Genomic DNA, 72,089 nt, shown 5'->3' with positions numbered 1-72,089 from the left:
AATGAGACTATAAAACAAGATCAATGATTGATTCTTAGAATCGAAACAGATGAAAAAAGGAGACGATCATAGTCAGACGAGTAAGGGTAACTTCATAATGCCAAACATCGTTGATGACGCTGTTCAGTTGGGTATCGAGACGATGCTCTGATAACAATATGATGTCGGACATCGTTGGTGACGTTGTCCAAATGGGTATCAAAATGATGCTCAGATACCTAGATGATATCAGACATCATCAATGACATCGCCCAACGATTAATTCCCTAATGGGATGTGACCACATGATGGGATGATTCCTAGCCGGACGTATGCGTGGGCCTCGACTCATGGGATGAGAGGCCGTGATGGTGATGGTAACCTTTCGACCCTCGTCGGAAGGATGACAGCCACTACAGCGTTGAACAGAAGAATTTTGTTGACGCTTGCATGTAACGAACGAGATCATCCCATACATAAGAATTCAGTCGGGATGTAGTTTTCAAGATATAATCTCTCACCTAAACTAACCCCAACGCGGTGGAGTGCATCCAAAAATATACTGAAAGATGTAATATAACTAACGAGCAAGGGGAACAATGTACCTTGTCGACAGTGTCGATCGTCGTCGGCGTCTTCATAAATGAATATGTTAGTGCAAACCAGTACGGTAGGTGAGGTGGAGACATGTCGGGAAGTGAGCACGACGTCACTCAACAGGCAGTGACGATGCAGTGCTGGAACGTGATGTTGGAGGTCGGAGGCAAGGGGAGGGTGAGATGTGGCAACGAGCAACACAAGCAAGAGACCGAGACGTGATGACGTGTTTGTAGCGATGGCTCGGTGCAGCCAGAGCTAGTCGAGTGGCATTCGTCGGCGGGGTTACGCTTGTCAAGCAAAATTGGACCTCAGGCAGCGGTGCCGGCGACGGCGAAGGTACCTGGCGGCACACGGCAAAGCTTGGCCACGGTGCACACGATCACCATGAGCATCGTCGCACAGTGCGGAGGGGGGTGACCCGCAGCCCCAAGAGTTGCGCGACGGTAGTAGTGGCATGCCGCACTTGCACCGATGGTGGCCCTGGTCGACGGCTCAGTTCACGGACTGGCGACAGCCAGGAAATGACGTAATGTCGTTGGTGGCACAGCAGGTGTTTCGCTTAGTGGGGTTGCTCATGCTAAGGGGGGCACGACTCTATAGGATGGAAAGTGCCCTACCAGGCAACGTTGATGATGCAACTGACTTGTGAATGCCCCCCAGATCTACGCACGTGATTGGGTTTGCACGTGTGTACTCCGTCTACCACCACACCACGCATTAAGTCATCGGTGGATCGGCAACGTTGCAGATCACTGACCAATAGGCGTACTAGTGAGATAACGACCGTAGACGACAATGGACGGCTCGTTGCAGACTCCAGGACTCGATGGTAGCTGTGAGTATTCTGCAAACACGCGGGTGCAGCAGCGACCCCTCACGGCTGGTCGGCGGTGATTCCCCGTGCACTTCGGATCATCGGACTAGAGGGCGCAGTCAAGTGACGTGTGTCGTTGGCTTGGTTGTTGACGGCCAGTGTTGATCCATGATAGTGTATCGGGTTGTGGTGGGGCCACCCGGACGTGTGGGTACCTCCATGAGAATTCATGTTGGGTCGGCTGTAGTTCAGTGTCACAACGTATAGTCGATCAAGGGTTGTCTACGATAACCCGCCAGCCTAGGGTAGTCGACAATAACACAATGTTATTGCCTTCTATGCCTTCCCCTTCCCTTTTCCTCCTCCCCTTCTTCCTTACTCTTCTTCTTCCTTTTTCTTGGTGAGACCAGCGAGAATTAAAACTTCTTTCTGAAAAACTGGTCTGCCGACCTAGGGCGCCCACTTCTCCCTTATATAGGAAGTCAAGATGGGCCCCTAGGGAGGGTCCACTAAGGGGGGTCCATAAACATAGGACCCTCTTTAAAAATAAAGATAAAATATAATGAAACAAAGACAAGATGACACACGACATGGACACGACAAAACAAATGACGCATGACATCATGAACACGACTCGACGAACATGGACACGAGGAAAACAAATGTGCAATACAGTAAAATGACGAGTAGAGCGACCACGTGTCGATGAAGATCAAAACATCGAGAATTACCGATGTGCTTTACCCGGGGTATTTGAACCCGGGTGTCTTCACTGACGCCTTGGCGTGCCAGCAAACCGGCGGGGCATCAATGACGATGATGGCGGGTTCTAAGACATCTCTAGTGGAATGGACTGGCGCGCCCCATCACTTCTTCAGCATCCACCAAGTGTGGCATGTTTTAAAACGGGTCGAAACGATGAACGCAACTATAACTAGTGTTCATAGTCTTTTAAATTTTTTTTAATACCACTTCTTAGGAGTAGCAAAGTCCATTATACTCATATCCCATTCAGAAAACTTAGAAACATTACTACAAACTCATAAAAAAAACAGTAAGGAGAGAGGAATTTTTGTATGCTTATATGAAACTGAATCATTACAATATGGGAAACAAACCCAACTTTGCTGAGCTTTCAAATCCAACGGGTACTGAAGAGAAGTCTCCAACTCCACGAAATCCACAAATTCCAGTACTCCAGGAACTGTAAAAATCCACATTCAAGACTCGCCAGGTCAGTGAGAAAAGAAGTTGAAAATGTTAAAAATCTCTGTTTTCAGATTCAAACATTCGGTTTGCTACGATTCTAACAACACATATGAATCAAATCAAATCTGAATATTCGATCTGAGCATTGGGCCAGTTCAAAAAAATCAATCCGAGCCCGATGCGAAGATAGGGTTTAGATCGAGTATAAACTAGGTATGATCGATGTTTGAAATCAATCAATCGAATGCCGATTTGATTGAATATTTAAACTATCAGTTTGAATCTCCCATCCCTAGTCGAAATAAATGAGGATACCCATTTCAGGGCCCCGTGCTAGTCTGATATGGGCTAGTGTTCACTTGTCCCAATACTGGTACCAGATGACAGTATCGGGACGGATGCTGTATCGGATACCAGAAAGGCAATTTCCAGTATCCGTTCTTTTCGATATCCAGATATCGGATATCGGTATTAGATATCGGTTGCTACAATGCCGATATCCGATACCGATATCCATCTCACGGGGGAGGATGACGATATCAGATTTCGGGTGTGGATATCGGTTTTCGATATCCACACTGAATTTTATTCTTAAGGTAATTTCGTGTATTTTGGATTCGAAAATTTGAATCCAAAATACACGAAAGGCAGAAATAGAACTGTAGACGGTGGACGGCGGCATTGCCGGACAGTGGACGGTGCACGGCGGTGTCGGCGGACGGCGGCATCGGTGGAATTGGCAGACGGCGGACTCGCGGGTACGTTCAGTCATGTTCGTCTGGGCCGTCGGTTTAATTTTACCATTTTTCCTCTATCGCTCTTATTCTATGCCGCTTAATTCTTCTAAATTTTCTTTGTTTTTGTTCCTACTTCCTTGGCTGATTCTCAGTTCTATAGTTAAATTGACTAAAGCATTGCATCCCAATGCTATAGTTAATTTAAAAGATGTTCTTTGTTAGAATTCATAAATGATGTTCTTTGTTTTTTGCATATGGAAATTATATATGTTTCTTGCATATGCTATAGTTCTTTGTTTCTTCATTTGCTCATTCTTCTTCATTTTTTACCTCTAATTCTCCCCTCTCATTCTCTCTTAGTCTGTAATTCTCACTCTCTCCTCTACTCACTTCTCTCATTCTCTCTTACTCTCTAATTCTCCGTCTCTCCACTCATTCTCTCTTACTCTCTGATTCTTGTTCACCTTTTTACCTCTAATTCTCCCTCTCTCCTCTCATTCTCTCTTACTCTCTAAGTCTTCCTCGCTCCTCTCCTCTCTCCTCTCATTCTCTCTTACTCTCTAATTCTCCCTCTCTCCTCTCATTCCCTCTCACGCTTTGTAACTTTTAAACTTATATTTCTAACTCTCCCTCTCTTCTCTCACCCTCTATTACTCTCTAATTCTCGCTCTCTCCTCTCCTCTCTTCTCTCATTCTATCTTACTCTCTATTCTCATTCTCTCTTACTCTCTAAGTCTTCCTCGCTCCTCTCCTCTCTCCTCTCATTCTCTCTTACTCTCTAATTCTCCCTCTCTCCTCTCATTCCCTCTCACGCTTTGTAACTTTTTAACTTATATTTCTAACTCTCCCTCTCTTCTCTCACCCTCTATTACTCTCTAATTCTCGCTCTCTCCTCTCCTCTCTTCTCTCATTCTATCTTACTTTCTATTCTCTAACTCTCCATCTTCTCTCTCCTCTCTTCTACCACTCTCTCTTCTTTTTTACCTTTTTTACCTCTAATTCTCCCTCTCTCCTCTCATTCTCTCTTACTCCCTAATTCTGCCTCTCTCCTCTCATTCTCTCCCACTATCTAATTCTCCCTCATTCTCTCTCACCCTCCATTACTCTCTAATTCTCCCTCTCTACTCTCCTCTCTTCTCTCATTCTCTCTTACTTACTAACTCTCCCTCTCTCCTCTCCTCTCTTCTCACTCTCTCTTCTTTTTTACCTTTTTACCACTAATTCTCCCTCTGTCCTCTCATTCTCTCTCACTCTCTAATTCTGCCTCTCTCCTCTCATTCTCTCCCACCCTCTCTTACTCTCTATTTCTCCCTCTCTCCTCTCATTCTCTCTCACGCGTTGGTACTTTTTAACTCTTATTTCTAACTCTCCCTCTCCTCTCTCACCCTCTCTTACTGTCTACTTCTGCCTCTCTTCTTTCTTCTCTTCTATCACTCTCTCTTCTTCTTTACTTTTTTACTTCTAAATTTCTCTCTCTCCTCTCATTCTCTCCCACTCTCTAATTCTACCTCTCTTCTCTCACCCTCTTTTGCTCTCTAATTCTGCCTCTCTCCTCTCCTCTCTTCTCTCACTCTCCCTTCTTTTTAATTTTTTACCTCTAACTCTCCCTCTCTCCTCTCATTCTCCCCCACTCTCTAATTCTGCCTCTCTCTTCTCCTCTCTTCTCTCACTCTCCCTTCTTTTTTACTTTTTTACCTCTAACTCTCCCTCTCTCCTCTCATTCTCTCCCACTCTCTAATTCTGCCTCTTTCTCCTCCTCTCTTCTATCACTCTCTCTTCTTTCTTATTTTTTTACCTCTAATTCTTCCTCTCTACTCTCACTCTCCCCCACTCTCTAATTCTTCTTGTCTCTTTTCATTCTCTCCCACTCTCTAATTCTGCCTCTCTCTCCTCCTCTCTTCTATTATTCTTTCTTCTTTGTTACTTTTTTACCTTTAATTCTCCCTCTCTCATCTCATTCTCTCCCACTCTCTAATTCTGCCTCCCTCCTCTCATTCTCTCCCACTCTCTAATTCTGCCTATCTCCTCTCATTCTCTCCCACTCTCTAATTCTCCTCTCATTCTCTCCGACTCTCTAATTCTACCTCTCTCCTCTCATTCTCTCGTACTCTCTAATTCTCCTTCATTCTCTCCCACCCTCTCTTACTCTCTATTTCTCCGTCTCTCCTCTCATTCTCTCTCACGCTCTGGTACTTTTTTACTCTTATTTCTAATTCTGCCTCTCCTCTCATTCTCTCCCACACTCTAATTCTGCCTCTCTCTCCTCCTCTTTTCTATCACTTACTCTTCTTCCTTACTTTTTTACCTCTGATTCTCCCTCTCTTCTCTCATTCTCTCCCACCCTCTAATTCTTCCTCTCTCATCTCATTCTCTCCCACTCTCTAATTCTGCCTCTCTCTCCTCCTCTCTTCTATCACTCTCTCTTCTTTTTATTTTTTACCTCTGATTCTCCCTCTCTCCTTTCATTCTCTCCCACCCTCTAATTCTGCCTCTATCCTCTCATTATCTGCAATTCTCTTATTCTCCTCTCTCCTCTCGTTCTCTCCTACTCCCTAGTTCTCCCTCATTCTCTCTCACCCTCTCTTACTCTCTATTTCTACCTCTCTCCCCTCATTCTATCTTACTCCCTAACTCTCCCTCTCTCCTCTCACATTCACCCATCTGTCATTCTCTCTCAGTGAATTCCATGCTTCTGTCGTTCTCTCTCAATGCTCTGTTTGTTTGTTGTGTTATCTTCATGTGATGCCATATTAAACAACCATTGCTCACCAAATTATGCCTTCGGAACCATGAACCCACCTAGAGGTAGTGGCCCAACCCAAGTCAGATCTGGATTAGGAGCTATAGGTCCTGAGCGTATGGACGCGGAAACTTCTCGTGCTGTACAAAGTCACCCTCGTTCGAACTGTTCAGTCATCATTGACTACTTCGAACACATGGATGATAAATACTATGCATGCTTACTATGCCGGGAGATGAACCCGCATAATAAGAGAAAAGTGATAAAGCGACAAGCCGACAAAAGCACCAACGTATTTTGGCGACATTTCAAAGCTTGTCATCCTGCTCGTCACGCCGAGCTTAGGGGCAAGGTGTTGGAAGACCCTGATCAACCGCGTATACTTGACAAAATGCAAAGCAAACAACAGGGAGAGCCAAGCTGACTAGGGCCGATGAGAGGGCATACGCCATAGGAAACAAAGAATGTCCTTGCACGGTTTATATGCATGACTGATTCACCATGGAGCATTGTTCAGAATGTCGCGTTCAAGGAGATGTGGCGTTACGCGACACTTCTCAACTTGGATCCTCCAAGTGCGATGGTCATTAAGCAGTGGACCATCCAAATGCATGGTCGCATGAAACAAGATATGAAAAAGCTATGGGAGAACGTGGACCGAGTATCACTCACCGTAGATGCATGGACTGCTAAGAACGGCACTGGAATACTAGGCATCACCATCCATTGGGTGGACAATATGTAGCGAGAGCAGGTACTTGCCATCCGAGAAATCGTCGGCAAGCACGATGGGGAAAACATGGTGTCCATCACTCTCCAAGCTCTAGAAGAATTCTGTCTGCGGCCAAAAGTCAGCATTCATTGTCAAACTTATCTTATTAATTAACTCGTGACTTTACATGTGGCCGATATTTATGCAGGTCTACGCCGTGACTATTGACAATGCCACGGCAAATAAGAGGATGTTGGCATAGATGGCAAGAAAGATAAAGATCGTTGACCCGATGTTTTGCGCCAGAAGGCACATCCCATGTGTTGCACATATGATCAACATTGTCCTTCATGCGGCAATAAAAAGCTTCGGCATTCCTTCAGCTCAAGCTGTAGAGCCCGAAGAAGGTGACGTGACCACTACAACAGAGACCAAGACAACGAACTTGGACATATGTTCTCAGCATCTGGCGACAATGACAGAGCACGCTGACCATTATGTTTGGGTGATGAAGTTGCAAAGGTGCGAACACTAGTGCACAGTATTTGGAGCTCTACGCAACGGAGAGAACATTATGCAAAGGCATATGAAGACGACCTTGAAGTCAAGGACTCCAACATGGTCGTCTTAGACTGTCCGACCCGATGGAGCAACACTTACGCTATGTTAACGGCCGCCGTGAAGAAGCGTGATGTAATTGATAAAGTGTTGAAGGATTTTGGCTTGAAGGGGATGGCGACAAAGATGTCGAAGGATGAGTGGGAGTTGGTGAAAGAGTTTGTCACATCCTTGGACGTTTTGCCGTATCCACTGACCATGTTTCCAAGATATGTGATGTATTATATCGCATAGATGACCTCAAAGAACACATGGAGGAAGTGGTCCAGCAAATCGAAGATGGAAATTTCTTCACAAGCGTACGACGATTGCATGAATGAGATCGTTCCAACATGGCGCAAGTTTGTAAGATGATGCATTACAAGCTTGCACAGTATGTAGAGATTTTGTCGGCGAATGAGGCAATCACTATCGCGGCATTGATGGATCCATTCCACAAAGGGTCAATGCTCCGTCCTGGCGTCCGAGAAGCAACCATCGCATACGTACAGTCCTTGTTACCATGTGACTGGCTGAGGCGTGGACCGAGAGGGGACGCTGAAGAGGGACACTCAAGAGGTAAAGAGTTGGACACTTGGCTTCAGAGCATTATGCGGAAAGTTCAACTGGCACGTACGTCAACAAGGTCGGCGTGGGACGAGTTCAACCAATACCTAACGGAGGTCGTGCCTAATGAGGCGTGTTCACTCCACTATCCTGGTGCGCCAGCACAGGGGCGAAGCGTTTCCCCTTACTTGCAGCCGTTACGAGGGAGTTGTTGTCCATATGTGCGACAAGCGCTCCTGCCGAGCGCAAGTTCTCGGTGGGCAACACTATTGTCACATACAAGAGATCACGTCTGTTGCCGATAAGCATTGAAACACTCATCACTGTGAAGTGTTGGCTCCGTGCGAACAATAAACGATGGTACACTGACGTTGAGCTGGATTCAGATGGCGATGATGGACAAGATGGTGTGGTCACATGTGCTCGAGGTACACATCAAGTACATGAACTACATTTTAGCCATTTTTTACAAAATCATCGTTATTTATCTCTTAACTTTCGCTACGTAGGTGATGACCAAGTAAGCACAAACCTCTTACAGAGCCGTGGGCAAATTCCTATGGGAAGGGCATGTTTTTGACAGAGCCTCCTTTGTTTAAAACTTTGCACCACTGTCCTATACATTTAGTGAATTTTGTTAAAAATTTAGACTTGACCATGTGTATAAATTTATATTTTTATTTATTGAATTTTGCAACATTTTCATGAAAAATTGTTGAATTTCCCTTAATTAAAAATTCACACTTAACCAACAAGTAAAGTACTTAGTTCAAATGTGCACTTTATTTAGTATTATAAATATTGGTTCCTCAAACCATGTTGAAGAACCAAAAAGCGGGGGAGATTTTATAAAATATTTTTGCAACATTTTCTTAAAAAGTTGTTGAATTTTCAAAAATTAATAATTCACATTTTACCATACAAGTAACTTACTTAATTCAAATCTGCACTTTATTTAATAATATAAGTATTGGCTAAATAAACTTATTGAAGAACCAAAAGGTGGGGAAGAACTTAATGAAAAATTTTGCAACATTCTCCTGAAAATTGTTGAATTTCCCAAAATTAATAATTCTTTATATCCGTCATTACTATATTTCTCTATCCTATCCTATATATAATCTTAAAATCACTCAAAATAAATAATCATTATAGTTAAATATCATGCTAAGCTTAGAATCTTCACTCCTGTATCTTAATTGTAAATCTAAAATAACCCTTCCACTAATATCTTACACTCTTCCCCTATTATTAAACCATCAGATTTATTATTCCTCTTACTAACTATTTCTAGTGTCTATAAAAAATATTAATTATATTATGCACTTTTATTTTCGTAAAATTCCATTATATTAAGTTCGTTAAAACATTAATTGTGGCCCACAAGTATGTTGCAATTTCGACATATTAATTTTGACATTTGACAATAATACGTGCTAGGGATATATCTAAATTATCCAAGACGTAGCATATGTGGGCGCGCGCTATGGGATTTAAATGTATGACGGCTGAAGCAAATTTAAACCTCAAAAGAATTTAGAAATTTCCCTTATGGGATTGTGATGGAATGGGAAAAAATATGTGGATATCGGTTACCGATATCCAGATATCGAAAACCGATATCAGGATATCAAAAACTGATATCCGGCATCTGGTATCCGCCGAGTCCCTCTACCTACAGTATCCGGTACCGATATTCGTCTACCCCTCAGAGACAGATATCGTTTGATATCCGATATCCGGCACCTTCCCATTTTTTTCCGGATAACGGATATCAGTTGTTTGATACCGAATGACGGACGGATACCAGTTGGGCAAACACTAATATTATGGGCTCCCCCTTTTTTCTACACTTCTCAAAACCTGAATCCTCGACTATGTCTAAATGGCAAGAAAATATTCAGATCTTCAAGGAAGATTAAATCATTTTAAGAGGGGATCCGCTGTTTCATCAATAGCATGGATAAAGTGATAGCATAGCCTCTTCTTGGAGTAAAGTGAGAGTAGCTTGAAGAAACTCTTCCAAGGAGCCATGTGAGGGTGGAACCAATTCTGCACAAGGTAATAAAACCATATAAGGTTTATTTGATCAACTATGACATGATTTTCTAATTTTTGGTTCATGAAATATAATTTCAGACAGTCGATCAAAGCCTAATAACCCAATCGTACCAAGTATAAGATGAAATCCACATTTATTATGGAAGCTATGTGGCATATATGTATGCATCTTTACAAGACATGTTTATAAAGCTTCAAGTAGATTTTTGAGTGATTTTCTAAATAAAATCTGCTAGGCATATATTATGATAAAGAACTCAAGCTATTCATTGTATATAAAATGTTCTTTGTAAAGGAGATATTAAGAAATGGATCAATGTCTATTGAGGACATAGGAAGTGGATCAGTGATAACCTTGATATGCAAGTCACTTCAAATAATGATGTAGTTGCATGATATAAGTTTGTATTTCTCATCAGTCTATGTGAAATATTGTTTTTTTTGAGAAATTATCTTAATGGAACTTGAATTACTGTTGTAAGTTTGTGAGCCCATCCAATACTTGGATAAAATATTTTATATCTTAAGAATTTTGTGCATAGGTGGGACTTATCTGTAGAAGGTGTATTACTTCTATCATTGAAATTAATTACACATATTTTGATGAAATGATATTTTTCATTACTGATTTCTGAATTCTGATTATAATATCAACTCCTTTGGTAGATCTAATTGGTCAGGTGGAAGACTATTGGTACTACAAAGTTGACTTGTCAAGTCTAAGGGTAATATAATATACACTCATGTGTTGATTATTGCACATCAAGGTTTATTGACATTAAGGAGATGTTATAACTCATCCCCTATAGAAGGGAAACATCATTAGGGCTTCCAGCACTAAGAGCTACTTAACTGGTAATGCAGGTCCCAAAACCAAATTGAAACCTTCTCATCATACTAAAGCAATTACATTGCCACCACAGATAATTCAAGGAATGATATTACTCTTCCTCGTATTGTGGCCCCTTCATGTACACTACTAATTCATCAATTTTGGCCATTATATATTTTCATAATTATATAATTAGTATTTACATATTTTCATATCAAATTAATAATCATAGGGCAATTAAATTTCAATCAACACAACCATTCGCAAAATATCTCTATGGAAAGAAAGTTATCTTTGGAAATATATTTTACCTATCTTGAATCAGGCTTCGTATCACGATTGTGTAAGTGGTCCTTAGACCTGAGATAACAAAGACTCCTTCTGGATGTAAAGTTGTGTTTTGTCTATGATCTTAAAATATCCAATCATGGTGTTTTAAAACATCCTAGATTGGATGAAGTAGAAAGTCCACAAAGGTGATTATGTAGTTGAGATCGGGTCAATTGCCCTTGGTGATAGAAGAGATTGACTCAAGGAAGATGATGTAGTCAAATCCGCGGCCAAGATAATGGCAATGTCAGAGAAGGCATTCTCTGATGATTTCACCAAGCATCCATACAAACTAGTATAACTAATCAGGGTTTGATGATTCCCCAAACCCAAAGTCACTTGGGAGTCTCGTTATGATGAGGTATTATACATGCAAGGTGATTAATGCCAATAAAGGTTTAATGAGAGAGTTGAAATACTGCTTTGTATTTTCTTGGACACGAGGTGCAGCTTGGCACCTCATGAGCTGGTGACTTAACCAATCGATTGATTTAATCAATCTTTGTTACTTAATCTATATGTGATATAGTTAGTTAACAAAGTCGGCCATTGAAGTTATGAAATAGACTGATACGTGAGCCTACGAGATCATCTGCACAAGGTTTTTGGGTGCTATTGGATATACATTAAGCTAAGGTAATTTCATTAATTCTTCTCGAGGACAGAGACCTTTATGAAAATATAGGGGACCGCCCTCATTAGATATCCTTGTGAGTCAGTGTGAGTCCCCCTTCTTTCTTCTCTTCCCCTCACATGGATGCTGCCTCTAATGGGGACTTGATGGAGAGGAAATCGGAATTTGAACAACAGAGTTCAAGGAAAGAAGAAGAAATCCAGCACTCTAAAGATTGCGCTGATGCATTTAGAGGCCAGACATCTGAATGTTTTGAAAATATGCACTCAACAAATCAAGAAATCACAGATTTGATCTGTGCAAAGGTGATGTCTTTGATTTTTCAATGTACTTAATTTTTGAATCCATGTTTTATTCAACATTCCACTAAACAATCGAGTTGGGATCAAGTGGATAAAAGTCCCAACATTTCTCAATTAAGTCATGGATGATAAGCAGGACAAATGGGGTCAGCATGAAATAAAAGACCTCATCTCTTGGAGTTCAAACATTAGAGGGAAGTACCTAAAGGGTAAAACAATCAGTTCTGAACATTATGAAGAAGCATGGCTTCCTGGTGATGATGTTCATGATGGAATGCATGGAATAAAAATGCAGGCCATGCCGGTGATGCGTTCTTGTTCAGTGAAAATAGGTTTTATATTTATTGAATAATAGATGTGGAATGGGCATAAAAAATGCTGGTTTTTCCAAATTACTTTCAGGTCCAAGTATAAACTTTTACTGTTTAAAAATCATACAGATAATACACCAATTTAATGGGTTAATTTGACCATATTGTGTGTCTATGTGGATTAAATTATTTACATATATATTATCAAGCCATAAAATAATATTTTAAAATTTTAATTTTTAGAGATATTTATGATGTCAGATTCTTAAAGAAAATAATTTTTTGAAATATATATTTTTTGATATTAACTTTATGAAGATTTTATGTTTTAAGTTAAAAATATATTTTTTTCTTACCTATATTTAATTATTTATGAATTAGATAAGATTTTTTTCAGATTTTATGGTCATCATATCCATGTCACCATACAATATAACTGAATAACGAGCAATCACTGTGCTTATTTCTGCAGTTAATCCTTCGCGTCCTGTCATGCTCTATAAGGCTCCTGAAAGACTCATACCCGTTCAAGCTTCCTGGTAACTCTTATATACATAAGACCAGAAGATGTTGAACAAGAATAAAACTACCACACCTCTATGAAGTTGGGCTGTGTTTGTGTAAAAATTAATTTATGTGACAGTAAATATGATATCAAGGAAGAGTTTAGAGATTCACAGAGTGGAGTAGAGTTTTCTCCTAAGTCATCATTACATATGAATAATGCATGTTGAATTATATTTTTTACAATTTATATAACTACGATTATGTAGTTAATAACATGATATTATCATCATCATAATTATTCAAAGCAAACATAATACATTATATTATTGGCACCTTTATCATTTTTCAAAACCTCAAACTTATTTTTTTATAATCCCTTGGAAACGTTTAACTTTTCTTTTGAATCTATCAATACCAATCTAATTTGGTTGCATATATTGAACATATGATATTAATAAAATTCAACCGTTCAGTATGAATATCCAGATGCACTATAAACTTCATGCATATACCTACAAATGTGTGCTACTGGCCAACCACCTCATACTTTTAGAATCTAATGAATATTGATAAAGGTTACACTACCTCACATCTGAATGTGCTTAAAAGACTTTAAGTTTCCATATAAACTGTCTAATAATACATATTTCTCTTCCACTTTTGAAACTGCTATGCACCAGTAGGTTCAAAACATAGACTTCCACAATAGTCTGATACCTTCAGATAGCATATATTTGGTACATGATTGGTAGAAAAGACATGGGTGACTAAATCAACACAAAACTTACCAATTTTTCATTTTTATTTGTATGTATTTTAATTTAATTCTTCCATTTAATTATTTTTGTTAAATTTGATTATTATGTGTTTTTTAATTTGATAAATTAATATTTGTATAACATTTGGGGAATAGATCTGTGAGTAACAATGAAAACAAATTACTCCACATAATTAAGAATGAGAATAAAGAGAGATTCAGGTGTGTGGGTAGAATATTAAGGTCCATAAACATGTTATTTATCATCTCAATCACATCTTATTGAAGGTCCTCAATAAAAAATTCTACACAGCTCAGACCTAATCTTAACTTATAAAATAATATGTGGGATAAAACTGGATAATAAGCACTTATATTCATATAAGAACATACTCTTTGACCATCAATTTACATCCTTATGCATTGTCCCAATGCCTACGATAATAAAACATGGACATCATAAATATAAATAATGCAGGTTGAGGTTGGTCATTTAAGTTTTGATAAGTTTTTGTGTGTCTTCATTAACATTTCTCAGTGTCTCCTCATATTTATACTTATTTGGAACTCGAGAAAATTGGCAGCCTTGAAGTGCATGTCTACTCTAAAAGATAAAAGTTCATAAAAATAAAACAGAAAATAAATATATTCCATCTATGATAACTAATTTGAAAACAAAAAGTTGAATCTTATTTTATCTATACCTCCTAAAAAGGATAAATTTTCATATAGGAAATTTGATGAAAAGCAAAATTTAACAATCAATTCCTCAAAATAATACCATAAATTTGTAATCATAACATAGATATCAGCAAGTTAACATAATGAAAGAATTTAAGCGATAACATCCAAAAGGAACAGTTTTGTGGCTATCAAAAGTCTAAATTTGTAATCATGTCATAGATATCATGTGCATCTAAATAATCAATAAAAGTCAAGTATGGTTATAACATTTTTCAGAGTCAGCCAACATGTGCCATAGTCATACCTCCGGGGGAAGTAACATTTACCCATTTAGCTTGTATATTACAGATTTACAAATTTACATATGTGTTGAAACTTTTCACCTAATTATTTCATCACATTATTGATTACTAATGAAGAAGATGATTCAGATAAACTCATGAAAAGGAAATACCTATATGTCATTGACAAACTCATGGTTTTTTGGGCGACTGAAGATGTACTAAAAGTATAATGGTTTTACTGAAAAATACCAACTTACTATAAATAGTAGAAGGCTGTGAACAAAGTTCACCCATGCCAGAATTCTCTTGGGCCCCTCACCTTCTTCTCCCTTCTCCCTTTGGCTCCTCTCCATTTCTGATACTATTGAGACAACATAACAACGATAGTGGAGCATGAATGAGCCTCAGCAAGAGGAAGAAGGTTCTGCATGCCAGGGATAGTGTGGATACATTTAGACACCAAATATTTGAGAGGCTGAACATGTCAGTCAAGATTCCAAGAAATAATGGATACGATCTGTGCCCGCGTGGTTTTATAGATATAGTATTCAATTCCATTCAAAATTTTCCGCCGCAGGAATCTACTTTGTTTCATCCCTCTGAAAGCCATAGAACTCAACATTTATCCTCCAGCCAATGGGTGCTAACACTAGACAATTGGGAATACAACAAAAAAAGTTGAGGATCTCAAATAGTACCAAGAGGGAACTTTGATTAAGAACAATGAACTGATATACTAAACAAGTTCTTCCTATATGATAATGTGAATCAACTGCATGATTTGTGCATAGGTAAATATGTATCAAAATGTGAGGGTTTTGATTATTTATTCACGTGACATTGTACATCTAGTTTCATAAATCATATGACCATCTGTATAACCTTTAGGATGATGCTAGAAAATTAATTTTTGTTTCAGCAGATTATTCACAATGTTTTTAATGTTGAGGATAAATTAGATATTTAAAATAGGAAAAAGACTATAAATTTACTCCTATCCATTTTGTCAGTAGAAATTTTAGTTTCTTGATCAACATATATTATTATTGACAAAATACCTAGGTGTCATGAAAAAATAATCAGAGTATAAATTTTCATGTATATATTTATTTATATATATATTATATTCTGAAGAAGTTCAAATTTAGGAAAATTCAGCAGAAACTAATTGAATTTACTTGAGGTTTCCCCATATGGAGCTATGACATTGGATATCTGATTCTTAGCCCATCACAACTGAATGAGTTTGCATTTCATATGCCAGCCATCCAGCTTAATGAAATGAATGTTATTGAAAACATCTACTGCACATTATATAATATTAACTCGGGACAAAACATAAATCTTATTACAGATTCCCTCTATTTTTATTCGTTTTTTAGTCTTTTATGTTGTGATTGCTCTCGAATCTTTTTAGTTTTAATTGTGTCCTGATGAGATTTCATTAACAGTAACATAATCTCACACTGAGCCTAGTACAGGGATCTTTCTTTCTAATAAAGCGATTAGCATTCCTTGAATGCTACTTTATCTAACACAGTTAATCAGGACAGAAGGAAAGAAATTATAACCAAATTTACATTGGTGCAACATATACCACAGTTTTTGAAAAGCTATTATGGCTGACCCCTCATTCATTACAAATAATGAAACCATGTCAATGATGTCTAATAAAATTACAGCTCAACATGCATCTACATGGATCGAAAGCTTTACTGCATAACAAGCTGTCACCTTAGCGACATCCTGGATAAAAAATAAACTGAAGACCAGTACTTGAATCAATCAGATAAAACATGCATGCTCTTAAACTTGGATCGGTAGTGATCCTCATCTGTGACAACAGAAGGTATATTCCACGTTCCAAAGGAATATCCTGATTTATTTCCCCCTAAAATAACACAATCCAGGTGAATAGTAAGCAAAAAATAGAAGCATTCAAGCATATAAATTAAATAAACAGGGAACGTAGTGACCTTCTAACGTTGCTTCTTCACATCTTCTCTGATAGTTAAATGATAGGTCTGGACTCAGCTCCTTTAAGAGGTATTGATATTTCTCCTCAATTTGGGTAACGCGCTTTGCCTGAAACAATTGAAATATTTTTTTTAGGAAATAATTTTATGATCTGGAACAATGAGCAATGCTCACCAACTGAGGAGGTGCCGTCTGAGGACCATATAATCTAACGAACATCCTCAAAATATTGAAGTTATTTTCAATCACATCTTCCTGCAAGAGGCATAATTCATGGGAAACTCAGCAGACTAATCAGACGGAGATACTAAAACTTATTGATGAATGGAGAGGAAAATTTTTATCGTCGAGAAATCAAAAATAATTGAATGAAATAGAAAAATTACCTCATAATCATAGCTGGGGCACCCAATAGCTTGTCATTTCTCAATAATTTTGTAACCGTTGAGACATGAAACATAATAACAAATAGTAATTTCTATTATCACATTGGGATGAAAAAAATTTAGCATATCCCCTTAGCATTATATCCTTCCATACACAGGTCAGGATCCCAATCTCACCATACAACTCCCCTTTTCTTTTCATGCTTCACTTCACCTTCTTATTTGTGCTACGTTAGAAAAAGCCCAATTATATGGGCCTCGTGATATGACTCTGGCCCAAACATATCATAAGAGGAACAAGACAAATGACAAATGTGCACACACCCTGGCACATTAAAATTTTAACTAGATTCAAGGTGGGCAAGCTCAAGCTATAAATAAGTCCAAGCAACGCTGGACAGAGAGGGTCATCTTCTGGAGTACGAAGTCGTGTATGTGACTGGGAGGGAGCAGGGAGAGCCACTGGCACTTGTGTACTGGAGGAGTCTCGATTCGAACTCTTCCCAACCGTGACTGTTTCTTAATCTCATTTCTTCCCCTATCGAGTGATTCTGAGTATCTCTGTTGAAGTCATTCCTCTTCTTGGATTTTGAATTACCTCATTTGAAAAGTTTCTTGGATTTTGAGTTGATATTTAACGTAATGATCTTGGATCTTCATCAAGATCATTACACCTATGTCCATAGACCAAACTCTTCCCTTTTCTCTCCCTCCTCTTTCTTCTTGTTTTTGCTACTTAAATTTATTGTTTTTTGTTCCTTGGAAGATTATCAGTTTTGATGCCCTTTTTTCACTTAAGGAAAATTTTCATTGCGCTGAACTTCAACAAATTTGTGTCGAACCAAGCAAGGAAACTAATGGACAGAAACTAAAGATATTGACTGCATATTCCTTTAAAGATTGTATAGTTTTAAAAAGTTACACATTTTGGCACAAAATAGCTCATCAAAATAATTCATTAATTCACTAGAGGTAGCCAAAAAGCGAGGTGAAAAAGTGCGCAAAAAATATATCTGATATAAAGAGCGAATTATTGAATAGAAAAACTCACAGATCGTCTGATATCTCAACCAAAAGCTCTGAGACCGATAGGAATTCCATGTGCAGCTCATTGACCTTTCAGAGGGTGTGAGTGTTACCTCAGTACTTGCAAATTTGACATTGTTGAAACATAAATAATGCTAATTCTTTTAAAGATCGCAGGGGTTAATTTCATTCATGTATTATTAGGTCTAATACTTTATGATGATATTCTGATTGGAAGGAAAAAACCTTCAATTAAGAACAAAAATATTTGATATACAGTCAATACATCGGACTTATCTAATTACGATTTATTTTTTTATTCTCTATAAATACCTGCTATAATTAAGGTAAATGGGAATCCAGTCTTGAAGAAAAGGAGACATGTAATACGCCTTTTTTTCTCTGTCTCTAGCTTAACCAATCTCTATCTGCTCACATAAATCCTCGGTTTCCCCGGTTGTAATTGTAAACAAGAAAAGAACAATTCTTGATAGCAAATGAAAGAGATTACAGGGTTTTATAGGAAGCCCTAATGGGCTGACTAGAGAGGGCCCTTAATGGGCTAACAAGAGAGAGAAAATAAAGACATGTAATACTCAGATCAACACTCCCCCTCAAGCTGGAGCGTGGATGTTATCCACACCCAGCTTGGAACAGAGCTCCTCAAACCTAGGGGCATGAAGCCCTTTGGTGAAGATATCTGCAAGCTGTTCAGCGGACGGAACATAAGGCGTGCAAAAATCTCCCGATTCAAGCTTCTCTTTGATGAAATGGCGATCGATCTCGATGTGCTTTGTACGATCATGCTGAATGGGGTCATGAGCAATGCTAATCGCCGATTTGTTGTCGCAGAACAGCTGGACAGGAGAGGGAACTGGACACCGTAGCTCACGAAGAAGCTGGGTAATCCAAAGTGCTTCACACAGACCATGCGCAAGGGCACGGAACTCCGCTTCAGCACTCGATCGAGAGACCACTTTCTGCTTCTTGCTCCTCCAAGTAATCAGATTGCCGCCCAAGAAGGTGCAATACCCAGATGTGGACCGACGATCAACCACAGAGCCGGCATAATCTGCATCGGTGTAGACTTCAAGACGCAGGCCGGTATGGCGTTAAACAATAATCCACGGCCAATGGTGCCCTTCAGGAAACGGAGGAGACGATGAGCAGCATGAAAATGGCTCATGCGAGGAGTCTGCGTGAACTGACTCAGAACACCCACTGAATATGCAATGTCCGGGCGAGTGTGGGTGAGATAAAGCAGTTTTCCCACAAGTCTTCTATATGGGCCAGGCTCAGTAAGCTCCTCATCCGCATCGGCACCAAGTCGATGGTTCGCATCAATCGGTGTCGAAGTAGGCTTGGCGTCCTCCTTTCCAAGCTCACAGAGAAGGTCCACCGTATACTTTCTCTGACAAATAAAGATCCCGCTGGAAGAATAGGCCACCTCTATGCCAAGAAAGTACCTCAACGGGCCAAGATGGCGAATAGCAAATTCCGACGAGAGATACATAGCCAGCTCAGTAATGGTCGTCGTATCATCACCCGCAATAATGATGTCATCCACGTACACAAGAAGAATAGCGACTCCCCCTGACGTGGAATGGCGGTAGAAAAGGGTGTGATCACCATTACACTGACGGTATCCACGACGCTGCATGGCCGTCGTGAAACGACCAAACCAGGCACGAGGAGATTGCTTCAAGCCATATAATGCTTTCTTTAGGCGACAGACAACAGACTGCGGAGACGATGGCACTAAGGAAGTGTAGCCAGGAGGTAATGCCATGTAGATCTCCTCAGTCAACTCTCCATGCAGAAAAGCATTCTTCACATCATATTGTTACAAAATTCAGCCCCGATCCGCAACAAGGGCCAATAAGATCCGCACAGTATTCAGCTTGGCGACGGGAGCAAAGGTCTCCTGATAATCAATGCCATGTTTCTGAGTGAACCCTTGTGCCACAACCCGGGCTTTGTGGCGCTCAATAGAACCGTCAGAATTATGCTTCACAGCATACACCCAACGGCTACCCACGAGATGCTTCCCGGCCGGTAGAGGAACCAGATCCCACGTTTCATTGTGAGCAAGAGCTTGAAGTTCTTCCGCCATGGCCTGACGCCAATGCGGAAATGAAAGGGCAATGTCCACCGTCTTGGGAAGGGAAGTGGCATCAAGGGAGGTGAGAAGGGCATGATAAGAGGGTGAGAGGCGATGAGAGGAGATAAATTCCGCCAACGGATAGAGGGGAGAGGAACGGGAAGAGGGCAGCACGGCTAATGAGGAGGTGGCAGGAGGGGAGGAGGTTGAGGTAGACGGGGCAGCAGGAGACGAAGAAGGAAGCCGAGGCTTGCGACGAGCAAGGGTAATACCATAGCGTTTTTCAGGCGGGCAGCGACGGATAGGGAGCGGAGGAATCGAAGAAGGTGCAGCAGAAGGGTCGAGCGCAGGAGCAGATACTGGAGGAGGCTCCACAGGAGGGACTGAGACGGCGGCCGGAGGCGGGTCGGGAGGCACAATTTCTGGAGGAGCAACAGGCGGAGACACGTCGGGCGGGGCCGGTGAAGAGGGACGAGGGACGAGGATGAGGAATTCGAGTGGATCGGAGGGAGATGGGGACGATGAGGGTTCAGGAGAGGAGGAATAGTAGGAAGCAATTCATCAAACGTGGCATCTTTGGTGACGACGAACCGATTTAGAGGGTGGATGATAGCATAAATAGCCTTTTTGGGTGGAAGAATAGCCAACAAACACACACTTGATAGCACGGGATCCAGTTTATCACGACCAAGTTGGTGGTTGGGCGCATAGCATACACATCCAAATACACGAGGAGTAAGATGAGTTCGGAGAGAGAGAGTTGGAAAGGAATGCTGAAGACGGTCAATGGGAGTGGAGTAGTCAAGCACTCAAGATGGAAGGCGATTAAGAAGATGGATGGCGGTGGAGACGGCTTCCCCCCAAAAATACTTGGGCACATGCATATGGAAGAGAAGGCTCCGAGTCATTTCAAAGATGTGACGGAATTTTCTTTCGGCAACGCCATTTTGCTGTGGTGTATAGGGACAAGAAGTTTCATGGATAATGCCTTTGTCTTGGAAGAAGTTGCTTAACGTGGTATTAACGTAGTCTTTAGCATTGTCGGAGCGGAAGCGACGAATGGATATAGAGAATTGAGTTTGGATAAGGGAGTAAAATTGAGGAATGACACGAGATATCTCCGATTTGTTCTTCAAGAAATATGCCCACGTGAATCGAGTAGCGTCGTCAATAAAGATGCATAACCACCGAGAACCGGAAGTACTATGAATAGGGGAAGGCCCCCACACATGGGTGTGAATAAGGGATAATGGGGTCGAAGAATGAGAAGACGAGATAGGATACGTGGTACGATGATGTTTGGCAATTCGACAAGCAGTACAAACAAAACGGTCCACAGAATGGCCTTGAAAGAGTTTAGGAAAGAGACGATAAAGAGTAGCAAAAGAAGGATGGCCGAGACGTCGATGAAGAAGCCACAAACGCCGTGGAAGCCGAAGGGAAACTGCCGCAGCAGCAAAAGCAAGAGAACTCGAACAAGGACGAACAAGATAGAGCCCCTCATGCTCCTTAGCAATGGAAATCATCCTCCCCGACACCTTATCACGATAAAAACATGTATTAGGAGAGAAGGTAAGGTCTTGTTTCAAGTCGCGAACAAGGCTAGATAGGGAGAGAAGATGATGAGTAAGGCGAGGAACATGAAGAACTTTAGATAGATGCATAGAAGAGGAAAGGGCCACACGACCAATACCCGCCACGGTGAGAAGATCGCCGGAGGCTGTTTTAACTTTGGAGGAGCCAGAACGGTGCATAAGTTTGAAAGGCTCGAGGATTTGGGGTCATGTGGGCGGTGGCACCGGAATCAAGAAGCCAAGTGGAAGAGGAAAAGAATGGCCAGGAGGGGATGTAGATGTGGGAAGACTGGTGGACATACCTGCGTGGGCCAAGGAGCATAAGCCCATGACTGGAGGATCAAGCAAGCGGTGTAGACGCTCCATCTCTTCCGGAGTGAAGCTAGCGGGCGAGGCACTAGTCGGGAGAAGACCGTACAGCATAGGCACTTGACCCGGGGGGGGGCACGGACGAGGCGGCTGCAGCAAGGTTGCTCGGTTGCGCGCTTCCGTTGAAGCTTGTAGCACGCCTCTTAGAGTGACCTCGCTTCTTGCAGTAATTGCAAAACAGCGAAGGATCACCTTTGGAGAATCCTCCGTCCGAGCCGCCGGACCACGTGGCAAAGAGCCGGGTGGCGGAGTCGACGATGGGCGTGCACGAAGAGGAATGAGCTACAAGTGCCGGGCCGAAGTTCTGGGCCTGCTGAAAGCGGGATTCTTCAACCCGCACACTGTGGAGCGCATCCTTGAAGGTAGGACCAGTCTCCGATGAATAAGCTGAGCCCGCATAACTTCATATTCGGTTCAGTCCCATAAGAAACTGGAAAACCCGAAGTTGAAGAGTATATTGGCGGTCCACCGAATGGGGTTCGGGCGGCATGTAGTAGTCAATTTCATTCCACAACGAAATGAGCTCCGTACTATACTCCATGATAGACCGGTCCCCTTGACGCAGGTTAGCGGCCCGCTGTACCAATTGCACAGAGTCGCAATGTTGTGCTTCTGGGAGTGGCTCTCAAGTGCTGCTGCCCAGACCGCCCGAGCCGACTCTAGAGGCATGAATTCACCTTTAACACTAGGTGAAATACTGTCCAAGAGCCAACGATGAACTACCCCCTCAACGCCCAGCCAGTCATAATACTTGGGATCGGTCCGGAAGGTCCGTCTTCTAGAAGATGGCGATAAGACGCCTCTTTAAAGTTATCTGACGCATCTGGCGCCATTGCAGGAGATTGAATCCAGTAAACATACCATCCGGAGGCATCCGAGGCAAAGAGGATGGTCCAGAGGAGGACGACCACCCCGGCTCGAGAGGCACCCCAGATGCATGTGGCGAGATACCGCGCCGAGTCTGGCGTAACAGTAGAGGTCTGGGCTTCAACCGGGTTCGCCATGATGAAAGCAGAGTAGACCACAGTCAGGCGCCGAACGACGAGCGGGACTGCAGCGCCGAGACGCTGGCGCCGGACGGCGGAGCCAGGACGGTGGGAGCCAGGACGGCGGGTGCCGGACGCCGGGTGCCGGACGCCGGGCGCTGACGCTGGCGCCGGGACGGCGGGCGCTGGACGGCGGGAGCTGGACGGCGGTCGCTGATGGCGGGCGCCGGACGACGCCGCTGGACGGCGAGCGCTGACGCCGGTCGCCGGGCGACGCGAGCCGGGCGGCGCGAGCCGGGCGGCGCGAGCCGGGCGGCGCGAGCCGGGCGGCGCGAGCCGGGCGGCGCGAGCCGGGCGGCGCGCGAGCCGGGCGGCGCGAGCCGGGGCGGCGCGAGCCGGGGCGGCGCGAGCCGGGGCGGCGCGAGCCGGGGCGGCGCGAGCCGGGGCGGCGCGAGCCGAGGGCGCGAGCCGGGCGGTGCGAGCCGGGGCGGCGCGAGCCGGGCGGCGCGAGCCAGGAGGGCGCGAGCCGAGGCGGCGCGGGCCGGGACGGCGGGCGCCGGAGCAGAAGACGCTGGGACAGCGGATGTCAGAACAGCGAGCGCCTGGGAGGCCCGGAGCGAGACGGCGAGAGACCGGAGCGCGAGATCAGGCGGTCGTGAGAACCACCGAAGATCGGAGCGCAAGGTCGAGCCCAGGAAACCCAGATTAGGGTTAGGGTTAGGGCTCTGATACCATGTAAACAAGAAAAGAACAATTCTTGATAGCAAATGAAAGAGATTACAGGGTTTTATAGGAAGCCCTAATGGGCTGACTAGAGAGGGCCCTTAATGGGCTAACAAGAGAGAGAAAATAAAGACATGTAATACTCAGATCAACAGTAATAACCAAGATTATAACAATTGGCATTCAGGTCTCCCCATTTCCTCCCATCTTCCATCTTCATCCTTTTTAAAACAGTCACATGAACTTAAATTTAAGACAAATGGAGTATGCAATTTATCTCTTGAATTTTATTCCTAAAAATGTCATATTTTCTTTGCACTAAAAGATCATTTGGTTAGACCTATTTGTCATATAGCCTGTTCTGGGTCCCACAATCAGTAATTAGTTGAAGAGGGCCACTAAACCTTCGAGAATAGGAATATTTTCCCCATCGATTTTTCTATGCCCTTACTTTCTCTTTTTATCCCCATTTGCTTGTCTACTCCATGGTGTCATGGCAGAAGCCACACCATTCCACAGCTAGAGAAGAACTTAAAGAATAAAGACACCATTGCAACATTGTGTCAGAGCTTTTCACGGCACATGAATCATCTTTCCAAACTTCCTTCATGTTTCTTCAAGGGAAGCAGGAATATTTTGGCCACTCTTTTGAGGGATAAGGATCCTCATCCGAAGCCTGGAGTAGAAGACCTGACCGAACCCTGGAATTAAATATTCACCCTTTAAGTCCATTTTGAGATGGAAAAAGAGAAATGAGCTAGGACATCCTAATTCTTCAAACATGGATATTTTGACATCATTCACACCTACATGATAATACCTAGGGGCAACTGAACACAGACTACTGATAAGTCATGAGAGAGGACATATCAAAGCAAAAGGAGACATCAAGCTTTGATCGCACGTGCGAGTTGAGGCGACACGTGCGGGCTTTTAAATAAAACACGGGATGGCCTATATAAAGGAAAGGGGGGAGCCATTGGCGGGCATCAAGAAATTAGTTACGAGAATCTCAGTGTGGCAGGAGATCCTCCTCGCACAAGCTGTTGAGGCTGATCCGGACGACAGCTTCTTCTTCCTTCCAGGGAGTTTTCCCATTCTATCTGGCTTTGGTGTTTGGTTTCTCACACAACAGTGGTCTCTCATTTCGTTGTTCTTGGAACACTCGGATCTGGTGGAACATTATATCTTTCCTGTTGAAGAAAGAGTCCAGATCGATCTCTCTATTTGATTTCGCATCGCGGATCTATCACATTGTCTTTATTGAGAGTATTTTCATCAGTTTATATTGATTACGTCCCTCAGATCTTTATCTATCACCTATATGGTGAGAAGTTTTACCAGTATCTTAACAGATACATATATATGACGTCTCACCTGGTCAAGGAACCCAAAGATATCTCTCATTGTTCTTACATCCAAGGCTAGATTTAATGAAACACAATCTACTGAAGTGAGTTCATGCATCTGAAGACAATCAACCAAATCTGCAATGCTGACCATAGGCTTCACTCTAAAAGATGAATCAAATATTTCAGACTTCGTATATAGAGGAATGAGACTCCTCCAAGGAGATAAAGGGTACTGCCCAGAAATGAGCCTTATTCATCACACGACACAACTCAATCAGTAGAAATTATAAATTCATAGAAAAGACGTGAGTTTGGGAAGTACAATACCAGAGAAAATAAATAGTTCCATAATGAAACAAGTACTATAGTTTTCATGAGGAAGGCTGCAGTTTCTAAATCAAGGAACTAACCACAAATCAGCCAATACAACACCACACAGAGGCTCCTAGGAATCAATAGGCAAACGCTACACTTCCTAGCTCACAAAGCTCAGGGCAATGCCACACCCTATCTGATTCATACTCTGTTTATGACTTGGTCAAGGAAATATGGGATCTTGTCGATCCACAGATTGAGTTTCATGCTCAGCAACGACACGATGCAGGAGGACGAACCACAGATTGCTGATCTTGTCGATCAGACAGTGACTCTACTTCGAGGGGACCACACTGCCTTGGACTATGCAAATGAGTAGCAGACCTTATGGAAAAAAAATGACTTTTATCCCCACTGACAGATAACTCTGTTGATTGACAGTATGTCCTCTGTGATCGAGTTTATAGGTACCTGAAAGGACTTCGATCAGAATTTGAAAATGCCCCAGCACAACTGTTCAATGGGAGCATAAACTGAATTTTGAAGATATGGTGGCTCAGATTCAGAAAGAAGGTCATCTTGGTGGGACAGCTGACCATACCACTGTTCATAATTCTGCTTGTCATGTCAAAACACCCCAGCACTCTAATGGGCTGACACGACCTGCTCACGCCACTCACCCACCTACCAGCACAGAACTTCCAGCTCAGACGAAGCATCTACGACGGGACAGAGGCGATCACAATAATCAGTTATGGTGTACCCATCGCCATAAACGCCGCCATATTAAAGAGACATGATGGAAGCTCCATGGAAGGCCTGCTTGGGCTGATAAACATATATGCAAAAGTAACAGACTGAGAGCAAGCAACATCCTGAACAACAAACTAGGGTGTTACTAACAATATCCGTATCCGATATCTGTTATCAATTTATTGCGTGACATCTATGGTAAGGGACTGAATTGGGACAGAAAGGCAGATATATATCATGGAGCATTGCCATTCTGGCAAGGGCTGAGACAGGTTTTTCCTAGAGTGCAAGGTTTTTTCCGGCCAAGTTAGGTGACGGGACGACATTCCAATATTGGAAAGAAGCATGGTCACCACGGGGCAACCTTAGTGAGATATTCCCTCAACTGTATGCACTTGACCAAGATCAAAATGCCAACTGCTGGGAGGGCGCGTGGAACCCAATCATACATGGGGCCTTATCCGACCAGCAAGTGTTTGAGTTCATAGATATGCAACAATCCCTTCTTCAGCTACGACCAGAAGATGGAGAACGAGACAGTTGGGCATGGACAAATGGCCCCTTCTCGGTCCAGAAGGCTTATATGATGATCCGCGAGGGGCAAGAGGAAGGCATGGCATTAGCCAGCGCATGCAGGTTCATATGGCGCCAAAAAGTCACATTGAAGGTGAGGTTTTTTGGGTGGTTGCTAGCAAGAAAAAGATTAATGACAGGAGTCCTTCGCAAAAGGTTATACCCAGATACTTCGTCGCAATGCGTGCAGTGTTTGAATGGGGTAGAAGATTGCAACCATCTTTTCTTTGAATGCTCCTTTGCTCGGACGGTTTGGGCCAGCCAGCTACTCTTAAGGATGAAGGTGACATCTGAACAAGCTTTTTGGGATTCGGCGCATAATTATGAGGGAAGAGGAAACAAGGAAGGGGGCCGAACACTAGCTGTGTTGAGGGCCATTTAGTTGCATAGAAACGAGGTGTTGTTCAGAGGAAGAAGGGCTTCTACCGATGGAGCTATACATGAAGCAGAAGGACTTAAGGCAGCATGGTCCCCGCGAGCGACGGGAGGTTTTGAAGATGACTGAAAGGCGGGTAAAGGGCCTGTAAGGTCCTGATGGGAGGTTCACCGATTCGTTGGGTGTTCATCCCTTGTTATAGTTCAAAAAAAAAAAAAGATATTCGTTATCGGATATCACGATATCTATTATCTGGAAAAGTCCAAAACGTGTCTGATAACGAAAACGGATATCGACAACGGATAACGGTTTAGAGTAGAAAAAAGATAACGATAACAGATACCATTAAGCAGATAACAATATCGGATACTGATATCGTTAAGGTAGATAACGATATCGATTGGAAAATGATAAATTTTTCGACAACCGATGACGTTAAGCCTCTCTCTCTCTCTCCCTCTTTCTCTCTCTCTCGCGTTATCTCTCCCTCTCTCTCAGTTTGTCTGTCTCTCTCTCTCTCTCTCACTCTCACTCACTCTCTCTCTCTCTCACTCACTCTCTCTCTCTCACTCTCTCTCTCTCTCTCACTCTCTTTCTCACTCACTCTCTCTCTCTCACACACTCTCACTCATTCTCTATCTTTCTCTCTCTCACTCCCTCTCTCACTCACTCTCTCTCTCTCACTTTCTCTCTCTCTCACACTCTCACTCATTCTCTCTCTCTCTCTCTCACTCCCTCTCTCACTCACTCTCTCTCTCTCTCACTTTCTCTCTCTCTCACACTCTCACTCATTCTCTCCCTCTCTCTCACTCCCTCACTCTCTCTCACTCTCTCTCTCTCTCCCTTTCTCTCCCTCCCTCCCTCCCTCCCGCTCGTCTGTCTGTCTAACTGTCGCTCGTTCTCCCGATCTCTTTCTCTTTCGCGATAGAGAGATATATACTCTGATTCGATATGCTGATACTAGTATTCTATAATAACAAATATTAATATGTTATAAAAGTAATATTATTCGATATTCAATATCTGTTCACGATATTGGATATCGAAACAGAAGAATCTCCAAAATTGAGAAATGCTCCCGGATAGCGGGTACGATAACTGGTAACGTACGAAAAAATTCCGTTATCCATTATCGTTATAGGATAACAGATAACGGATATCGAATATGAAATTATAGATAACGAACGAAAACGAGACAAAACAACTTCCGATGTCGTTATCCGACATCCAGTTTCGTATTCGTTATCTGGTCGGTAGCACCCTACAACAAACTGAGCAGGCTGCCTTACGATCAGAAACATGTCAACTTCAGAACTAACTCAAGGCCACTGAGATTGTGGTACGACTCTACCGCGTACGTATCAGAGGTCAAAGCGCCGCAGGTCAACTCAGTAAGAGGTAGTCCCATACAAAGGCTATAAATAAAGCGCCAAAGAGGGGAAGGAGGCATCTTGAAAAGTTAGTTACACGATCGGGCTGGAAAGCGGGAGAGTCCCGGATCCAGAGGGAGGGAAATCGCCGATTCCCTTATTTTCTTTTCTGTTCTGTTCTACATTGTTCTTCCGTGAATGTTTCTACTCTTCTACACCTCTTGAATTCTGGATTCGTGATATTGGACGCGTAAATCTGGGAGTTTGCACTTGCAATCTGCCTGGAGGCAGGGTATTCTGATCTTCCCGATCGCGGAAGTATATCAGATTGTTGGCTCTACTTCACTCGCACACTCAAGCAAGCACCACTGTTTTTCAATTAAAGTCCCTCCTTTCCAAAATATGCTTCCTGGATTCTGGATTGAGGGACAACTGACCATATGAGCCCTTTGAAACCAGTTATCAAAAATTATGAAATATACCACAAAAATAAGACGGTTCAAATTGCTGATGGTACCCTTCTTACTGTGGCTGGTGGGGTTAGTATCGAACTAGAACCTCTTGGCACTCTTACTAATGTGTTACATCCCTAACTAATGTGTCGATCTTATCTCGGTTCAAAGATTAGCCCAACTTTCCTCATATAAGCTAATCTTTGACGGGGTGAATGCCTCTCTTTGTGACACGGTTCTGGGACTGAAGCATGGGCTAGCTAGGATACAGGATGGCTTGTACTACATCTGTTCTCCTCAACCAGGCAAGTCCAGTATTGCGTCGATGGCAGGGTAGGTTCTTACGTCTAGGACCCCATCGGCTAAAGAAGACCAAGTCTGGCTTCTTCATCAGCAGCTTGGACATCCCCCTTTTCAGTTGTTAATAAATTATTTTCCTGATGTTTGCCAGGGCCTATGTATGGATATTTTTGTCAGCCCAGTGTATCACTTGACAAAACATAAACGAACCACCTATCCTTTATCTGATTCAAAAGTCTGCCACTTATGTTTTTCAACTACTCCACTGTGATGTATGAGGCCCAGCTCCATTTAATGATTTACATGGTTTCTACTGGTTCCAAATACTTACAAATGATGTCAGTTGATTTACATGGATTCACTTGATGAAGCATAAATCAGATGTTCCCACCATTGTTGGAGAATTCACTGCTATGATCAAACACTAGTATGGTATCTTGATTAAACGATTTTGCTCTGATAATGGCAGGGAATTTCTCAACTCGTACCATACAGGTTTCTGTAACTCACATGGCCTTATATCTTTAAAACGTCATGCCCACATACCACTCAACAGAATGGTGTACCTGAACGAAGACTAGGACATTTTGGAAAGACACACACAACATCATAACAAGAAGTTTATTTGCTTCCACCCACTGTATACATCATGTCAGAAACAACCATTTCTACTCCTTTATTATATTTCCTCTCATAATTTTTTCATCTTTCCTTTTTTTTTACCCTTGTCTTTATTTCTTTTTTGCGCCTCATTTCTTTGTACATTAATGAAACCAATGAGAGTCGGGCCCACTTGTAACCCTCTAAAGTACGGGGAGACTGCTCACATTCTATTTTGGATTTTTCTAGTTTATTGTTTGACCCCTCATCCCTCTAACCATAACATACTGCTAGGGTCGCTGTTGCTGGAGTCTCACATGGTATCAGAGCTCCCTGGGCGTTCAATCGTTTGCCCAACATTGGATCCAGCAGGTGGTGACCTACAACTTGGCAACTCTTGGAGCGAGAAGCACTGACAACCAAGTTAGAGAAAGTACCTTTGGAGGAAACGACAAACCAGGACCACAGGAAACTCAAGGGTGCGGCAAACATAGAGGAAATCCCAAGCCTTACAAGTCCAAAGTTGGATGGAGAAGAATGGGGTATAGCAAGTCAGGTAATTTTTCCAGCCATTCCCAACGTTGTGAAGTTTAATCAGTTCAATCTGCTGGATTGGAGCCAGAATGTCGAATTGATCCTTGAAAGTAAAGGATTAGTTCATCATCTCAAGGAGGAGGTAGATCCACATAGTCCAAAATATAGATCCTGGAAATAGGATGCTGGTTTACATGCGCAATTGCTAGGCAGCATGGTGGGAGACCAGTTCAGAAAGTATCTTTACTTGAAAACAGCCACGAGGATCTGGGACCACCTACATAGGAACAATGTGAAGAAAAGTCATGCCTGGAGAATCTTTGAGCTTCTGACTATAGCTTATTACTCTCCCATAATTTGACCAACCTGTTCGGAGAAGACAACTGAGAAAAGTGAAAAGGAATCTGTGTGTGAATGCCAAACCTCCATAAATGGGATCTCTCCGGCTGCAAATAGTCTTGTTCTTTGTCACATGGTTGGACATTTTGGTCAGCTTCCCATACCATAGTAGGCTTCAGATCCTTGTGGCAGTGATGCTCCAAAGCAAATTGATTTGTATTCATGTTGTTGGAATATCATCTCAGTCATTTTGAGGTTGCCATGGCTATTCAGTCGATCTGTGACGTAATATCAATTTCACTGGATGGGTGGTGCCGGCATGGCATTGGATGCTTGTGGAAATATCAGCAAATGGCTAGTGGAAACCATATTTTGGGAGGGAGCCACTCTTGGCATTATTTTTCTCCTCAGAACACCAATTGACTATTTGGGCATTTGAGTGATCAACTTTTCAAATTGAGCACAGAATTCAGCTACATAACCTGCCGGTCAGATCTCAAGAAAAGCTTCACATAAACTGTAAGAAAAAATACTGTATCTGCCTGCAAAATGGTCCTTCAAATATTGCTAATTTGTACAACCGCCTTCTTTCTCTGAATAATAAACCAATCTCACTCGAATTCTTCTAGGAATAACAACACCAATGCAATTTCTCATGGTTGGGCATTGGACGTAACCAAAAAAATTGTTAAGCACCTTTAGTCCATCCATCTGCATTTTTATCCTGGATTAAAGGGTAAATTTCCTCTTTTACAATGGGAATTTTTTTCTAACCTTATTTCAAGCAGCTCTTCTTCCCACAGATCATGTCGAGGTTGTACGTTAGGTACAGTCAATGGAGTCGGTGAATTTGACTTTCTCAACTTGTTTAGCTCAAGAGTGATGGTCACTATTTGCTCCATAAGATACTCCATTATGCTTGTGGTTCTTTGTTGAAATTCCAAGAAGAGCTGATGTCCTTTTTATCTTGTTCCATTTCCTTGGATAGCCAAGAATCGATCTGCTCTGATACATCTGATATGGATGTCCTCCGCCAGCCAGGAAAACCGACAGCTTAGAAAAATGGATCAAAGCCTTGAGATCAGATTATATCCAGACAGCCCAGAATCAAGAACGATAGTCACCAAGACAATTGGAAAGTGAGAGATATAGATTGAGATACACATCCGATGTGGATGAGACCAGATTGGTGTTGTTGTCCTGGGGATCCCACTGCATAAGTGTCTCCCACCGCCCTAATCAGAGTATCTCTGCTCCCTCCTGGATATTCCTGCCAAACTCAAGAATAAAAAAAGGTGTCATTAAGGCAGCCTTCCTCTATTTATAGACTCAGCCATGATACCATCTACTATTATTAAGGGCCTGCATGTGCCACCTTCTATCCCAGTTATATCTAAATGAACAAAGGCCTCAAGAAATCTCAGCAACACTTTCTCCACTCTAATCTTGGTAACCATATCCTACACAACCCATCATAGGGGGAAGTGCTGCAATATAAAGGTTTGCCTTGATGTTTGTCTTTTTCAGTTTTACTTTGAAAATGCTCATAATTTTATTCATACCCTCAACCCCTGGATTAGTTCTATTGGTCATAACAGGCCCTCTTCAGCCCCATCTAATGCAATTGAAAGGACATCTCAATCCTTCATGTAAAAATAAATGAATCAATCTTCCGTTTTTACTCTTCCATGCTATTGTTATTCTCTTTCTTTCCTAAAACTTCTTTGCAGGAAGAGGGCCATTGCTTCAACAAGAGCAGGTGAACCCGAGTTCTACAATGACAATGTGTCTAATTGGGCCAGAGAGTCATCTGAGAAGGAGATGTCCAAATGGCCTTATAACATATGACCCGCATAATGTTACAGGGAATCATAAGATACTATTAGAGGATAGTAAGAAATACATCACAGGGTGACCAAATTATTTCTATGAGGAAATGGAATGAAAAATTTTCCCATGCATTTAATAACATACTGCCAGAGCATATCACGTGGCATACAGCATGTGATATGCCCAACTAGCCGTTACTGTTGAAGAAGATAAAATAGATAGAACTTTGTTACTTAGAAAAGAAGGGATACATGCCCTTATATAGGGCTGAGAGAGAAAGAGTATTAGAGATTTATCAATGTGGGATTAAGAGAGGGAACCCTTAGTGGGCTAAGGTCTAGTGGACCTAATAGGCCACACCACCTATTTCCCAACAGTTACAAGGCTTACCTGTATATATTGACCTAGGATTAATGGAAAAATCTACCCTTTTTTGGCTCTTCTTTTTGTCTATCCCTTCTCCGTCCTTCGTCAAGGATGTTCTACTGCCTCTCTCACTCCACGATCTTGGCATGGTATCAAAGCTTTACTGAGCACAAACGGACATCCGACAACTTACAGTCGGAAGGAGCTGAAGCTGAATCTCTGGATGGAGATGAGAGTATCCCCGACAACTTACAGTTGGATGAAGCTCCTCTCTGAGTCTTTCTCCGGCAACTTACCGTTGGACGAAGCTCGGTCAGAGACGAAGCTGATTGCGATCTCATTGGCGACCTAATTTGGGATTTGGACGACGATGCGACACGTTGACGATACGAGTTGATGACGACGAGACACATTGACGACTACAAGTTGACGATGACGAGTGGACATTGACGACTATGAGTGGATGACGACGAGTGGAAATTGACGACTAGTTGACCAACAACGACGATGACACCCTAACCTGTGTTTCTTCTTCTGGGCTGGGTTGGACGATGACACCCTTCGACTTTCTGCTCATCAACAAGAATAATCAGGTGTGACGTTCCAATCTCCAGCTTAATCTGTTGTTACTATTTCTGCTCATCTCAGTCATAGCACTTGAACTATATGGCCAAAGGCGAAGCCAAATATGAAATGAATGCTGGTCCTAGTGGGGACAGCTTCATCTAGGAGAGAGATGGTACACCCATCTCCCGGTTACTGCGCACCGTAACCTATTTATGAGACACAATTTATATCAATGGACGAAGTACATTAAAGTTATATTCAGACCTTGTGGGCAACTCTATCATCTAACAGAGATCTCACAGGCAGAATCTGATAAATCTTATTAGAAATGGCATTGCGAGGAAGATGTTTTACTTACCTGGATGTTAGACTCTGTGTCTCCTGATCTGAGTCAACATTACACTTTGACACAGTCAAACATGTATGGGATCATGTGCAGAAACACTACTCAATGCAGGAAGATGAAACGCTCAATGCGACTTATGCAAGAAAATCGGACTGCTTTAGCCTATGATAATGAACTTCAGACATTATGGAAAGAAATAGATTTTTATCGGCCCCCTACTAGCAACTCAGTACATCATGGCTATATCCTCCGAGATCGGATTTATCGTTATCTCAAGGGTTCTACGACCGTAGTTTGAATCTATCTGTGCACAATTATTCAACCGAGAAAATAAGCTGAATTTTAAATATACGGTGATTCAAGTGTGCAAAGAAGAAAGTTAACTCGGGGATAACCAGGCGTTTGCTGAGAGTATTGCATGTGCTGTCCAATCATCTCGCACAGGATCCAAGACACATCAGAGAAAACAATCACAGTCTGGACCTAGTAATCAAGGTGGATGTCAGCCCGAACCCCCTCGAGGAGATGACAAGGATCATCTGTGGTGCAGTCATTGTGGTCGTTCACGCCACACAATGGAGAAGTGTTGGAAAATGCAGTCATTGTGGTCGCCCTGCCTGTGCAACAAACCAAGTGAGCAAAAGCCATAACGTTATCTCGGCAAGTGACGGACTCAAAGTGACTGAACCAAAGGAGACTAGATCTCTCGAACAAAACTTTAATCTTAGTAGGGAGGAACTCCTTCAACTCACGAATCTCTTGAAGTCTACAAATGACATTTTTGGATTGACGTCCCTTACTCAGGTAACTCTTTATGCTATTCTCTAGCCAGAGCATTGTCTAATCGGTCTGATGTATGGATCCATGACTTGGGAGCCACTGATCACATGACTCCCTCTCGAGCTTTTTTTTTATACTTGCCAGCGGAGTAGACCTAACACTGGAGATCAACAACAACACCTCCATGGTTCTAGTTCTACGTCAAATGAATCAGCCATTGGCCTTGACACACCTAAGTCAATTCGGGAAGGTACCCAACTCTGTCATACCACACCATTTCAGTTAAGTTACCTTCTGACCCTCTTTCAAAAAAAAAAGTTACCTTCTGACCTATCAGAATGTTACACCAACTCATAAGACGTTTCTGATGGACCTCCAACAAGTGACTATTCCCAAGTCTCATTCTGATGCTTTGGCTCATCCCCAGTGATGTAAACCTATGGATGCCAAGATGGAGACTCTTCATGCAAATAACACTTGGGAACTCACTTCCTTACCAGCAGGGAAACGAGCTATAGGCTTCCGATGGGTGTACACAATAAAGTACAAAGCCAGTGGTACACTTGAACGGTACAAAGCAAGGCTGGTTGCTCAAGGATATGCCCAACAGTATGGAATTGATTACAAGGAAAACTTTGCTTCTGCAGCCAAAATGAACACTAAGCGTATTATAGTGTTATGACTGGCAATTGACTCAATATGATGTAAAAAATGCATTTCTGCATGGTGACCTACAGGAGGAAGTGTACATGAAACCACCTCCAGGATATGATCAACCCTCTGGACAAGTTTGTCGTCTTCACAAGGCTCTCTATGGTCTGAAATAATCTTCCCGTGCCTGGTTTGCCAATTTTACCAAGGCTATGACTGATCTCAGCTATAGTCAATGTGATGGTAATCATATCCTATTCTACTGCCATAGTCTCTCTGGCAAGATCGTTCTCCTTATTGTATACGTAGATAACATTATTATTCCAGTGGTATTGCAACTTTAAGTCAACATCTTAAAGCGAATTTTGAAATAAAAAATTTAGGACCTCTTACTTCTAAGGCATTGAGGTAGCCTATACTCCGTATGGTATCATTTTGTCCCAACAAAAATATATTTATAATTTCCTCAATGAGACCGACCATCTGCAGTGTAGACCTTTATCAACTCCTATGGAGGTAAATCTAAAGCTTACTTATGAAGCTGCCGAACCTGACACTCATATTCTTCTTATCAAAGACTTGTGGGCAAACTTATATATTTAGCTCATACTGGACCGGATATCTCCTACACTGTTAATGTACTTGGTCAATTTATGACATGCCCTAAAATATCTCATTTGCAGGCTGCTCATAGAGTACTATGTTATATCAAGGGCACCATTGGGCTTGGACTGACTTTCCAGCGACGTAAGCCACCACTTCTTGAAGTATACACTGACGCTGATTTTGCTGGCTTGCAGGTTATCGGAAATCTACTACTGGATATTGCTCTTTTCCATGTGGTAACCTTGTTACTTTGCGAAGCAAGAAGCAAGAAGCAAAAAGTCATCTATCTTTCCAGTACGGAAGCAGAATTTCGTGCTCTCGTTAAGGGCATATGTGAGATACTTTGGATTCGGAATCTCCTTCAAGAATTGAATTTGTCCCTTGACCAACCAGCTACAATATTCCGTGACAACAAGTCTGCAAATAGTCTGACCCATGATCCTGTCAAACATGAACGAACCAGGCATATGGAGCTACATTGACACTTCATCAAACAGCATCTGGATCAGCAGACATTTACGATCAATTATCTGCCTACAGAGCACCAATGGGCGGATCTGTTGACTAAAGGCTTGTGATGGCGCACGCCATCAAGGATCATTGACGACGCTGTCTGCGCCGCCCACCACCGTCATCGAAGACCAGGTGAAGATGCTCATTATCGCCTTTTGATTTTCGTTGTTTCTTAGTCGTTAGTGTTTCTTCGTATTCCTCGTTCTGTTTTCGTCGTACTGCGACGAATCCCGTCTATGCCCGTTTTCATCGTCATGGGAAGGGACCTCTAGTCCTTTTGACGTAGGACGACTACGGGGAAGGCGAGGAAGGGCAGGACGACAGGATAAACGGACTAAGGGTAGGATGGATGTGTGAGGGATAAAACAGTCCACAGAAATTCACGGCCGGATTCGGATTTAAAACCAATGAAAATCTGGTGGTGCAGCTCCGACCTTTTCGAGGGCGGGAGTACTGTCTTCCCCCACCGCGACGATGTCTAAGCACCGAAATCAATACCCGAATTCGTGTTGCGAGGAAACTCTCAAGAATGAGGGAGGATGAGTAGAAGATCCAAACCAAATCTAAATCTGACGGCGGTAGAAACTTCTCGAGAAGACACTGAACGGAGAACACGTCGACACCAAAGAGTTCAGGAGTACCTCGGCACCGTAGTGCGTGAAGAGGTCGCGGGCAATTCTGATCATGACGAAGCTGGGCGAATCCAGGCGTTGAGCGACCCACTGGACGAGGACGAGGCTGGACGTTCCGGGCGTTGAACGGCCCTGGTTGAGTGCAGTTGTCGTGGGCGCAGAGTCAAGCGTGGGCGAACACCCGCGCGCGTGAAGCGTGCAAAGGGTGCGCGGAGCGCACGGAGCGCGCGGAGCAGCGCGCGCGGAGCGTCGGCGCGCGCGCGGAGAGCGCGGAGTGTGGCGGAGCGCACCCGACGCCGCGGCTCGCGCCAGACGGCGCCCGGGCAGGGGCCTCCTGAGCGCGGCCTTGGGCGGCCTGGGCGGCCTGGGCAGGGCTGCCTGGGCGGCCTGGTCGGGGCTGCCTGGGCGGTCTTGGCGGGGCTGCCTGGGCGGCCTGGTCGGGGCTGCCTGGGTGGCCAAGGCGCGGGCGGACAAGAGAGAGAAAGAGAGAGAGAATAGAGATGTGTGGCCGACGCCGCGAGGCGGCGCTGGCGGCGGCGACGGCGGCGACGGCGGCGGCGACGGCGGCGACGGCGGCGACGGCGGCGACGACGGCTAGGGTTAAGAAGGATAGGGGAGGCTGGGCAGTCCTCCAAGAAGAGTTAACAAAACTCAATTCTTGAATTAATGACTGCCTAAGAGTTTCTTGAAAACAATGGCCTTTATATAGGCCTTGGAGGAAAGAGAAATTGACGAGAAAGTAAAGACGAGAAAATAAAGACGTGCGCCGTGTCACGCCAAAGGGCAGTTGTGGATCTGCCTTTGGCGTCGTGTCATGACGCGCGTAGAGGCGTGCGCGGGTGGAGACGTGCAAGTTGGCGGTTGTGGCGTGTCGGCTTTAGGGTTGACTCCGGTTGACCGTGGTGGGTTGACTCCGTTTGACTTCGGTTGACTCCCGATGAGATGTTGGCATCCTCGCCATCACCTTTCCCCCTTTTCTTTTTAAGTTTTAAATTTCCCCGTTCTATTGTGTAATGGGGAGGCCAATATATAAGGGTCCCCTAATGGACCCAAGCCCCTTTATTTTGTTTTGTTGACCCACTAAAGGGGCCCATTTGACCTCTTCCCCCTTTATAAGGGAAGAGAAGGGGCACCCTAATTCTTTAGACCAGGAATTTCATCACGCAGTTGTTTATCGTATTCTTGGGCTCACCTTAAAGAAGACAAGAAGGAGACAAGGAGGAATTAAGTCGAACCGGAAGAAATCGCAGCCTGTTGCCAGGGGCAACAGCGGAAGAGAAAGAGACCCGCCAGGGTTGAGGAATTCCTCCCCGCGGGTTCCGTGGCGTCACTGCTAGCCTCAAAGAACCCCTCATTCCCGTACGGGCGGCGTGCAGCGGCCGCACCGATCGTGGTCGCAGGGAAGAGCAACTGACCAAGACAGTTGCTCCGACCGTGCACGACGGGTCGCTCCAACCGCATAGAGGACGCTCCGACCATCCCACACCCCGCGGGGTTTGAGAGGCCACCGCCGCCGATACTTGCGAGCCCTACAGATTGATTCCGTTGCTCCGACGAGGTTTGAGAGGCCACCGCCGCCGGCACTCGGCAACCCCATCCAAGCTCAGAGCTCAGCGCCTCCCTCGAGTCGGAGCCTGCACCTATGACACATAGGATGCATCTTTCATCACGTCGTAGTTACATCTACCCATTAGGGATTATCCGTCAGACGACGACACCGTCGATGTTCGATACCACTATCTTATCTCGGTACCGAGCCATCATACTCAGTGCTGACCAGACGACGACCTAGACGACGTCCGCCATCAGCTTGACTAAGTTGCAGCATGATTATTTGCATCCAAGCTGGGCATAAATAATATTCATTCTCCAGATTGTGGGGAGGCGTTGGAGCGTATCACGTGACATACAGCACGTGATACGCCCAACTAGCAGTTACAAGGCCTACCTGTATATATTGACCTAGGATTAATGAAAAAATCTATCCTTTTTTGGCTTTTCTTCTTGTCGCCCTAAGGGCTTCTCTCTTCTTGCCCTTCTCTATCCTTCGTCCAGGATCTTCTACTACCTCTCTCGCTCCACAATCTTGGTACATACCATATTTGGTGAAAACAACTTGAAAATTTTAAAAAATAAGATGATAAATCACAGGGCATTGAATCAAGTTACCTTTTCATTATTCAGCTGGTATAAAAGAAGATGAAGAACTCGATAGTCAAAAGATTTGAGATGCATCGCTCTCATTACATCTTCAAGCAAAATCTACATAAAGTTTTGTCATTCAGTTCAATTGAATTCCTCCTTGAATACCACAAACCAATTAAATTAAAGAAAACTAAGAAAATACTTAACCAGACATCTCTTCCTGAGAAGAAAATGATAATTTGACAGAAAATTGATAGCAGTAGTCCCAATTTTAGTGGCAGAATATGGGGAATGACAAGCAGAATGAGAAAGAGAAAATTATAAATACAAAGAATGACTATCTTATGTCGTCACAATGAAGTCGAAAATTTTTTCGTAAAAAGCCCTCAATGAGCTTACTCTTTCCTGCAGCCCATTTACTTAATTTGGCCATTACATTATGGGATTCTAGGTCTTCTAGCATTTGGCATTGAGCTGACATATCAGAACATTTTATAACAACTTCCTCATAATTGTCAGAACCCCAGATCTCAGATATCTTTCTAGAATACTCTTAAGGCCGCCAGCCAACACCTGTCCATCAGATATTGTCAGAGGCGGAGACAAGATCTTCTGTGCAGTTTACAAAAGTTGAAAATTCCTTCTTTCCGCATTTCAAGAACATCCCCAATAATTGTCAATTAGACATGGCCAGACAAAGGTCACCTTTATTATTACCCATAAATGAGAAAAAGTTTGCAACATATCCCTGTGAATGGTGAACAAACCATATTAGTATTATATGAGCAGTAAAGACATGACTAACCAAACTGGTACTCTTCCCACCCTTTACTCCTTACGAAACCAGTAAGAAAGAAAACTCTCTACATCATGTAAGGGAGTTCCAATGTGGTGACCCCTCCCTTGAAGGCTACTTCATTACGGTACAGCCACAATGCCCAACAGATCGCGAGGGGACTGCCCTACACCAAGCATCCCCCACAGCCTACTCTCCCCATCAATCCCCAGCATGCATTGTTGGCTTTTGTCCTCTACGATGAGCTTCTGTGAGCTCCAAATCGCCTGGGCCAACAGACATGGGAGGAACAGATGAAAGCAATTCTCCTCGCCTTGTGTGCACAAGGGACACTTTGCAGATGCATCCAGGTACATGTGCTTCCATATTTCTCACGTCAAGAAGTAACCATCCAAACATCTTCACTTTTGAGGGAACCCTATAATTCCACAAGTGCCTGCACAAAATAGTGATTAACCCCTCTTCTAGTGTACTCGCTCTTAGCTTATTGTACACTTTTCTAAACTGAAAAAGATGACCCTCTCCATCCCAGCCATCATGCATCTGATAGTACTCTGTCACAGGATTAACAAAGAACAATCGTATCCTTGTCTCAAGTACTTCGTCAATGCCCATAAGATCGAGCAATGGCTCAGCGTTCAAGGAAGAGGCCGAGAGAGAATAAGACGATGATGAAAAGAGAAAGAAGATATGAGGGAAATAGAAAGATCATCGCTACTGGAAGGTATGAAAAGCCGCCATCGTTGCAGAGAAGATCATCTGCGTACATTGAGAGAGGTGAGGAATGGCCCAGAGAAAGGGGGAAGGACAATAGAGAAGAAGGTTTTCAGTCACGACTTGTTGCCTGCCTTCTCGGTCATTTTCCACCCCTCAAGGCAGAGCATCCTGTGGGCTTGTGATACAGACCTGGATCTAGGCTCGTATCAGAAGGGGGGGTAGAGAACGAGATAAGGTAGAAATTCCCGGGGTAGAGAGGTGAAACGGGAAGGATCGGAGAGGAGGCCGAGCAGAGGGGGTAGGGATTGGCCGAGGATGAGCCGCCTGGAGATGCGGTGAAGCAGAGACGATCACGAGGACGGGGATCATGGAGGAAGACGGAGCATGGATATAGAAGAGACGAGAGGGAAGGGAAAACCAACTATCTCTTTAACCCCAAACATTCAGTCCACCCTCCTCAAAGGAGGGCTGTGCTATTTAAAGGAAACATAGAGGGAAAGGAAATATAGCAACATGACGATAATGCCAACAACGCATCTGGGGAAACCTATCAGCTTATAGGCTGCTTCTGCTTCGTGGGCTGCCGGAGTTCGTAAACACAGACCTTAAGAGTATAGTCACCATCCAATGTCCCCCTGGCGTTTTTGTAGAAGAAAAAGATGTAAGCAATCTAAACACTCCAGTCCATAGTTTCCCTGCTGAAATCAGTTCAGCATGTCCATATCTTCTGCTTTGGTCATGTCCAAAAACTTGCTGAAGAAAAATACAGGGAATCTGTCAAGACCCGGAGCTGCTCCTCCATTGAGTCCCTTGAGGGCTTCTTTCACTTCTTCCACGTTGAAGGGTCTCAATGAAGTGACCTGCGGCTCCTGAGTCACCCTGGTGGCTCCTCGGCCACTCCATTATCATGGACTTGTGTTCCACGTTGAAGGGTCTCAATGAAGTGACCTGCGGCTCCTGAGTCACCCTGGTGGCTCCTTGGCCACTCCATTATCATGGACTTGTGTTCCCTGCCTGGAGAAGCCACTAAAATAGTTCCCAGCAACCCCCCTACAGCCCTTGACCCCACGAACTCTTAGCTCCCCCCTTGCACCTGCAGAATTTGATTTGATCTTCTCCTTCAATTCCTCGTGAGGTGCAAAAAATTGGGGGTCGAAGTGCTCAGTTTATAGCCAATCTTGTGTCTGTCAATTGCACCTGGCGAAATGACCACAATTCCTTCACTTCTTCCTTGAAACTCTGTTTCTTCAACCAAGATCTATCCATTTTACAATAAGTAACCCGACCTGGTCCCCCTTGTGTATGCCACACAATTGGGAATGGCCTGTCAAACGCCTAGGGAGTGAGCTCACATCAGCCATTGGATATCTTTTTAACAACTCAACCGAATATAGGAACCGGTCCAATTGAGACTGTGTTTGGCCCTTTATTGCTCCACCATATGTAAAACACAGTCCCTAGGGTCCATTTCCTGCTGCACTGCATATGAAATAAATGACCAGAATTCTAGCAAAACCGGATCTCAGGCCCCAGCTCCATTAGGGGGGTCTCATATCTGTATTTGACATTGAAGTCACTCTCAAACAGAAGGGGAAGCCCCAGGAAGGCGGCTACCATGCCATCTAGCTCACCCCAATGTAGAGCTCTTAAAGCAGGTAAAATGGTGCTGTAAACTGGTATGACCACCTATTCGAGGCCATCATGGCGCCGGTTCAGCTTCAGAGCAGCGATGTAATGCCTTGTCCATGCATCTTCTTTAGAGAATTCCGTGTTATTCAATGCAACCACCAAACCTTTCATATGCACCACTTCATTCGCTGCCAAACAACCTTCTAGAAGTCACGTCCCACCTTATTCCACTCCCTTATCTCACAGCTTTCCAGCGTGGTCTCTTCCCACAACCCCATGCCACCTCCCATCCTGGAGCCCGTGTATATACCAGGATACGCACTTCATTTAATACCCAATTGCCACTGCAAAGAAGCATACGCTTTCGTTGTTTTTTTTCCACCCCTCCCAGCTGCCTTTGCTTCCACTGTCCTAAGTTGACCACCCTTGGTGGCCTTTATCCATGCCCTTCCTTCTCCCTTGTCCCATTTTCTCCCTTGTCCCATGGTAGCAGTTCTCCCCGGTTGTATACCACTCCTTTGGATCTTCTGCTATCTCCTGTTGTGAGTCTCCTCAATAGCTGGGATGCCCCGATGCCTCGGCGCGTATTGCCGCCCTCACTTCTGATCTCTGGGAGTGAAGATGTCACAGTCACTGTCACCATTTGGCCTTTTTTTGTGACAGCTTGGTGCTGCGCTCCGCTATCGGCATCGTCATCTGTGTGCTCCCCTTTTTTGGTGAATGTGGGCAAGCGCTCTATGCAGTCACAAAACAAATGCTAAATAGATAAACCAAAGGTTCTATGAGCTTGATCAAATAGTTAGATGGAGGCCATCATAGCTCTTTAGGAAGTTTCACAAGCAACAAATAAAATACATCATTCATTTAGTGTATCATTTTCCTAATAAAGACAAACAAGTATCAAGTATAAAACAACCTCTTCTGCTTGATCAATTAACCCATAAGGCCATTCTAGACAAATAACACAGGTAAGAAAGTGAAATAACTTATTCCCAATATACATCTCCACTTTCCCAATCTAAGTCAGTCCATCGATGTTGCCCTTCCAGAAAGTACTTAGAAGCCATTAAACGATCTGAACCATGAAGTGTTCTTGAAAAAAAATGTGAACATTGATAGTTGAATGGGACATGTGGAGTGCCAGTCATTGCCTTTACCCTCTCCTTGATTAAACTCGGACTTGTTGCAATCAAGTTATTATGGTAAAATCGCCTGGCAACAAGAGCGCACAATTTTTTTAAGGGGTGCAACAAGACGACTTCCCAGGAGGTCACCCATCCTAATACTGCTCTCGCCCAAGCACGCTTAACTTCGGAGTTCTGATGGGATCCGGTGCATTAGTGGCAAAGGCGATGGGTAAGAAGTAGGGGGGAGTCCCCTTTTTGGCACAGCCTACGTCAAATCATCCCTCACATCCGTGAGTTATTTGACCCCACACTGGGAGATGGGGAAGGCTTTCGGTTCTGGCATGATAACTGGTCAAAACAAGGTCCCTTGAAGTTGAAGTTTCCCAGACTATTTGCTCTAGCAAGGAACCCAACTGCCACACTCAGCGAATGTTGGGACGGGACTTGGGTTCCAACCCTCTCAGAGACATTATCAGACCTCCGGTTTGAGGAGTTGTTGGGAATGCAGGAGATCCTCCTACCTCTCAGCCCATCAGCAGATTATCGAGACGGATGGGTATGGCAGGGGCCACCTTTCTCGGTGAAGGATGCATACTTGAAGATTCGAGGGGTGGCGAGAGATGACCCAGAAGTCAGTCAGGCATGTCACATAATGCTGAGACTAAAGATTCCTCTTAAAGTGAGAATTTTTGGCTGGTCATTGAGGAGACGGAAAATTGTCACACGGGTCTATCGGAGGTGGTGGGCACCAGCGGAGCCCGTTGACTGCCCCTTGTGCGCTAGGGGCGAGGAAGACTGCTCACACCTTTTCTTCACAAGTCACCTCGCTCAAGGAGTATGGGCCTCACAGCAGATTTCAGGGGTGAATATTTCCTCAGGATGACAATTTTTGGGCATCAGTCACGACGGGTGGATACTGAAGAAGAATGGAGTTGGGGAGAATTCTCACAGTACTGTGGGTGGTATGGTTGCACCGAAACGAAGTGTTCAAGAGAGGAAAGGCATCAGTCGAGAGTGTCATATTTGACGTTGAGGCGCTAGTATCTTTTTGGGGGGTAGAGGGATAAAAGCAGGCCGTGCAGTCATATCTGTAAATGATGTGTACATGACTTTGTTTTTTTAATAGCATCAGGTGGGCCACCGGTTCAGGGTGGTCTGCCCTATTTTCTTCACAAAAAAAAAAAACAAGAGCACACAACTTTTTGCTCATTACTTCCGCCAAGATCTAACCTCTGATTCCGCTGTAGATTGGCTCAATACTCAATGCTTCTTTCTGTGCCATCTGATCATATTGGGCCAAAATATGAGCAGAATCCAGAGCTAGTGGATCAACTTTACATTTGTGTAAAGATGGGAAAATTGGTTCTCCAGAAAAGGCCACTTACCGGTAGAAAACATATAAATTACTAATCAGTTTGATCTCAAAATCAGTAGCCAATTATTACGTTTAGAAGCCATGTCGTCTCTGTCAGGAATGAGAAATATTCTGTCATCCACAAAAACGAGGGGCATTGAAATGTCCTTTGCCATAAGTTGTAAAATTAGATAGTGATTCTCAATTATTTGAAGATAACCAAGGATCATAATAGTCAGGCATTCAGGCCATGCACAAGAAGGATGCTTGTTTGTTGGTTTCAACAGCTTGGGGGAATGTCTATATGAATCTGCTACTTCAAAGGTCCTTGTAAGAATGTCTTTTTAATACCTAACTGATGATGTAGGCAGCGACATCAATTTCACTGGAAACATCAACTTTTGGATTCTGCTGATCCAGCAGGAATTACAGAAGTACCGAGCCAACAATAGTATTGCTAAATAATTTTTTTCGCCAAATACCAGCCTTAGGCAGAGGTTTATCCATTCAGCTTCCTTCCAAGGTGCTTCTCCTTATCCCTGCCACACCAGGTCCTTCACTCATCCAGCAGATCCTAAATCAGTGATTTACTTATCACCCTTCCTTTGTAGGACTGCTTATCAGCTTATAATCTGATACATTCCTGGATGTATGCTCGTATCAAGGAAGGAGGATAGACGAGAAGGAGAAGTTCCCAGGGTACAAATGAGAAATGGAAATGCTCTGAGGAGGGTTGAACAGACAAAGTAGGGATCGACTGGGGATGAGACGGCTGAAGATGTGGTGAGGTAGAGATGATAACAAGGGACAGGGATCTCAAAGGAAGAGAGAGGACTTAGACAAAGAGAGGAGAGACAAGTGACCTTACTTCATTATTCATGGCTGCCCTCCTAAGGGGAAGGCATTCCTATTTAAAGGAAATACACAATGACCAAATGGCTAGAATGTCTTTGTGGGCTGACATGATGAGACTACCCCTAGATAGGTTTGAGGATTGTATCGGCTGATTCTTCTTATATGATCTAAAGATCTGATGATCATTTCACAGTTAGCCTTTACGTAAGCCTATTTATCTCATCAGCTTCTCTGTATAAGCCTGAAAGTCACATCACCTGCCTCACCATCCACCAGTTACAAAAAAACTATGAGGCAACAAGTACAATACCATCGACAAAATATATTAAGAATGATAAAATCAATATACTAAAAAGGATCTGAAATAAGATGTATCACCTCAGATTTTGCAGCTAAACTAAGACAAAGCTTCCTTTCCAGATACCAATATTCAAGTCCCAGTCTCAACTCTGCTTCAATCCTAACCCATGGAAACAAGTAGCTAATTGAAAAATATATCTATGATAGATAAGATTGAAGTATCTCATGGAAGAAAGAGTGAAAATCACATTTTTCAAGAACATCTTGTGGAAAAAAGGACTAACCTTTCTGTTAGCAGGCCAAGTCCTTGCAGTAACAAAAGCAGCGGGTTGAAAGAAATCAATTTCTCTTCTGAATGAGGTTGGGTCTTACTCCAAATCTGTATGAAAGTAAATTATCAAATGAAAATTTGTGCAAAGGTTTTTCATCCCTATTCTTCGATATTGTTAGAACTTATACTCCCCAAACAACACTCTTGTGCTGTCTCTGGAGCCTCCTCTACCATATCTAGGGTTTAGAAATGGAAAAAGACATAAATGTTTACTCATTGTAGCTGGTGTAAATACCAGTCGGTATATTTAAGCAGCCTAGGCCCATTTGTAATAAGTTACTCATTCTCTCGTATGACACAATAAATGACTTAACGGTAAAGTCTTTCACATGGGTCCACTTATAGTTGATGGCCCGCATACATATAAAAATGAAGCAAAAATATGGACGTCTGGCTGACACCTGTCCTCAAGCTTGGTATGAAAATCTATTATGCCTAGTTTGGACACCAGCCGCTGGAACTGAGGCCCAGGAAGGCTTTTCCGAACACATCATCTGAACCCAGACCCTCATGCACCACCAAACCCTTAACACCGAGCACCGCCATGGACCGTCTCCTCAACTGCCACTGTGAATTCCCGTTTGCTACCACTCTGCCTCGAGACGTTGGTGTAAGTGTCAAAGTGAGGACTCAGCCTAGGATGCCGCGGTGACTCATCACTACCACCACCCAGCTCACTTTGACCTCGAAGTTCTCCGCTGTGGCAGTCGCCCTCTGTCCATGTTCCTCCTTATGTCTCTTGCTGGAATGTACGCAGACTCCGGGATGAGGGTGTATTTAAGTTCACTCAAGTTTTGGTTATCGACTGGCCAATCTATCTCCCAAAATATTGCTTTTAATTTTCATGTAAAGGTCATCACAGTCCAATCCCCTTGTTTGGCTTGTGCAGCTTGGACCATCAGATCGTAACATCTCCAATCATTCCGCTGCTTTGCACAGTTTTTCATGCTCTCATACCTTTTAGTGCTCACATTATCAACGTACAGAATATTGTCTGCCATATAGCTGGCCATAATTCCTAGAAGCTATTGATGAATCAAAGATTCTTCAGACTTTCAGGTCTTCTAATGGGGATGCCCAGGCTCGACTGGGTCCTCAGTAAGATGATCTGAGAGAAATCTTGCTTCCAGTGATGGCTCCACATGCTTACTCCACAAAGACCCATTTCTCCCATCAAACTTCATGGGCATGTCAGGTAGAACAATAGTCACCATCTCTTTTCGAGCTATAGTGGCAGGTGAGTCTTCTCGTGTCTCCATCGTGGACTCCGAGCACCCCCCTTCACACTGTGCAAGAGACGTGCTGGAAGAGAAAGAATGGAGGAGAAAGAATAAAGAACAGTGAAGGGGCTCACAGAAGCTGGGAGGCAGCGTGTCACACCACTCTACTCAATCTGCTCCTGCTCTGGAACCATGATGGAGCTTCATATGTAGCTCTCCATCGTGTCTCATATGCCTCCTCTGGGCTGAGGCGTAGAAATGAAAATCGATATACATTTTTACTCATTTGTCGCTGATTTGAATGCCAGCTGGTACAGTTAAGTGGGCAGGGCCCATCTGTCATTAGTTACTTATTCTCTCACATGAGAGAATAAGTGACTCACTGATACGATGCAATTATATCAAGATAGAGTAAATGAATTTTCCCAAATCTGTAGTTCTTCAATTCAATCGTCAATGTGGATCGATACAGATGTTCGTAGATCAGCACTCCTCTCTTTCGACGATGCTCCTCCGGATCGTGATGATCCTGGCGAATGGCGCCTTCGCGATCCTCAGCTGGTAGCTTGCTCCCCAAGCTCCCCGGGCAGCCCGACGAGTCGAGCTCCTCCCTCCGATCAGCAGGACGGGAACTCCCTCCTTTTGGCTCGGCCTCTCGGCTGTAACCGCCAAGTCGACTTTCAAGAAAATACCGAATAGTCTTCATGCCTGGATCGCCCTCTTATTTATAGGGAGCTAGTCCTCCCACTTTATTTGGTCCACCTTGGGTCAAACGCCTCTAGTCAACTAGGCGCCGACCTGCCTTATGTTTACTTCTTCTGATGTATTTCTTGGCATAGAACCTATCACTCACCCTTCTATAGATGAAAGATGAAACAAAAATAAGGACAGCTGGCTAACAGATATAACTAAGATATTGTCATATGAAGCCAATTACCGTTTCATTAGAGCAGTTATTGGCACCACTAGATTCTTCTGGGCGGTTTGCATTCTCCACAGATGAGCATAAAATATTCTCGTTGACAATGTCCAGCTTATGGAAATAATATCAAGCACATGTGAGTTAAATAACAACCAATAATAGAAACTGTACATTTTAAAGATCTGTCTCATTGTCACCTGGTAGATGTAACTCTCTGTAAAGAAAAGAACTGGTAGAAACTTGAAAATTTGATTAGGATTATTGGAATCCATTCCATGAAACATAAAATAAGACCTGCACTGTATTTTAATGAAATAGGTCACTCGTCAGAAATTCATCATTACTGACGCAACTGTAATCTCTGTGAAAAATCTGTTTCATTAGACAACAACTAAGGAAATAGCTTAAACTAATGTTTCTACAAGCGCTATTATTAATATTCTGATAAGAAAAAGAAACAGACACCAACATATGTGGGTTCAACCAAGGAATTTGTTCATGAGAATAGAGGATACATGAAAATAAACAGGTCAACCACAGAATAAAATGATGGCGACCCATTTAGAACACCACTTTGTTGTTTGGCGCTTGTAAATCTCCACTCCTCTGTCATTCATTTTATTACTCCACCCCAAAGAGCAAAGGCGTTCATTTTATTCCTCTTCTCACTCTCTGCCCTCTCTAATGACTCTTGCAGCATTTTGTCTTCTGTCCCCACCTGGATATCACAAGGTATCAGAGTCATCAGCTAATCCTAGCTGCATCCTGAAAATATTTTCTTTCAGTTAACTATTCATGGCAGATGATGATGCCCTTGGATAGCTGATATGAGCCAAAGCCCATCATCCATTTGGTTGATGCAACACAACATCACAGCTATCTAACAATTGCAAGAAAGTCAAAAACATCGGATTAGTTGGACACACCTTCTGTTAGAGTAGCAGAACTTTCTCTCTGTCATGCTAATTGACAGATTTGCTTTTTCTCAGACCTGTCAAATGTCCATTTGTCTATTGTATGAAAGAGACATCCCTGTTTAGGCCCATACAACTCCATTTGAGTTTCCTTTTATTGTATCCTGTAAAACAACGGGCAACATACCTCTAGACAGATCTGCTTCTTGTCAGACCTGTCAGATTTCCAGCTGTCTATTGTGTGAAAGGGCCATCCCTGTTTAAGTCCTATACTGCTCTTTTTGAGTTTCTTTGTATTGCAGCCAGTAAAAAGACGTGCAGAGTACCTCTAGACAGATTCATTCTATTAGAGTTCTCCTTCCATGTAAAATAAGTGGCCAAGAAGCAGCTTCTGTGGATTCAGAAAGTCTTTTTTTAAGCAAAGCCAGGAATTTTGGTTTCAAGGCTAAGCATTACAATTATTATTCATTGAAGCTACACTAAGAGGATCAGCATAAGATCAGTCATTCCTTTTTGTTAATCAATATGTCAAGGGGTGAACAAATTCATACAGCTGATAATTCTTCTTTCGAGATATCACATGCATCTAAATGATCCTACACGTTCCCAACTACCCCTCGCCGGGCATTCCTGACCGCAACCCTCCCCCTCATCCCCCGAGACATTCCATACCCCCCACAACCCCACCAATCATTCCCGACCACTGCTGTCCCCCCCCAACCCCAGAGGACATTCCTAATAAAAGGCAGCATGAGCCAGACGGCAAGCTCAACTGAGCCAGAGGAGCCTGATGGTCCACGTGAGCCCAGAGGAGCCCGTGTCTAAGGCGACAATCTCGATGGTGAGCGCTCCATCGTCTCTATGACATGCTACCTGTCTGTCGCTTTGAGGTGGCCCCCATTAACGTTAGGCCGCCTTATGGACAATGTTCCACCTGGCAGCCCCAAGACCCTGGAGCATAGAGACTCCTCATCTGACAAGAATCCACAGCTGATGAAAACTGATTTGGCATGGTTGATGTGAAGTCCCAAGCAATCTGCAAAGAGGTATGGAAGGTCGAGAGATTCTTGGATACCTCCACCGATCCCTCCAGAAAGAAGGCTCTGTCATCTGCATATTGAAATACAGGGATACCTCCTAGAAAGCTAGGGGTCTTAAACCTTTGAATAGCTCCAGCTGATCATTATTAAAATAAAGAAAGAGCCTGAAATCCCACCCAAAATTCAAGTTTGACAATGGGACTCTACTGTACAAGGGCAGGTTCATAATATCATCAAACTCTGCCTTAACGGAGAAGATGTTAACAGATTATCATGATTTGGTTGTGGGGGATTATACAGGGTATTAACAAACATATAAAAGAGTATTCCAAGATTTAAACTGGCAAAACATGAAGGAAGATGTCAAGCGGAATGTGGACAGATGTCATGCTTGCCATTCTCACAAAGTATCAACATAAACTCAAGCCGGACTTCTTCAACCCTTACCCATTCCAGAACGCATTTGCGAAAAAGAATTCAATGGATTTTATTGAGGGGTTCCCACTGTTACACAGCTTCAACTGCATGATGGTGGTTGTGGATAGATTAACCATTATCATTTTTAATCATTGAAGCATCCATTTGAGTTCAAGAAAGTGGTAGTGTGGCTACAAGGCATTACAACCTCAATAGTCTCAGAACAAGGTAATATATTTCCCCACCTGCTCTGGGAAGATTTATGCTCAAGGTGACATTCTCGAATCGTCCTCAAAGGGATGGTCTAACAGAAGTGGCCAAAGGTGTCTGAAAGAGTGTTTAAAAATTTTCACTTTTAGACAGAAAATGTAATCCAAATGGTCACACCGGGATGAATACTCATATGACACCATGTATCATTCTCCTCTGAAGACAACTCTGTTTATTGTGACTTATGAACGGGATCTGCCCCAGGTGTACATTATACGACAGAATCCTCCATAATTGAGTCAATGGACAGTCTGCTGAGAAAGAGAGATCAAATGCTAATCATTTTGAATCAGAAATTGTCACAACATAATCAATTATGAAGACCAAAGAAGACACATAGACAAGATCTGTGAGTCCCTGAAGGAGATAAGGTTTATCTGAGACTCGGACCATCCTATGAAGTGAGTGAGTGAGAAGCTAGCCCTTAACTTTTTTGGACCTTATACAGTAAAGAAGAAGCTGGATATCACTGTCTATAAACCAGATCATCCAGCCAACTCCAGATTGCGCCGAGTCCTTCATGTCTCATAGCAAAAGGAGGCTTTGGGAGCGAATAAGCAAGCTCAACCTATTCTCCTCAGTTATCAGAACAGTTAGAGTGACTGATGATGCCAGAGAAAGTGCTGAATGCTTGAGAAAAAGTTGGTGGATGTGCAAGTATGCATTTGATGGAAAGGCCTACCAATTGCAGATTCTTCCTATGAGCCCTTATCCACCATCAGACGTCAATTTCCAGAGTTCCACCCTTGATACAAGGTGGTAGTGGAAGGGGGGGGGGGGGTTGGGTGGGGGTGGTGTTGCTATGATACTAACAACCACTTTCCGAAAGAAAAGACTGAAAAATAGAAAGAAGCAGGCGCCAGAAATTTTAGATGGGGGTAATGAACAGCTGCATGCGAAAGCACATGATAATTGAAGAAATACCTAACTATCTGACTACAAATATTTAAGAGGGGGGAGAAGAAGACCATCAACAGGAAGGCGGCTGTTTCTTGGGCGGGGGAGTCTATGAGTGGCCGCTGCATTCAAAGTGAATCTTTGTGGATGGCCTGTGATAGGGAGGAGATGCTAATGTATTGATAGTATCAGATCTAGTGTGTTATTGCAGGAACAAAGTGATTATGCCAGTCGGTGAGTACTTTCCCACAACGCTAAGATTTGGGTGGTTACCGTTTTGTCGGGTGACCACCTTAAATCATCTTTCAAAAACAAATATCAAATCGCTCAAGATCCAATGAAACATGACAGCACCAAGCATGTGGCTCATCACTTCATTAAGAAAACTGTTGAAACAGACAGCTCTACACCAAATATTTTCCTTCATCTTAACAGCATTGTGATGTTTTCGGGAAAGGCTTGTCAGCTCCAACATGCTAAGTGTTGTGAGGCAAGCAGGGATTGGACAATATACATTCTCCAGCTTGAATGGGAGAGTTGAAATATGTCGTACTGTCTTATTTGAAGTCATCCCACCAAAGATGCACTTTCTATGTTCACATCTTGAATCTTCGTTATCATCATAAAAACCAATAATGTACATTTAGACATCCAAATATTACACGAATAGAAAGATAAATAAAATCAGGTGAGGAGCACTAACAAAATCCTCAAGCGTAGATTTTGCCTTCTCCATTGCAGAGAGACCAATTGCTGGCTGCCATTCATCAATACCTGGTGCGACAAGATTTCCCATCTTTTTAAGATAGAAATCACCTTGAAACTTTTCATTCTTTCCCTCAAAAACTGCAATCAGATTAAAACAAGCAAGAAAAGAAGAACACATCAAATGAGGGAAGATCACCCCAAATTTGTTGTCAAGCCAACATTAATAATATAAAAAGATCATGAAAAATACATGACTGACCCCGAATAAGTGACGTAAATGTCCTATGTATATTAACATAAATTAAGTTAGACGCTGGAAAATACTATAATGAACTTATATGCCACAAACATTAGCAGAATTCAAAAGAATGTATAACAAGAGAAACTGGACATAGTTGAGGGAAAAAAGATGACCCATAGTTGAAGAAATATAAGTGTTCAGTTTTTCAAATACTACTTTTTCTTCTAGAACATGAAATTCAATCTTGGAGGGCCCTTTGCCAGATCAGAGAGTGGAGATGCTGCTGAGCATCCTACACCCCCTATTACATCTCAGACCTCTGACTGAGACACAAGATGGCAGGGAGTGGAGAGGCACAATTTTTCTGGTCCGACATAATGGGGAGGTTTTTGATACACTTCCATATCAAAAGGTAAAGAAATTGCTGATAAATGGTACTTACAGATCGGATCCACGCTCCTAGCCCTTGTTGTATATGAACACCCAACTTCGTCTTCGCTCTTCTCTGCAGCCACGACCCCTGAAGAGACTCACGCCAAATGCAGCCCTCTCTCCTCAAGAATAGCCAGCTCCCAGAAAACAACAAAGCCTCCGTGCCCCTTTTCCTTCCCGTCCCCTTTATTTATAACCACCGCTTTCTTTATTTCCTTTCTAAACTATTATTCAAGAAACTGTTATTTATTTTGCCAGCTCAGCGACAGCTGGCCCCTATCTTTCTGTCCTCTTCTCTTTCTTCTTTCAAACATCCTTATAGGGACCGTATCAGTTTTTAGGGGAGGAAAACCTCTACGGACAGCATTCCACATAACGTGGAGAGCCTGTTTGATATTGGTTTGTAAAGGAATGGGGGGAAAGAGAGGGGTTGAGACTTCAGGTCATCCAATGTATATAGTGTCCATATATATTAATCACATCAGGTTGATCAATGCTTCCGGGTGATCTTCCCTACTTTCTTAAAAAAATTCTTCTCTATTAAATGTTTCTAGAAGGACCATTCCCAATAAATTACAGTTTGGATTAACAAGCATGACTTTGAGGTTGTGAATGATTAAATAGAACTTCTTCTTCGTATTGAGACAAATTTTATAAGATTCCAATGGTAGCTGCCATTCGGCCACAGGTAGACTGGCTGGATGGCAGAAAGACCACAAACTTACCTCAGCTTGAGTGCCAAAGGAGGGCAAAATGGGTCCTATTGCTACAACATGTCGGTCACAGAGGAATACCACCTCAGTGCCTGAAGAGAGCAGGTCAGTATACAAAGTGCTTCGTCAATGCTGGAGTAGCACTAAGACAGTAGGTAGTGCCATGTATCAAATAGCTCTGTGTCATAGCTGCACAGCAACAGAACCACATCAGCAGCACCACCACCACCACACTGGCAACGACACATCAGTGGCAATCCCAAATCAGCACAGAAGGCCACACCAGCTGACAGTCTGTGTCAGTAGAACAAGACACGTCATTAGTAGGTTCCATGCCAATAGCCTGCTCTCCATCAGGAAGCTGAACAATGTCAGTAAGCCAAGTTGCATCTCAAGGCTGAGCTATGTCAGTGGAGTGAGCCACATCAGTTAGATAAACACTCCAGTGGTCACGCCAATTCATTAAAGATACCACATCATCAGGGTAGGCCAATGTTGCGCAACCATCATTGGAAAATTATCTATTTCATAGTCCTACATCCAGCTCTCAAATTCCAAGCTGCCAATAAAGTACATTGAAGGGCAGAGTTCTTAGGCAACAGATTTTGAATGCCCATTCAGGAGTTTGTGGGGTATTTTGTGAAATATTGTAACCCCCTATCTGCCACTTTATGCAAATAGAGTGAAGTAAGAAGTGAAAATAGCTAATGAGCCGTGCAGCTAAGACTGGTGGGCTCCTTCCTCGCCTTCTCATCACTGTTCACAGTTCATAGAATAAATGTAGAAAAAAGGAAAATGTGAGATCAGATCTCCTGGTCTTTGGGGACGTGCCTTTCGACTGCTCCAGCTCCCACTCCCGCTAATGGGAATTTCAATCCGCGTAACTACCTCCTCTCTCTCCTCCCCCCTTATTTATAGCCGTGCATGCTTCTTTAAACAGCACGTGCTGTGTCCTTTCCGCCCTCCGGAACAGTCTCCCTCTGTATACTTATCCAATAACTAGTCATATATGCCCTTCACGTATTTTCAAAGTGGAGATATTATTACACAGTAAATAAGAAGTATTTATACCATTTTTTCGTTAACATTTCTTCCATATGATACAATGCCTTCTAAAAATATAAACCAGTAACAAGATATCAATACTCTACAGATATCGGTTCTTCATATCCAGGTATTGGTTTGGATATTCAATGCACAGATATCGGTTTTCGATGTCTAGATATCGGTTCTCCATATCCGGTGTCCACATCCTTGATGTCTTGAGCCTGAAGGCATCCGTCCTGACACCTAATATAAATCAGATGTTCAATATTTGTCCAATATCCAAAAACCGATATGTGAAATCATCTCAATTTCATCCGGATATTGGATTACCTGATCGTCTTATCGGATATTGAATCAAAATAGACAGGTAACCAAGAGGTGGTGCTGACAGTACCACCATTCCTAGTCTTTACCAGGTGTGCACGAGAAATAAATGAACCAATAAATAAGAGGGGAGACGTGAAACAAAGGTTTCCTGGCACATAAGATTACTCAGTCACTTATCCTTATTCACCATTTTGAGGGGTTGTGTGAACAAAAATGGGCTTTTTGTTCAGTTTCCATTACCTTGGCTTCTATTAATGCATGTCTTATTAAATCCATCATTTGATCCTTTTCCAACACAACGTAATACCATACTAAGGCAAAAGTTTTAAATTAATGTCCAATCAGGTTATGTTTCAAAAGAAAGTCCAGTCAGGTTTACCTTCATTAGAACCACCCGCATTCTCCTTTAAAAGTACAGAAATCTACAAATGAGTGATAATTATTTTTATGGAAACATAAACAATGCACGAGTAAAAAATTTTGCCTAAATTCACCTTTGGCAGATATTTGCAGATCAGTTGGCATGCTTTGTCATAATTTACAGATCTCTGCTGCATCTGAAAAGAAACATAGTATAACCTAGTTAGAAAGTAGTACACATGGCCAGAGAAAGATACAAAGTGATATTGTTCACCTGAGTTGACATAAATCTAGATGGTTAAAAAGAAAAATGGAGAAATTTTATGAATTCTGTTGTAAATAGAGTCTCCATATGTTGAAATAGGGTTCCAGGATGGTTACTAGGAGCAACAAAGGGATGGATGTGACGAGACTGAATGGCAAGCCTTACTGGTCCTGTCTCAAACTAGTTCTGTGCCAGACAGTACCCTTCTGTTTTGGACTGTCCTCTGTCATTGATCATTGGACAGGACAAATCATGGCTCAAAAAAGAATACTTTTCGAGATGAATTCCCAATGAGCATCTAGCTTCCCCCCCCCCTCTTGCCTGGCCAACTCTTTGCTCTCCTACCTGCTTCCATCCCTGGGCTCTGCTGCTCCCTCCCTCCCGGAATTGTTACGTGACAGATGAAACGATAGGAAATCCATCCCATACCATTTCCATCCAAAACAGAGCCCATCCAGGTAGCATTTGGATTCCAGACCATCCACAGTCAAAGGTTACGGACCAACGCCAGAGATGATGGGGTACCCGACCAGTGACATTTTGTCATTTGTCATTTGGAAAAAAATAATATTTGGTGGTTAGGACTTTGTTAAACCATGCTAGAAAGGTGTGAGTGAAGGGAGTGGAATGCAGCAGGAAGAGGCTTCCTTGAGGGTTTTCTTGTGGTTAATGCTGTTGGGCAGTCCGGGGGTGTGGTGGTGGCATGGAACGAGGCTATATTCTCCAAAATGGACATGTGGACGAGTCAGTTTGCTGCAGCAATCAAGTTGAAACGTATGAATGACAGTTTTGAGATGGTTTTAGTCTCGGTCTACCGTCCTCCGAATGTCATGCAGAGAAGCAAGCTTTGGAGAGAGCTGGCTGATCTATTGGGCACATTCAAAGAATGCCTGATACTGATGGGAGGTGACTTTAATGTGACGTTAGAAGCAAGGGACCTACCGAAAGACACTGGAGGAAGAGATGCTGAATCAGAGGATTTTTGGGCTATCATTACAGAGACATCACTACATGAGATGGGGACCACCGGCTTTATTTACACATGATGAAGCACAATCGATTACAACTAGGGATGAGAAAAAATGTTTCGTTTGTTCATAAACGTGCGAACAAACACGAACGGGAAAAATCTGATCCGAACAGGTTCCTGAGCGGTCCGTGAACAGACGAACCGTTCGCAAACGGGTGGCATTCCTGAGGAAATGATTTTTACAATGTAATAATATTTTTATTTTATAATAATAGTAGTAATATTTTTTCTCCCCTCCGTCTCCCGTGCCCCCTCCCCTCTTGCCCCCAACTCTCCCCTCCCTCTCTCATTCTCCCCGACCCCCTCCTCCCATACCCCCCTCTCTCTCTTCTCGACCCCTCTCCCATGCCCCCCCTCTCTCTCTTCTCGTCCCCTTCTCCCGAGCGGACGTGCCCCCCTCTCTCTCCCCGCCCCCCTCTCCCGTGCCCTCTCTCTCTGTCTCCCTCTCCCGTCCACCTTCTCTCGCCCGCCCCCCCCCCCGCGGCCTCTCTCGCCCTCTCTCTCCCTCTCCCGTCCCCCTTCTCTCGCCCGCCCCCTCTCCCATGGCCTCTCTCTCACTCTATCTCCCGCTCCTGTTAACCTCTCTCCCGCCCCCCTGTCCCGTGCCCCCCCCCTCTCTCTCCGCCCCCTTTTCCCATCTACCTTCTCTCTCCCTGCCCCCCACTCCTGACCACCTTCTCTCTCCACCCCCTCTCCCCTTTCCCCTGCTTTCTCTCTCTCCACCCCCTCTCCCATTTCCCCTGCTTTCTCTCCACCCCTCTCCCGTTTCCCCTTCTTTCTCTCTCTGCCTCCTCTCCCATCTACCTTCTCTCTCTTTGCCCCCTTCCCATCTACCTTCTCTCTCTCGGCCCCTCTCCTCTACCTTCTCTCTCCACCCCCTTCCCCTCTACCTTCTCTCTCTCGGCCCCCTCTCCCCTCTACCTTCTCTCTCCCCCCCCTCCCGTCTCCCTTCTCTCTCTCCGCCCCTCTCCCGTTTCCCCTGCTTTCTCTCCCATCCACCTTCTCTCTCTCCAACCCCTCTCCCGTTTCCCCCTCTTTCTCTCCCTCTCCCATGACCCCCTCCCCTCTGGCTCCCCCTCCCGTGCCCCCATCCACACCGCTCCCCTTCCCCTCTCTCTCTCCCTCCCCCCCTCCCATGCCCCTCTCCCCTCTCGTTTCCTCTCCCCTTCCCTCGGTCTCTCACTCTCTATTTCACTGATACTACAGTTTTTTTGACCGTATTTCAAAGTGGGTAGTGTTCGCAAACAAACCCGAATGAACCGAACACTAACACGAACAAGAATTTTTACCTATCGACTAACACCGTTCGTTCGACGCCAAACAGGGAATGTCCCATACAACTCTGGTTACAACAGGGAATCCCTAGTTACAACAGGATGCCGAGACTGACTGAGTTTTATGTTCAATAGAGCTGGCTGAGTGGTTTCCACTAGCAGATGAGAAATCACTCCCCAGTCCAATATCAGACCATACCCCAATTTTCTGGGCGGGAAACAAGGTGGTCAGAAGGCCTATCTCAAGCTAGACAAGAGGCTGGCTTCAAGGGAGAGGTGGAGAGAAAGTGGTCAGCACAAACCCGACTCAGATCGGAGATAGCACCAGAATTCAAATTCTGTAATATCACCTTGCGGATTTCCACAAGCACATATATGAGAACAGAAAGCAGACCAGAAGAGAAACCTTGAGCAGGATGAAACAACTGGATGACCTGGAGGACACAAGGTAATTAGAAGATGAAGAAGCGAGGAGCAAAGGAAGTGGAGGGGTGTGGTCGCAGAGGAAGATAAGAAGCTCAAGATGGACTGGTGACAAAGGTCCATACAACTCTGTCCACATGCAGGGGACGCACACAAGATTCTTCCATCTAGCAGCAAATGGGAGCCGACGGACCAACATCATTCGGAAACTGAAGATGGGAGACCAGGAGCAAGTCAGAGCACAGTCAGTGGGTCGTGCTGTCACAGAACACTTCTGCTCCTTTTATAAGAAGAGAAGACACTATCGATGGATGTGATGGGTAGGGGAGCACGGATGCTGGATCTAGTACACAGAGCAGAGCTGATCCATCCTTTCTCAGATGAAGAGGTCAAGGAGGAAATGAAAGGGCTAAACGGCAAAGGGACGACGTGCAAGGACGGTCTGTCAATGTTCTACTAAAAAGAGTGTTGGGAGTTGGTGAGGCCAAAGGTGCTGACTACACTTGAAGAATTTCGCCAAGGGACCGGATGTATGGAGAGAATAAACAAAACATACATGTTTCTCCTACCAAAGCCACAAGGCGCTGACACAATTGAGGATTTCACACCGACTTCACTGTCCAACTCCATTTAATTAATTATTGCTAAAAGTCTTGGAGGATGGGTTGAGGAAGGTGATCGGGGAGCACATAGGACCCTCCTAATCAGCATTTATATTGGGCTGCTTGTTGGCCGATAACGCCGTTGCGGCGGGGAAGATCTTAGTTACATGAGAGAAACATGGGATCAGGGGTTTCATGTGGAAGGTGGACTTCTCCAAGGCATATGACACAATAGATTAGGGCTCCCTGTGGGCATCAATGAAGAGGAGGGGTTTCCCTGAAGAATGGATCATGTGGGTGAAGAGATGTATTACATCAGACTTCTTCTAAGTGATGGTGAACCCTTCTCAGTGTTGGTGAACGAAAGGCCAGAAGGTGGGAGTATCCAAGCACAAAGAGGGGTGAGGCAAGGATGCCCGATCGCGCCTCTAATATTTGTCCTAACATTTTTATCTGTCTCCTACAGAAGTATCATTCTTCCATTGCCTCTAATTTGTGTGGGCTTCTTCCTCACCTTTTCATATAGAAACATCCATCAGAATTCTGAATGATTGAGCAGCGCGTATCAGAAACCAACTTCTGAGGGGAAACAGCATGGTTTTCAGCTTTGGGACATGTAAAACATTCATAATGACTCCCAGTCCATCCAGCTTTACATCTCCCATACCAGCCATCTGAAGAAAACCTCCACCGGCAGTGATAAACTTTTTTCCATCATCACTTTTAATGTAGTGGATAAATTTATCATTGTACGGGGTCACATGGTTGGTGGCACCAGTATCCAGTATCCAAGGCCATCCTGGAACAATATTAGGATGGAGAAGTCCAAAAGAGATGGCACACTTACCAGATGTGACGAGAGATGAAGTATTGAGCATGCCCATTTGCTTTGCCATGTCTTCTTTGAGCTTCTCTAAGTCAGCAGCTTGTTGTGCATTAGTGCTATCTCCGGTAGAATCCAGGAGGATTTGTGTTTTCATGTCTCTGGGTTTTCCTTAAGTATTGTTTTCATGTCTCTGAGCACGCCATCGAAGATTGTCGATGACGTCGTCTGCGCCGCCTGCCACTGTCGTCAAAGATCGTGTGAAATCGCTCGATTTATCGCGTTTTGTTTTTCTTCGTTCTTTCTCGTGTTTTATGTTTTCTCGTCTCATAGTGTTTTCCTCGCATTCGCGACACATCCCATACTTCCTTCGTCGTCGTCACGGGGAGGGATCCTTAGCCAATTTGGAACCCCTCCCTTGTGCCCAAGTATTCTCTGTTTTCTTTTCTTCTTTTTATTTCTTTATTTCCCCTTCTATTTTGTAATGAGGGGAGCCATTATATAAGGGCCCCCTTAATGGACCCCTTTTTCTCATTTTTTTGACCCAATTGGGGGCCCATTGACCTCTCCCCTTTATAAGGGAAGAGGGAGCACCCTAAAAGAATCTGACCAGGAAGTAAGAAGAATCATTTTGTTAATTTCTTGGTCTCACCCCCTCCATAGAGAAAATCAACAAAGGGGGAAGAGAGGGGATTGCTGAAGACGTCAGGAAGGAAGATCTGCCGACGGAGGTAAGGGAGATAGGGGGTCTGCCGACCTTCCCCTACCCCTTCTCCCCCTCACCAGTCTTCTACCTCGGATCCCTCTGCCGGGAAAGAACCCTCATCCAGCCACTGCAAATTCGGCCGCCCTGCCGGCCTCCGCCGGTCAACGGGCGAACTCACCGCCCCGATTTTAGTCGTCTAGCAAATTGAGATCCCAATTGGATCTCTGCCCTTGGCCTGAGGATTCCCAAGGGGTGAATTTCCAGGTTTGTGCTTCCAGGAATTCGAATCGTCGCCCAGTATCGCCATCGCCTGGAATTCGGCCGGCCGTAGTGAGCGTGAAATTTTCTGGACGGGAACCCATCAACTGCGGACTCTCTCTCTTGGCCGGAGCTCAACTTGGTCGATAATTTGTCTGGTCAGGACCAGCCGGTCTGGAAATTCACCTGGTCAGAGTCCAGGCCTGATCGTGAAATTTCTTTGACCGTGGACTTTGTCGGAGATCCAATTGACCAGGAGTCTTACCTGATCGTGTTCTTCCAGTATGTGATTTTCCTTCGACCAATTATTCAGTTCACTCGGGAATCTCTTCTGGTCGAGAGATCGGCCGATTGGGGATTTGGGTCTGGTCGGACTCAAATGATCGGAAACCAACCTGATCGTGAATTCATTTGACCTGGGGTTGTGAATCACGAGCTGCTGGTACCGGATGGCTGGACTCGCCATTGGTTATCTGCACTACCGGGACTACCAACCCGCGGGTGAATGATCATTACTGCTCGCACCTGTTGACGACCCGCCCGGATCGACTATTCTATGTTAGCCGGGACGGGGCCGGCAGAGTTGCTCAAGCTGCGTCGCCATCGTGGGTAGTTCCTCGTCTCCTCTCCTCTGACCTTTACGTATAGTGTTGAAGATATGGGCTGAAAAGGTGCAGGTGAATCGGGCTCCTCCTTCATCAATATCGGGCCCTGTTAGATCCCCTATCGGGCTCTATCGGGCCCACTGACGACAGCTGACGGCTAGTTAAACTAGCCGTTAACTAGCCGTTGGAGAATTAGCCGTTAGACGGCTCCTATAAATCTAAGCGATGTACCATTGTAAAGTTTGACCTTTTTTAGTGAAAGTGTTAACCTTTTTTCTCTTCTCTACCTCTGTCATCCTCTCTTGCTGGATCTTCAAATTTGTCATATAGCTCCAGCATCATCTTGCTCGTTGAGCCACCGTCTGCCCTCCGGCGTCTCTCCGCTCCACCCGCTCCGAATCACCGCTGACGTCAACAAAATTCTGCACCACAAGCCACGCCGAAGAGGCACGCCATCCTCTCCCGATGCTCGTTTATTTACCTTTTGCAGTATACTTTCATCTCGACTCCACTGCGCTCGGGCTAGGTAGGTGAGAGAGTCAAATTGAGAGAAAACTACGACTCCGTGAATGTCTTTCCAGTACGGACGAGTACGTCCATTACGTGCAAGCCCAACGGATAGATTCCGCTCGGCCGTAGGCGCCAACGTCACTCCGACAAGGTTCGAGAGGCCCTCGTCGCCGTCACCCTGCGACCCCGTCCAAGCTTGGAGCTCGGCGCCTTCCCTCGAGTTGGAGCCTGCACGTACGACACGTAGGACATTCATTTTTGCATCGTAGTTACACTTACCCTTTGGAGTTTATCCGTCGGATGACGACACCATCGACGTTCGATACCACCTACCCTTTATCGGCACCAAGCCATCATACTCGGTGTTGATCGGACAACGTCTTAAGACGACGTCCGGCATCACAGCTGCTTGTTGTGCATTAGTGCTATCTCTGGTAGAATCCAGGAGAATTTGTGTTTTCATGTCTCTGGGTTTTCCTCAAGTATTGTTTTTTGTTCCATCGTTGACCCTATCTATGTTTCTATGAAGGCCAAAGAACACAATAATTCTTCAGCCGCAGAGAGACTGTTGAATTGAGAGGTGCCATGATGAGTTCAGTATGTACGACTGTTTGTTCTGTGAAATAACTAAAATTTCAAATCATTCTGTTGTTTCAACAACTCATGCTATGGATGTGGGAGCATCATCTCCCTTCCTTTGGCTTGTGAGGGGGAGAAATTGTTGGAGTTCCATGAAAGAGTCCTGGGAGTCGAGAGGAATTTCAAGTGATCTCATGTGCCCAAAAAGACAGATAGGATTCAAGAACGATAGGGTTCCATGCACTACCCTTCTAGTTCCGGCATCTTCTGTCATACAGCATCACCATTCATGTCTGCTTCTTCTTCCAGACAAGCACTACTGGAGACAATCACATGAAGTCACCTCCACCTCAACTTGCATAAACATCGTACCAAAGCCTCTGATTATGTTTTTAAATGTATGTTTTTCTCTATATAATACTTTAACAGCGATCTACAGCAAGGGCCTCTTTTTGAAAGAATCACCCTCCTCCTAGCTCTGGTTCCTTCCTTTCTCTCTTGTCCTCTTCCCTTTGATATAAGATCGCAGAATACTGAATGTTCCTCAGTTTTTCAACGGTCAGAGTCAAAGAGAGTTTCAAGGTGAACCAAGCAAGTCTTTTTCTGGAAGCCAAGAATGAAAGATGCTAGAGTTTCATTGTTGGCTACATTCCTGGCTTTTTAGGAATCCATGCATCCAGGCTTTCAAGTATTGACAACCCCAGGCATTGTAAAGTTTTGTAGTAGTGTTAACTCAACTCTGGAGATTTCAAAGGTGGAATCAGAAGAAAAATTGGTCACAATTCCAAAGGAACAGATGATAATCCCGAAGTCGAGTTCACTAATACTTTTTGCAGGAAACACAGATCGGCCCTCGTATATGACTAGACAACAGCTTCCTTCAGGCGCAGCATCTGGGTAATTTTCGATCCCTCCAGCAACATTGGCAAGAGCATCTGTACAAATCGTTCTACTTTTTGAAATTATTTGCCGACGCAAACACCCAAATTTTTAGCTCCAACAGGTTAAAGATCGTTCTTCCCGCCCAAACAAAAAGGAATGGAGTCATTCTTTCACCGCAAGAAAATACCGCAGCAGCATTAAACCTCCAACAAAGGGAATTTTTTAAGACGGGTGATCCATAAATTAAATAAGGCAGATTGATCCGACGACTGGCAGAATAAAAGGAAACTGTAAGAAGGAGAATCAACCATGAAGAGGAGGAACTCAGCGACGAAGCGATCGGAATCTGGTTCCCCCGTCGAGATTCCTTCGACCTGCATGAGAGATAAACTGCTCTGAACCCTCTCAAGGTGCATCAGCGCCTCCATTCTCACCACTCGCCGATCTACTCCAGTCCACTCGAACTTGCGACGCGCGCGAACTGTCCACTGTGCTTTTGCCGAGCCAAGAAAAATAGCCTCAAATTTTTTAAATTTTTCAATGCAGTTAAAAAGCAAGTTATACTGGCCAATTATTTGTTGAAAATGAAGCTCATATGCTATCTACATAAGTGTACCGACTAGCTATCAGCTTGGCTTTCCAGAGTAGCTACTACAACGGCACGTCCGAGACGTGACGCCCCAGACGTCACACGTCCACAGAATTTGGAAAAACCCGTCACATTCGCGTTGCGCGTCCCTCTTTGCGGCATCCTGTCACATCCCCGTCACCGGACAGCGTCACCATCACGTGTGACGGGAAAGACATGGTGGAGAATTTTCTATGGTTTTTCTTAGGGAAATATGGAGGAGAGAGAATCGAAGGGGCATATCTCCAATTATTTTTGGGTGGTGCCATTTTGGGCGTGTGAATTAATTCAGGGACTTTTCTGCAAAGTGGCAAGAAATCGAGTTACCGACGGCATGTGGCAAAATCTCAGCCATCGGAAAGCTTAAAAATATAACAATTTTTAAGCTTTTTTGGCCATTTTTAAAGTTTTTAAAAATCCGTCACGGCCGTCATCTGTGTCGGCTGTCCCGACACGTCACCCGTTCGAGGCCCCTCCTCACAATTGCATCACCGTCGCGCCCAGTTCGTCATCCGTCACCGTCAAGGGCCCCTAATTTTGTCACCATCATCACCACGTCATATGTTACGTTGCCGTCACCGTGACGTGTGACGTGATGGATGACGGCTGTCGTTCCCTAGTAGCTACTCGGAGTATAAAACTCTTATGTATTAGTACTACATGAAATATAAAAAAATCTTAGGCCAAATGAATATCATCAAAGAACCCAGAAAAGCTTTTTTTAATAAAGAAGTGCACTGTCCAGGTGATGCGTCATCCGTCCCTTTCGTCATCATGGTATTTTGGATGAATGATACAGCTCACAGTCTCATAGTTTACTAACCCATCGCCAAGTCATCAGTCCATAAACACATTTTGGAAGATGCAAATGAGCTACATTCTCATTGATACAATCCAAATTCAGAGAAAGCCATAAAATTAAAGCATGTCCCCATATTGTGCACTAACATTTGAAACATTTCCTTTTGATTATTCCTTGAGCAATCAGAGTAGATGAACAGGCACTTTTCTCATTTCAACTTTAACACTGATCAGATAAATTATTTCTGTGTGCGGCCTATGCTAATGGTTTTGTTCTTACAGTCTCAGCCATTATCATGAGTGGATATAAATCATATTTTTTATATGTTCTTATCTTGCCATTCCATTAGCCAGTATGTTTGAAGTCATATATTTACCCTAGTTTTTTCTCTCTCACTAGGGGTCTTCTTTTTAAAAAAATCTGATCCTATCTCAACATTTAGATTTCAAGAGTATATTTAATCCAAGTTATATACCTCTCCAGCATAGATCTAATAACTAGGGATTATTTTTATGAATCCAAGTTATCCTTTAAAAATATGCATTAAATAGTTTCCACGTAATGTCTCTGTGTTGGAAACCATCAAGAAGTATTCCCAAGCCTATTTGAAATTAAATATTACATTAGCATCATTAAAGGGGGCATATGAGAGGAACCTCTAAAATGAGACCCTTTTAGTAGATTTCAGTAAATTATTGAATGAATACTGCTTTCGACTATATATATAACAATCTATGTTTTTAAACGTCCTATCTTGGAAAAAGAGTTTTGTTGATAGAGCTGAAATTGCCTCTTGCGCTTTCTTCCCCAAGTCACCCTCACAAAAAACTTCTATATGATCTTTATAAAAAAAATTAAACACAAGAGGTTAGTTTCCCTGGAATGTGGCATTAATCACAAATAGATATAAAGTCTCTTTAAAGCTACATGATAAACACTTGTCTATCAGGTTTATCAAACAGTAAATATCACAGATATTTGATCTTAAAAGTAATACTGCAAGTAAATGTTTGAATGGTGTATCACATCCAGAATGCATGGCATAACACGACATCATAGGATTATGTTGATAGTTATCCAACCGCATTTGACATTGATGCCTTATCAAGACATGTAATAACTACCATATTTTACACAAAGTGGTGTGTGTTTACAGTAAAAGAAAAGAAGTTACCATATTTTTATGAGTTGCATAGAGGGAGTTGTCTCATGCCCCTAGGTATTCTCTACATACCTATACAAGTCAACTTTGGGTACAAGTACCCAACTAATAAAGGTCATTGGAGCATATCCTTGTAGTATGGGGGAGAGAGAGAGGGACATTGTGAGATGGGTACTTTTTTCTGGAGAAGATGCAGCTAAAATATTAATGGAGGTCTGCAAAGATAGGTTGAAGCATTGTGTGAGCGTAAGGGTATAAGCCTGCCTCACTATGAGACTGACTCATTGAATAGAGAATAAAAGTTGGTCATAGAGACTTGTTAAGTCCTGTGCGGCAGGACTCTCAATCAATAGATCAAAGGTTCATAGAGAATAACAGGTGGATTGTTCCCAAAAGCTCTCTCAAGTGTATTTGTCGATGCATTAATGTCAATGCATCTCATCCTAGGGTTGAATAAGATCAAAGATGAGCATACATGATTACTCTCCTATTATTCGGAACATCTGTGGTCTATGGCTCTAATGTAGCCATCAAAGCATCATGCCAGAACATATCTCAATAACTAAAACAATTTTATATCACTCAAGGTGAATGTATAATTCTCTCTAAGGGTCTCTTGTGTGATGCTTTAAGTCTGGTGTGATAGGACTCTCAATCTATGGATCAAAGATTTATAGAAAATCACAGGTGAATGCTTCCCAATAGCTCTCTCAAATGTAGTCACTGGCGCCTTAAAGTCAAGGCATCATATCCTAGGGATGAACAAGATCAATTATGGGCATATGTTATTATTATCCTAATACTGATCTGTCTTTAGCCAGTCACTCTAGTGCAGCCATCAAATGAGAGCAGTATGCCAGAAAATTTCTCAATAACTAAACAGTATCATATCTCTTAAGGTGAATTTATTATTCTCTCTAAGGGTCTCTTGTGTGATATGGGAAAAATGATAATCATTCTTGTGAAGCAAAAATTGGACATAAATATTACCATTTTGCTCATTCAATTGATAAAATATTTAATTTATAAGGTTCTTTATCCTCATTTTCTAGTCATTTCATCATAAAAATCAACCCCATATTCCAAATAATGATCTCCAATGTTGGATATTCTGAAATAATTATAAAATATTCAAAATCAAGAAAAATCATGCTGTTACCGTACAAATTATCATGTTACAGGCCTGAAAGTAATATGTTAAATTAATATTATTCAGAGAGTATATTATCAGATACCTTTATTAATGTATGAAGTACATCATGAACATTATCTTTAGTCTATAAGATACTTAAATTAAAATATATCAGGTCACAAAATATAGAAATGAGACTAATCAAACTTGGTGCTACAGTTCATATATTATTTAATAAATTTGGCACAGATAATGTCATTATGATATCATTGACACATTTAAAATTTTAATAAATTATAGAAAAATTATTGTTATCTGTCCTTTCATATTAATGAAATTTTATACTTGTATAAAATAATTATATAAATTGATAATACTGTTTTAATAAAGAGACTTTTATTTTTTAATAAACTTAAAAAAAAGTATAATGCCATTGACATTTATTCCAATAAGTGATTCCATGATTTTTTTAAAAACTAGGAAGTACCCAATTCAACTACATTTATTGAACATTTATGATTTTTTCATTTACAAAATATGCTCAAAACTCATGTATATTTATAATACTTCATCAATACAAGAATTTTCTATGACTTATTAATTGATAAATTTCATCTCTTAACTTTTCATCCTCGTTTATTTGACCAATAAGGTTTATTAATTCAAAAGGGTTACAGTTCATAAAAATAAAGGATGTACATCATATCTTTTTGAACATATACTTTACAAACATTCAATTGAAAACCCATTGATATTGTTCTTCTAAAATTTATTGAGCTTCTGAACAAGTGTCTTGTTAATGAAATGCATAAAATCATTTTTTCTTCATAGAGCGTGGCATATTTTCAAATATAATTAAATTGTTATTAGATTGGTATTCAGCTAGTACTAATTGAAAAAGTTCCAATCAAAAGTAAGATACTAAAAATTATGGAAAATTGCATTAAGTCTTTGAGTTTTCACAAACTTCCTGATATCTTTGGTAATTCAGGATATTATGATATTAATCTACTGATTTTAATATTTCTTTATAATAATATTGTTATGAGCACTCATTAAATAAGTTTATTTTATTCTTTTCCTTCTGTTTTAATTTTAAAAAATGTAAGCATCTTATAACCCCACTTAAACTTCAAATTAAAAATTCATTTCTCGTTGAAGATTGATTACGAACATTAAAAAATTTACTGGAGTTATGGTCATTCTGGTATTAATTATGATGTATTAAAACTTCACTTATGTGAATTTATTTTATGCATAATAATCTTAAGTGATTTTGATATTCTATGATGATGGAAATTAGAAGTCAGAACCAATATGTGGAAGTCAATGTAGCTGATGTAATGTCCTCGAAGATTAAAGCTTTTATAGATATCCTTAGGATAAAATAATTTAAATAGTTGTTACCCGATTATAAGGGTTGCAATTTTCCAAGATTATTAAAATCTATCAGGCATTAAGTTATAAATGAGAATTTCTATGAGGTATAGATAGAGAAAGTACCCATATGAAATTCATACATGCCAGAATTCTTCAAGTGCCTCTCCTTATTCCCCCTTGCCCCTTGGCTCCTCTCTACTCCTAAAGTAGTAAGAACATAGTAACAGTGACGTTGGAATTGATAACAACAACCATCAACATAGAGAAGGATATTTGAATTTCTAGGGATTTGATTGATAAATTTTGGACATGGGAGAATTTCAGGAAAGATTTTTTGATGAATTGACAAATTGCAGGTCCAATCCGTGCAAAGGTGATTTGGTCATTTGGCTATAGAGTGCAATGATGATTATGTTATCAAACTTTTATTGAATGAACCTTAAGGGCCAGACTTCAATCACAACCCTAAAACCAAACATATAGAATGTAATGTGATAATATGTTGAGATGGAATGAGAAAATAATGATGATCAAAATGAGACAATGCGAGGCAAGGCCAGTTACCCTAGGTGCTAATGTTTTTCAAGACCATGATGATTTGTACATACAATAAGCTGCTATTGTTCTCTGTTGTTTCTCCTGAATAACCAATTATACCAAAAAATCACTTGGGTGGATTCTCAATTAATAAAATTTCAAAAAACTATTTAAAAAATACTAATACTCAAAAAATATTTTCCTTAAGAATATAATGTACCAAAATCAATAAAATACTAATTACTTCAGAAAATTAACAATATACCTCTAAAAGTATAGTTATTTATTTTGTCCTTGATATCAATAGTTATAGTTATTCCAATACAAATACTGTGTGAAAATGATAATAGTAAGCTAATGATTAGTATGTTATCAACACGTTACAGTTTCCAACGAACCATGGCATACCAACATGCATGACATGACAAACCCACAGTATGAAACTCTAGTGTCCAGTCAAGAATGCATAGCTCTTGTGTGTGCAATGATGTGGCACACAGTGTTGGGGAAATGAGAGTGTGACTTTGCACTACAGGCTTATGCCCACATGGACGTCCAATGCTCTCCTTGGTCTTCCCTCCACATCTATCATGTCTAATACACCAATAATATGCACACATTAAATCATAAGTATACATTATAATAAATAGATATTATGGTAATTTGTGATAGTCCATAAAAATGGTAATAAAATATAATATAAATATTAAAACTCCACCAAAAACGGCCTAATTGTACTGTATAATCACTCTGTATAAAGTATTCTACATATTTTTGTTAATCAAATGCCCAACAGGTTTACTGGAAACCGATGGATAGATGAATTTTATTTCATTAGTCATCATACAACTACCTAGTACTTAGATGATAAAAATAAATAATAAGGATTCATTAATTAATTTTGAGCCTTATGAGCATTAACAAAATGATATTCATGTGAGATTGTACTCATTGTTACTGCACAAGCCTCCTAGTTTGTGTAAAATGGAATATGGGGAATGAGACCCTGGTCCCTAATTGGGAATGTTTCAATGCATTATATTACTGCTTGCATTTCGTTGGGTACCTCTTAATCAGGTCTCCACGTCAGATTCTCAGTCTAGTTTATTAAGATTCATCCAGGTTAAGCATGCAATTTCATTCTACCAAATGCATTGAATGGATTCTCGTGAACTATCCTGACTCAATCAAAAACAAAATATTATTTTATTTTATAATTATATATAAGTGGTTTTGAATAAATATATTTTTCCTTCGAGGCCTTCATAACTTTCGTAACACTTCAACAAATACATCATCTTTGTTGAATGAGAAAAATTATTTACTTAATAAGCCTAAATAATATCCTGACAGGACATTTAAGTTCACCATCAGATAGACAACCACACACAAAAAAGTAGATGAATGAATATAATCCATCTTCAATTGAAAATGCATATACTTATCAAATTCTTTTAAGATGCTCGTTTAAAAGGCCTCTCCATTTTTAGGTTATCATTGATTATATGATACATGAAAAAATAGAGTGTTTAAAATACCGTCATAAATTGAGATAAATTTATGATAATTTATTATTTTATAAGACGTTTACAACATTTACATCCTAACTGAATGTGTATCTTTATGAATATTATCTGGAGTAAATGTAAATATATTTCTATCCTTAAAGTGAAAATATTAGGTACTAAATAATTTCAATTTTTTTATATAAATTGGTTTATTGATACATGATATGTGTCTTGAAATGTTGAATGTATAAAATATTTGAACATGACTTGGCCTATGTAAAATTTCATTAATATGACTAATATCTTTGTTCACTTGGGGAAATTCATATTTCATGCTAGAAGTATCTATTATTGGGAATCTATCCACTATGGAGAAGAAGTGGAGAAGGCCAAGGTTACGTGATCCATAAACTTCATCTTATTAGTAATTTTAGATGACTTTGATGGTGCCTTGACTATCCATGGATCTAAAAATATTTAATAAAAAAATTGATAATTTTTGAAATAGAACAAAAAAATTAGTGAAACGAATGATGTGTTTCAAGAAACTAATTTAAAATTTTGGAATTCTCTCTAGCTTCAAAGCTCATTTTATGGCTCTGATTTTGTAGTTTGTATTTTTTCCAATAAGCTTCAAACTCAAGTGGGTATTTTTTCATGATGCCACAAAAAACCTATGAGATTTTTATACACAAAACAATACCATGTTAAAGACATAGATAAATATTATTTTTGTTTTGAGCAAACTATATCTGAGCTTTTATAAATTAAAACAACTATATTTTATGATGATATTATAAAATAAAATTATGGATTAAAAAGAATGCCAACGTGGATGGATGAGTTAAATATTATTAAAACATGTTTGTGTCAACATGGTAGATGAGAATTGAAAGCTTAATTGTTTATCAAATAATTTGACTCCAACTTTATACTCCTTTACAGACATCATAATTTTCTTCGTTAGTGTATAGATAAAGCCCAAAATAAATGAAATGTTGTTTTCATATATCATACATTATTCATCCAGTCAATAGGTCTTAGATATTTGGAGTAAGCATGATCAAAATATCTTTGAATATTTCTCAAAAGATTTTTATTTATTTTTATGATAAAATTATGAAACATTTTGAAAAGATGTTGGCCCGAGGAAGAATAAAGGAATGC

The 72,089-nt window shown here is 42.5% G+C and overlaps 1 protein-coding gene across 1 annotated transcript; it reads right to left on the bottom strand.

Moving 5' to 3' along the window:
- Positions 1-16,203: 16,203 nt before the first annotated feature.
- Positions 16,204-64,271, bottom strand: LOC144710374 (ATP synthase subunit B). Its single transcript, XM_078584115.1, has 14 exons — positions 64,082-64,271; positions 55,951-56,013; positions 55,836-55,878; positions 52,692-52,834; positions 48,648-48,749; positions 48,466-48,561; positions 46,262-46,356; positions 46,056-46,137; positions 39,224-39,316; positions 18,072-18,136; positions 17,021-17,033; positions 16,809-16,889; positions 16,634-16,742; positions 16,204-16,548 (listed from the first exon to the last, which is right to left on the bottom strand). The coding sequence occupies exons 1-14, from the start codon at positions 64,199-64,201 to the stop codon at positions 16,439-16,441; spliced, it is 1,215 nt and encodes a 404-aa protein (XP_078440241.1). The 5' UTR covers positions 64,202-64,271; the 3' UTR covers positions 16,204-16,438.
- Positions 64,272-72,089: the final 7,818 nt, after the last annotated feature.

Source organism: Wolffia australiana, chromosome 12 (genome assembly GCF_029677425.1).
Source record: "Wolffia australiana isolate 7733 chromosome 12, ASM2967742v1".
Taxonomy (NCBI): Eukaryota; Viridiplantae; Streptophyta; class Magnoliopsida; order Alismatales; family Araceae; genus Wolffia; species Wolffia australiana.
This window is presented reverse-complemented; position numbering and strand designations above follow the sequence as displayed.

Coding starts and splice junctions, on each gene's coding strand:
- LOC144710374 (XM_078584115.1), bottom strand. CDS start 64,201: ATGGAGGCGCTGATGCACCTTGAGAGGGTTCAGAGCAGTTTATCTCTC. Junction 52,835..55,835: donor TGCGGGTGGTTCTAATGAAG/GTAAACCTGACT, acceptor ATCTGATTGCAG/TTTTTGAGGGAAAGAATGAA. Junction 16,549..16,633: donor TGAAGAAGCAACGTTAGAAG/GTCACTACGTTC, acceptor GTGTTATTTTAG/GGGGAAATAAATCAGGATAT.